Source organism: Miscanthus floridulus, chromosome 18 (assembly GCF_019320115.1).
Source record: "Miscanthus floridulus cultivar M001 chromosome 18, ASM1932011v1, whole genome shotgun sequence".
Lineage (NCBI taxonomy): Eukaryota > Viridiplantae > Streptophyta > Magnoliopsida > Poales > Poaceae > Miscanthus > Miscanthus floridulus.
This window is the reverse complement of record NC_089597.1, coordinates 46395377-46467465: the sequence shown is the minus strand read 5'-3', so window position 1 is coordinate 46467465 and position 72089 is coordinate 46395377. Positions and strand designations below refer to the sequence as shown.

Genomic DNA, 72089 nt, shown 5'->3' with positions numbered 1-72089 from the left:
ATGGCGGTGTTCGTTGCCTTGTGTGAGGGATTCCTAGGGATTAGTCCCCACTTCAATCTATGGTGGCACTTCTTCGCCATCACCCTCTAGAAGAAGAGGGAGAAGGGAGGCAAGCAGTAGCTGCATACGCTGATTGGATGCATCGACATCCACCTCCGAAACAACTAGGTCGGCGAGTACCCGTCGATGTGACTGTCGACCTCCAACAAGGGGTGGCATTCGTAGTGGTTCTATCTCAAGAATGACGCCGATGCCCCCTTGTTGGAGTTCATCGGGCGCCTAATCGAGGAGGACCTAGAATCTTGGAGGAAGTGGGGTGTCCCAGAGAAGGACAAGAAGAAGATCTAGGACCACCTCATCGCCATCCGTGTCCTAAAGGAGAGTGGCCTAAAGGGGTCGGGCATCATCGAGGCCTACCACGTGAGGAGAGTGGCGCCATTGATGAGGTGGGCGCTTCTGCTGTATGCGATGGCGCTCATGGCATCATTCGATGGGACAGCACTCACCGAGGGAGCGCTCCCCCCTCCAAAGTCATGCAGCGCATTAAGGAGGCGATGGAGCCTTCGCGGGACGACGTGGGTGCCCCCCTTGACTTCATGTTCCTAATGCCAGGGCATCCTCTAATGTGGCTAGAACCAGGCTATGTCGCCTTCGTAAGTTTCCTCTCCTCATGCCTCCTCTTCAATTGATCACTTGACCTCTTGATACTAACATTGAGATGTGGGGACCAGCCGAGGGACCTCATCCTCATGGATCACCGGCTCCGTTGCTGAGGGCATTTGTCCATGAGGGTGGCGAATCATGCCAAGGGTGAGGGACTTAGGAAGTCAAAGGAGGACAAGAGGAAGAAGAGGCAGAGGAAGCTGCAGGCGTGGGAGCAAGGGGAGGACACCAACAGCGATGGCGATGATGATGAAGAAGACAATGACATGGTAGTCGACGACATCGAGTAGGATGACCTAGAGAGTGAGGATGTGCTAATAGGTATCCACTCGTCCTTGCAGGAGTTAGGACCCTTCCCTTTCCATGGAGGGGAGGGCGCGTCTATGGGTTCGATAGAGATGGGTCGAACTGTTGGCTTGCCCTAGGAGCCAACAGGGGCAGGTGGATCTATCGCTGCGCCCGAGGTGCCAGCGGAGGTGGGTGGCTCCGCCGTTGCGCCCCAAGATGCAAGGGGAGCGAGCCCCTCTACCCGGGAGCAGGGGGCAGGCTCAAAATGGCCTCGCCCCAATGAGGTGGAGCAGAGGTCTGGGGTTCGCCCCCTAAATGTATCTGCCGCCCAACAACACCGATGTAAGTCATCAGTTCCTCTGTTTTTCTCTGTTTTCTCTGTGACTTATGCTTTTTGTTCCTTGCAGCGCCGTGAGGCGGTGTAATCCTTTGGCGCTAGTGCCAAAGAAGAGCATCACCCTTCAGCAGGACGATAGCCATTGGTTGGTGTCGCACCTGTTTTGGGCGGGAGTGGCGTCGGTGTGGCTGCATCGCTGGCCGGTCAGGCGCTGCCCACGGTGGCACTCATGCCCTCAGTGGGATAAGCGGGCGTAGGGGCACGAGGGACGCCTTTAGAGGTCGCTGAGGTACCGGCGATGGAGGTGATACCGCTGCCGATGATGGGGCGGATGGAGCTGCCTTCCATGCTTGTGGCGCTGGCCGTGGTGGGCGTGACATAGCCGGTCTAGGCCCCACCGACGTAGGCAAAGGTTGCGGCGGCTATGACAGGCGGACCATAGCCAAACGCAACCATGGTGGCGCCTGAGGTAGCGGCGTGACCCACGCCACCGACGGCCCAAGCGATAGTGCCTAACGTGGGGCGAACAGAGGGGGGCATGGCCGAGGGGTCCCTAGATGCCGTGGTGGGAGAGTGGTCGACGCCCGTACCGCTAACCCCTTCCATTGCCGGAGGGGGCGTCTCGGTGGGAACATTGTGGCGAGAGGGCTCAGCGGCGCTTGGAGTCAGCGGGGAGTCATCTCTGGCCCTAATGTCGGTGGGCGGTGACTTGCCCGCGTAGGGCGAACCCCTGCTCTGGTGGATAGATCCGGAGGACCCAGCGGCGACGCTCTTCACCCTCGATGATGCCGCTGAGAGCATGGAGCGAGAGAGCCTTGACATGGGAGTCACGTCCATGCTCGAAGCTCTGGACTATGCCCGGGGTGCTTTGGACGATGTTGTCATTCCCACTGGCTAGGTACTTGCTTGATCTTGCTTCTCGCTTTTTTCCTTTCTCCGCATATTTTTATATTCTGGCCATCGTCTTCTTTCTGTCCCTCATCACTTGTAGCCAGGGGAAATGGTGGTTCCTTCATGAGCAGAAGGGAACCTAGGACCACCTCATCAAGGAGGCATGGCTGCGCAGGGACACGATGGCTCAGCTTGCTGCCGCCCAGCAGAAGGTGGCTAAGCTGACTCCCCTTGCTGAGGAGGTGGGTAGACTTCGGTCGTAGGTGGCCAAGGCCCGTTGGCATGCTGACGAGGTCGAGAGGGCATTTGAGGCCCTATCGATGAGGTCACGGAAGAACGATGAGGAGACCGCCAAGGTTAGGAGGGAGTGGGATGAGCTACTCTAGAAGGACAATGAGACCCACTGGTGGATCCTTGACCTTCTGGCCGAGGTTGAGAAGGAGCGGGAGCTGAAGCTAGGAGCCAAGAAGAAGCTCGCGGCTCTAGAGAAGAAGGCGAGTCTGGACGCTACGGCGGTCGCCTGGCTGCTTAAGGAGCGGGATGAGCTGCTCCAAACCATGGAGAGGCTCTACTCAAGGCATGGCGTGGCTCGCGAGGAGCCTGACCAGGCCCTCCGAGAGCATGACGACGCGCAACAGAAGATCAGCTCCCTCTAGGCCGAGCTTGGAACCACGATGACCTAGAGGCTGGAGGCTGCGGGCATCTCTATCGGGCTAGCCACGGACCTCGCCGAGGTGAGGAGGAACATTTAGGCAGAAAGCAATGAGCTTGGTATCCTGAGTGCCACCCTCGGAGTGGTCTGCGACGACCTAGAGGTGGTGCGGTCAGAGGGGACCAGTTCGCTCGTGGCCCATGCCGTCGAGATCATGGCACGAGTGTACTAGCTTGAGAAGAATGCCCTTTGCGCTGGGGTCAACCAATCCTTCGTGATTGCTCGTTCTCATTACGAGGACAACATCGACCTAGAGATGATGAGCCTCGGCTTCGTGCCTGGCTACGAAGCCCATGAGCTAGATGAGATAGAGACGGCGGTGGCTTCCCTTTCGCGGAACCTGGCGGACAAGATAGAAGACAGTTCTCCCATGGAGGGGTTAGTTAGTTAGATAGGTCATGTAATCATTCATGTAACAAACAGACAAGCTCCGACCCTTATGTACTATCGAATAAACTTATCATTTTGTTTTGTTTGATTGAGTTTGTTTTTCTTCCATTTTTATGTGTGAAAAGGGGTTCGTCTGTTCCAACCCTTTCATTTGTTAAGACCATAGGGCCCGAGGTGTAGGAGGGAAACTCTGATCATGCTGGTGAGTAAGAGCGTCATAGCCGCAGGGGCGTAGGTTTCTCATAGTTTGACCAACCATGCTCAATTGTTTGTTTCCACAGACCTTGCCACTAGGTTTAACGTGAGGAAGAGGTCGGGCGCGGCGACTATTTTAGAAAGGGTGTATTTATGTCCTTATTAGCCCTTGATTGAGGCCAGATCCCTTGTCATTGTTGGGGTCGCATTTCATTGAAGATCGAGGAGAAGATAACAAAACTAGTAGGACACAACGTCTCTTATTTTTGCACGTATTCCCCCCCCCCCCCTTAGGTTTGAGCCATCGTTCTGCGACCACGCGTTCGATCTCCTCATGAGTCCAACTTTCCTCGAGCCCCACACATAGTAGGGGTTCGATCGAGGGTTGGCTCATCTTTGTGATTGTCGCCCCATCCGCGGTTTCCACAATCGGAGGGGTTGAGCAAAACATCACTTGCCTCGATGGCTCGACTGACATGCTCGATGAGTTCGCTAACGGGCATGTTTGAGTGGAATCTAGGTCCGTCATTTGTGATGGGGTCGACAAAGCCCTCATGTAGTAGTCCGCTGCTCCTTAACCTGCCTTCCAATAGATGCCCCCTCAATGGGGATTCTATGGGCTCGGCTGGAGGTTAGGATCGAACAAGAAGGTCAAGATGACCCTGTTTGCATCTAGACGGGTCGAGCGAAGGCTGCTTGGGCTCATCTGTATTTTCTCCCCTGGCTTTTGTTCGATGCGAGGTGGCCTCGAGCCCTCCGTAGGCCGGCCTTCGAACCTCTATTTCCTAATTTTAGGATCAGGTGGCTCAAGCCCTTGAGCCCCGTGAAGCTTGATAGGGGTCAGCCATGTTTCGTGCATCACCCCGTCCTCAGTTTTCGCAATTGGAGGGGCTGAGCTAACGACACTTGCCTCGATGGCTTGAGTGTCGCACTCGGCGAGCTCACTAACGGGCATGTTCGAGTAGAATCCAGGTCTGTCATCCATTGACGGGGTCGACATAGCCCTCATGTGGCATTCCACTGCTCCTTAACCTACCTCTCGGTAGATGCCTGTGTCACTCCGGAGAGCGACTCAGGTGGCTCATTGGCCTCCCCTCAATGGAGATTCTATGGGTTTGGCTCGAGGTTAGAATCAAACGAGGAAGGTCGAGCTGTCCCTGTCCGCTTCTGAGCAGGGTCTGGTAAGGCCACTAGGACTCATCTCGGTTTTTCTCCCCTGGCTCTGTTTGACGCGAGGTGGCCTTAAGCCCTTTGTGGGCTGGCCTTCAAACCTCAGTCGGACGCCGCTCATATCGAATGAGATGACTACCACTTTGTGACGTGACGCGAAGCATTGTGATGCAGCAATTGCATATGCAATGCTCAGATGTATGGGTGTTTACACCAAAATTTGGGAGAAGAACGTGAGAATTTGAAGGCTTACAAGATTATGCCAATTAAGGAATCGATTGCATAAAGATCGATACCAGCTGATTCAGATACGACTCTAGAATGAGATCTCTTTGTATGACATCAGCAGATAGCGATGATAAGCTACGGTTGGCATCAAGAAACTACATATCAGACTCTACAAAAAGGGAAAGATTATGGTCCAAGTTATCTTAAATTAGGAATGTTTTCTTCTATGTCGAAGATTGTAATGAGTCATGCTCGAGTACGATTCATGTTTAGGCTCCGGGTATAAATATTAGACCCCAACTATTGTAATAGGACACACAATCAATCAAATATAAGTTACTTACTTTTTTTGGCTCCGGCCACCCCTCAGGAGTAGGAGTAGAGTAGATCTCGGCGAGTTCTTTAGTGAGCAGGGCTGCATTGGTTCGGCCGACCTTCGGCTTGTCTGTAAGTACCATCATAGCTTATACTTCTGTTCATACAGCTGCATCGATCCAGTCGACCTCCACTGCGACTCTGGTATGAGCTAGTTATCGACTCTTGTTTAGTTCAAGTATAGTTGCATTGATCCGATCGACCTCCTCTGCTCGAACTAGATTAAGATCAAGTTATCGGCTCTGTCTAAGGGTGGCATCCTTCAGATAGATTCATTAAGTTACCGATGTTGCTTATTGCTTTCATTGTTTATTTGATTACAGCAATATCACTTCACCCAATTGGGATTAATCTAGATCGGCCTTATATCATGTTTAACCTGTCGTTTATTAATCTAAATTGATTTAATCTGTTGTTCAAACGATGAGTTATGTTTTATCAGTTGTTTTATGTCAATCTTGATCGTGCATAGTGTGTGGTTAAGGCATGTTCGGTCTTGAATAGATCTATTAGCTAATGAGAACCATTTCATGGCCTATTATCACGGCCTGTGTGATTTTGCCTCACACCCCACTGTTAGCACCATGGAGTGGAGATCGTTATTTGGTAGATCTGTTCCTGATAGGGTATGACTTTAACTATGAGCTATGCCTGAATCAGCTATTTTAGCCGATATCAAGTGCTTTCACATATGCAGTTCGCGTCATGAGACCATTGAAGTAAAGATAGGTTGAAAGATGTGTTAGCCCCATGATCTTATTATTGTATTACGACCTACATGATTTTGTCTCATGCCCCATTGATATTAGTAATAAGTTAGGGTCATCAAATTTATCGTTGTTTCTATGGCCTGCATGATTCTGCATCATGCCTCACTGGTCATAACGATAGATAAGATCTAACATGTTCATCCGGAATGATAATGTTAGATTATTGTTGACATCTTCTTGCCATTGACTAATATTTGTCTAAATAACGATATTCATCCTAAATGATAACCAATTTTTCTTACACAACCCCTTGAGCTTTAACTGATTTATTCGTATGAGTATGATGGAATTAGTTATTTAGTCGATCTCCTTCCACATTGGCTCTCAGAGTCGCACATTCGGGACTGTCTAGCAACACCAGCATGTTCTGCCTTAAATTACTGATTAGCTTTCTCTCCTTGTCAATTACAGGGTCAAATTGACTAACATGTCTCGGGAAGAGTACATAGGATCGACCATCCCTATGTTGAAGCCAGGCGGATCTACAGCTCCATCGAGCAGACCCTTCCGGCTTGCTCATGTGCCCTCGGCATGGGACAAAATTTCATGCCGACATACGTTCTGGCATGCCCGGTGGGACCCCACAATCGTCATGGCGGTTTACAACAACAACGACATCCTTATGGTACATTACGAAGACTTACCTGATGGAGATAAAGGTGTCATCAGCAAAGCTATAGAAGAATTTCAGAATAGGTGTTTGTTGTCCTACACCAAAACACGTGACAATATAATTGTTCAGAAATATTCACTACCAAGAGTTCTATTGCATGGGCAGACAGATGTAGATGAAGCTGAAGATAGGTGTTTCTTCATGGAAGCTATAAACAAATCTATTCATGATGCCATATCAAGCCATAATGAAGCTTTCTTGGACATATTCCACAACACCATGAAGGAGGTGTTTCATGGGTTTCCAGTTGATCAGGTTGGATCGGCTTATTACAACATTGCACATCCATCGACTCAAGGGACTAATCAAACTAGTTCCAACCATCAAGAAACAGCACCAGTAGGTAATAATAATGTCTAGGCAATTCAGAGTTCATCTAAACAAGCTCAAGGGGTTACTACAAATCAGATACAATATAATCCTAGATCGTTAGTGCAGCATATGCAACAGCTGGCGGGGCAAGGTCAGAACCAGGTGATTAATTTTGGCACATCAGGCCACATACCATCATCAGCTCAAAAAATAGCACCATCAATTCAAAGGATCCGTAGAGATATAGATCCTAATATCTATAACCAGAGACTTCAAGCAGCAAACCAGCAAAGGACCCAGTAGATAGAGATTCCATAGGGGTATCAATCTGTTATAGATTATAACACCCTTTACATGATTCCAAATCTAGGGTATCAAGGCACACGGGATTTCAATCCACAGATGGGTCAGCAAGTGCAGAGAAATCTAAATTCACATGCTGATGAGTTGTTGCTAAAGGTGACCGAGATGATAAAGAATCAGTTTGGTCTGAAGCCAAAAGGGTTGACCTTCTCATACAAACGCCCATATCCAGAATGGTATGCTTTGGTTGCTCTTCCTACAAATTATAGGCTCCCGGTGTTTGCTAAGTTCACTGGCCAAGACAGCATAATCAAATAGAATATGTCAGTCGGTATCTTACATAGTTGGGCGAAGCATCTATTGAAGAGGCCCATCGAGTTCGTTTCTTCTCCTTGTCCCTATCAGGGCCAACCTTCACTTGGTTTTCATCACTGCCAGTCAACTCCATTGCCAACTGGGTTGACCTAGAAAAGAAATTTCATACATATTTTTATACTAGGACTGGAAAAAAGAAGATTACCAATTTGACAACTATAAGGCAGAAAACTAACGAATCGGGCACTGAGTTTCTTCAGAGGTTCCGAGAGACTAGGAATTTGTGCTTCTCATTAAACTTGGCTGATGATCAGCTAGCTGCTTTGGCCATTCAAGGGATGTTGCCAACATGGAAAGAAAAACTACTGGGACAAGAATTTGACAACCTAAGTCAATTGGCTCAACGAGTAGCGGCACTCAATAGTCAATTCCTGAGTATGCGTAGAGATACGTGATTCCAGAAGAGTACCCTTATAATCCATACTCAGTCGATGATAGCTATAAAGATGAAGAAGAAGAGGTTACCGCGGCTGAATGGAATTGAGGTAAAAAGATAGTAATTGTGCTAAATCCTTAGGGAAGAGGAGTCGAGCAGAGCTATGACTTTGATGTCACAAAATCAGAAGCTCTTTGATTTCTTGCTTGAGAAGGGACAGATCAAGTTGCCCAATAATCATGTTATGTTGTCCCCTGATTAGTTGAAGAATAAGAAGTTCTGCAAGTTCCATAACGCTACTTCTCATTCCACTAATGAATGCAGAATTTTCCGGTAGCATATACAGAGGGCTATTCAGCAAGGTAGACTCAAATTTGATACACCTCGGAAAATGAAAGTTGACGATAATCCTTTCTAGGAGATCAAACACATGGTCGATGCTAGGCTGCTCAAAGGAAAGACTAAGGTCCTAACATTAACCAAATCAAGAGAAGCTAGAACAGTCAATCCAGAGAAGCAAATATCGGCTGATGAATATAGAGAAATTAGAAGATGTCGCGATAAGCAAAAGAGCCGATATGAGCAGGAAGAAACATCAAAAGAAGAGGCGATAAAGCCATAGGTTACATCTCGAATTCTATTGAATAAATAACAGTGGTAGAAGGAAAAGGATTATCAGCGTTGGTTAGAAAAGCAAGAATACCAGCGTCAATAGGAAAAAGAGAGGTATGAAAGAAAGCAAGCTAAATTGCATTGAAATTGTCATTTTTCAGACATTGCTGGAACGAAGGTTTCAAGTTGCCTAACAGGAATAGCTGTCCAGAGTGCAGTGATTAGTATTGGGAGTTTAGGCAATCTCAAGCCAACCACAAGTCTGTCCATGCTCAAGATGCATATCATCATGATAACATGGATCGACGCTTAAAAAATGGAAGTGTTCATAATCGGCTTTGAAAGAGAGTTGTTGATCAAAACTTGGCTGATTATGAAGAAAAAAATAACGAGAGAGAATACATTTGGCAAAAAGGCCAATGGTGTCCAGGAGGTTTGACAAGAAGCTAGAAGAGAAGGGTGCAGCGCCTAAGGAATAGAGAGTTGGAACATGCTCAGGCATCCGGTAAACCTCAAGTATGGCGTGCTAAGCAAATAGCTGATAGAAGGCAACCATCGACTAATATTCAGATGACTTTCCTATTGCCATCAGAGTTCAGAGCTCTAGCAGATCAAGAAGTTTATTTAGATTTTGATGAATCGGAGTATGAGGAGATAGTTGCCAAGTTGATGGTTATACAGCAAGCAATATTTGATAAACCAGCCAAGCATCGGCACTTAAAAGCTTTATATGTAAAAGGTTTGGTTGATAGGAAGCCGATGAACAAGATTTTGGTGGACGGAGGTGCTTCTGTCAATCTCATGCCTTACATCACTTTTCGTAAACTTGGCAAGGGACCAGGAGATCTGATTGAGACTGACATGACGCTTAAGGACTTTGGGGGTAATGCGTCTAAGACCCAGGGGGCAATGAACGTCGAACTAACAATCGGGAGTAAGACTCTGCTCACCACATTCTTCGTCATCGATGGAAAAGGGTCGTACATTTTGCTCCTTGGTCATGATTGGATTCATACAAACTATTGTGTACCATCGACCATGCATCAGTGTTTGATTCAATGGCATGGAGATGACGTCGAGTTGGTTCATGCTGATGAGTCTGTGAGTATCGCAACAGCCGATCCAGTCTTTTGGGAACTAGGAGGTTTTGAATGCCTTTCTAGCAAGTTATGGGAAGGAGGCTTCATTAAAATCAGTAATGAAAGCCAAAAGCTGATCCAAGCAATCGACTCTGAGAGTTTGTTTTAGTAAAAAGTCATAGCTTCACGTCGGCCATTAGATTACGGAAGAATAAGCATTAGTCCTAGAGATAGGCTTAGGCCGACGTATGTGAACGCTAAGTCGAATCATAAGTGCAACTCAGAGTTGATGGATGTATTAAGGGAAGTTTTGTTTCGCTTAATGAGATGCTTGGCCTGGATCGATCGATTGTTTAACCTTTGGTCTAAAAAGTTTTAGTGCAACCTATCAATAGTGATCGACGAAATATATTTGAAGGGATATTATACTAGCATTTGATTAACACTTGATAGCTGATTCATTTAGTCATCGGCTCTAATAGCCGGTACCAGAAAGGTATCGCCTCTAGTTTAAAAAATAAAGATCTTCGAATATATAAAAGCCGATACGATATGTATCGCCTACAGAACAAAAACAAAAATAAAGACATTCATGACACATACAGGGGCATTGCACTAAGACATATTCACGAAAGAACAGAAGGTTTCATTCATCTGTTTGCCCTAGATACAAGCTAATCAAAGACCTTGTTCACCACATCTTGAGCAGATGTAATGTCCACAATGGCCTCCGCTGCAACGATGAATTCTTTGAGCTGGTCCACATGTTCCTTAGGGTCATCGCCCATTGGGAAGCCGGTATCCATGGCATGGAGCTCATACTCGGTATGGACTTGTGCCACGGTCAGCGCCACCGACGCGCCATGACGAACGCCGTGGAGGGTGATTTCCTGAATGCGGGCCGGGATGTCTTGGAGATGAGCATTGATGAGGGGACCATGAGCATTGACGGCATCCGTGTCTGTGTTCGCCACCAGTTGGAGGGACTCCAACTGCACTGTCAGGGTTAACGATCACAGAAAATAAAAAAACTATCAAAATAAAGGCAGTGGAAAGCGTTCATAGAGCTCATCTTACCCGCCACCACAGTGTTAGACTTAGCCAGCCACGCTTGAACGGCACTGGCCTCCTCCTCGACCACATGAAGGGTCGCTTGGAAGACCCCGAGACGGATTTCAAGCTGGCCATTTTTTCGAGTTGCCTCAGAATAGCAGTCCTAGGCCACCCTCCACTCTCGGAAGAAGTGCCGGGCATCGTCGTCGTTGTACGAGTCGGAGGAATCCGACGATGAGGCCGGCGCAGAAGATGCAGCGGCAGAGGGTTCACCGGCCCTAGGGAGAGGACGAAGGCTGTCATTCACAACAAACCTATGGGCGAGTCAGAATAGTTCATCATCATGAACAGAAGATGTCGATCTCACCTCATGCATCGGTGCTGGTTCACCGGCATGTTCTCCTCCGGGATCTCCTCCACCGCATGCTTGCCATAGTTCTCCTCGCCGGCCATGAAGTTGATCGGATCTACAGGAAGGGAGGAAGGCCGCTATAGAGTTCTACGAGGGTAGAGAAATGCAAAGGAATAGTAGCGGTTGCAAGTGTAGATGTGTTCAAGGCCAGAGTCCTCGGCTAGTTTTTGAAGCCACAGAGCGAAGAGGTGGATGCCTCAGGATGAGCAAAAGGCAACCGCAATTAATAGAAAGTGAAGTGCCACCTCACTAATACCGAAGAGAATATGGCATCAGGTAACTAAGGATAGAATATCAAAGGGTTCTCTTAATAATAAAGGCTATGTTTTCAGACTTAATTGGATTAAGGATGGAAGTCTGGAATCGACTATTTTCAAATTGGCTCTTTAGCCAAAACAAGAAGTATAATGAGACAATAGAGGATGTGGCTGTCATTGATTCTACACAAGATATATGATACACGAATTACAAATCTAGAACATCCTAGATTACTTTCAGTACTTCTAGCCGGATAGCATCAGCTTCTGCAATCTATTGCTTGTCTTCTTCAGCTGATCTAGGAATATCCTCAAGGCTACTACGGATGACCCTACCTTCTCTGACCTTGGCCAATAGTTCTTGTTTCTTCTGATTAATGGCATCAGGTATTTGAGCCAAGTTGGACTTGTGGTAATCAATGGCGGCTTTCACCTGCTCCAGTTCCTTCTTAAGTTCTGCACGCCTAATTTCTAGTTGAGTCAGCTCTAGAGGAGTTCTTCAAATCGTCGATCAGTTGTGTCAGGTCTTTGGCCTCCTGCATGTTGGAGTTTCTCTTGGCCAATAAAGTTTCATGATCAGACAGATTCCTCTGAGCCTTTTTCACCTTCAGGACCTAATCCTCAAAAAATAGACAAAGAAGACAAGACTCTAGAGAGAGCTAGGGATGAATTACTCTTAATAGCCAAGAAGACTCTCTTCATTGAATCAGTATCTTGGACCAAGTCGGCTATGTTCTTCTCAAATATTGGCAATATGTCCCTTAGCCGATTCTTGGTCTCTTCTGACAAAGCCTCCTTGGAGGAGATGGCTGACAAACTGATTTCATCTTCATCTAGATACTCTTCAAGCTTGAAAGAATAGCTTAGGGCTAGAAGAATGAGTGCCTACACTTAGGAGAATCTTGATTAGAAGGATTGGATCAGTTTACGATGAAAATGGACGACGAAATAGATACAATACCTTTTCTGTGATAACCTCTACCTGGAGAGAAGGAACAACTGATGATGCACCAGTGATGTCTGATTGAATCAGCTCTGAACTCTCAACATTGACATCTACAAACCTTATGGAGGATTTTTTTAGTTCATGTTTGTTGTAGAGAAATGAGCTAAGCATATGACTTTCTTACCATCAGTTGTGTGCTGAACTGGGGAATCGGCAGATTAGATATCAGCAATGGCAGGATTATTTTCAATAAGGAGATTGTCAGACTCCTGCTTTTGCATAGGTGTTTCCTTAGGAAGTATTTGACATGGTAAGAAATTAGTTGAAGGATGGAAATTGAATAAAATCAGGAACTTTTGATAAAATGGAAAAAACTCATATTTTTTGTTGTTGCGGGAGCATCGGTTATTTCCACTGAAATTGGCTCTTTTTGAGAATCAGCCAATGAAGGTTCGGTTGGCGCTGAATCAAACGCCTAGGACAACAGCTCCGCACCTAGGGCGGATTGGGACGCAATGGTTGATAACTGTCAAAAGGGGGATCAGAAGTTGAACATCAGTTTGAGAAGAATATGAATTGTTTACCTGAGCAGCTGATGGTCTCGTTCTACGAAGTCTTTTTATAATAATGGCTTTCTAGGTTGTCCCTTGGACTACTTTGTGCTTTGAAGATTGGTATGTCACGATCATTGGGGCAGCATGAGTTTTCATCAATTTCTTCAGTGATGGTGCGGCTGATCCTATTCTTGAGACTAGGCATGGTGGATGATAATCTATAGGATGCCCTTTCCTATCCAAGCTTGGAGGATTGAATTCAATATCCTGAAAGGGTCAGTTAGAATAGTTGGTAGGAGAATTCACCAAGTAATTTCTCTAAAAAGGGAATGAAAAGTTACCTCACTATCAGAAGCAAATTCCCTGTCCAGAGCTGTGCACAAAGGGTGAACTAGCCCACAGAGGAGGTGGGAGCGCTATTTTTGCCACCAGGAATCAAAAGAGTGGAAGATAAGATAACCCTGATCTAGTCATGTAAGCAAAGAGAAGGAGGATCTAATCCCAATTGAAGGACTCTAGAGGCTTCCATCGCCTCACTGATATCTTCCCGTGGCTTCAGTATGTTCTTGAAGAACAATTGAGGAGGCAATTGACCAAGGCCAAATTGACGAGCCCCAAATAAAGGGTTGTAAAACTCATAAGTTAGAAGATTTGCTAGGGTTGAAGCTTTGGCGATGGCGGCGTCGGCTGTTGAGATTTGCTCGAGGAAAAGGGGAAAAGCAAACAAGCCGAGTGAGTTGGAAGAGGTACTGTTGGGATATTATATAAAACTCAGACCAGGAAGTCAGGGATCGTGCGTATATCATGGAATAGAACGGTTGCGGTGTGGTAAACGGATAAATAGGAATTTTGGAATAAAATCACTTTTATCCCAAAATTGGAGGGCATGTGTTTACACCAAAATTTAGGAGAAGAATGCGGTAATTCGAAGGCTTCCAAGATTGTGCCAATCAAGAAATCGATTGCATAAAGATCGATATCAGCTGATTCAGATACGACTCTAGAATTAGATCTCTTTGTATGAAGTCAGCAGATAGCGATGATGAGCTACGGTTGGCATCAGGAAACTACATATCGGACTCTACAAAAAGGAAAAGATTAGGGTCCAAGTTATCTTAAATTAGGAATGTTTTCTTCTATGCCAAAGATTGTAATGAGTCGTGCTCGAGTAGGATTCATGTTTAGGCTCCGGGTATAAATACTAGACCCCGGCTATTGTAAGAGGACACACAATCAATCAAATACAAGTTACTTACTTTTTTCGGCTCCAGCCACCCCTTAGGAGTAGGAGTAGAGTAGATCTCGGCGAGTTCTTCAGCGAGCAGAGCTGCATCGGTCCGGCCAACCTTCAGCTTGTCTATAAGTACTGTCATAGCTTATACTTCTGTTCATACGGCTGCATCGATCCGGTCAACCTCCACTGTGACTATGATATGAGCTAGTTATCGACTCTTGTTTAGTTCAAGTACGGCTGCATCGATCCGGTCAACCTCCACTGCTTGAACTAGATTAAGGTCAAGTTATCGGCTCTTTCCAAGGGTGGCGTCCTTTGGATAGATTTATTAAGTTACCAATATTGCTTATTGCTTTCATTGTTTATTTAATTACAGCAATATCACTTCGCCCGATTGAGATTGATCTAGATCGGCCTTATATCCTGTTTAACCCATCATTTATTAATCTAAATTGATCTAATCTGCTCTTCAAATGATGAGTTATGTTTTATCGGCTGTTTTATGTCAATCTTGATTGTGCATAGTGTGCGGTTAAGGCATGTTCAGTCTTGAATAGATCTATTGGCTAACAAGAACCATTTCATGGCCCATTATTACGGTCTGTGTGATTCTGCCTCACACCCCACTATTAGCACCGTGGAGTGGAGATCATTATTTGGTAGATCTAATCCTGATAGGGCATGATTTTAACTGTACGCTATGCCTTAATTGGCTGTTTTAGCCGATATCGAGTGCTTTCACATATGCGGTTCGCGTCACGAGACCATTGAAGTAAAGATAGGTTGAAAGATGTGTTAGCCCCATGATCTTATTATTGTATTACGGCCTGCATAATTCTGCCTCATGCCCCACTGATATTAGTAATAAGTTAGGGTCATCGAATTTATCATTGTTTTTACGGCCTGCATGATTCTGCCTCATGCCCCACTGGTCATAATGATAGATAAGATCTAACATGTTCATTAGATTTATCTCTATTAAATGGTTAAATGATGATGAGCTGCTTCTTTTATATAAATGGGATTCGATTACTTGCAGTCATTGGCTTAGCATAAACTGATTATTGTTGACATCTTCTATCTTCTTGCCATTGACTAGTATTTGTCTAAATAACGATATTCATCTTGAATGATAACCAATTTTTCTTACACAACCCCTTGAGCTTTAACTGATTTAATCTTATGAGTATGCTAGAATCGGCTATTTAGTCGATCTCCTTCCACATTGGCTCTTAGAGCCGCATATTCGGGACTGTCTAGCAACACCGGCATGTTTCGCCTTAAATTACTGATTAGCTTTCTCTCCTTGTCAATTGTAGGGTCAAATTGACTAGCACGTCTTAGGAGGAGTACGTAGGATCGACCATCCCTACGTTGAAGCTAGGCGGATCTATAGCTCCATCGAGCAGACCCTTCCGGCTTGCTCGTGTGCCCTCGGCATAGGACGAAATTTTGTGCCGACAATGGGATGAATGGATGAATGAATGAATGCATGAGAATGGATGAATAAATGATCGTGCGATGGAAAAAGAAAGGTGGGAATCGGTAAAGTTACCTTGATGGCTCGTGTGACGGGTTCGGGGAGCTCTTACCGGATATGTCCGTGTGGGGTCTGGGCCCGATGTTCATTATAGAGCCGGTGTAACCTGCATGAGGCATCCCATTTTTCTGTACCCATCTCTCGATAGTGGCCCGAGCCGTCCAATCGACCTGGGTGACCTATCGGCCTCTCCTCGCTGGAGATTTCGCACGTAGGCCCCTCCGAACCCTTCCCGATAAGGTGGGGGCTAAAGCTCGAGGAGCAGGGACAGATTCTGATCATGCTGGTGAGCGAAGATGTCGTAGCCGCTGGAGCATAGGGTCCTAGTGGTCCTACTACGTTTACTCAGAGGTTGTGCCCAAACACCATGCCTCTAGTTTTTTAACATAAGGAGGGGTTGGGCATAGAGAATATTTACCGAATAGACACTCTCACCGGCCCCCGAGCGATGTCCGATCCCCTACCGTTGATGGGGTCGAAGGCTCGGTAGCGAAATTAATGCATAAACTAAGGGTGACCCATCTCTCGGCAGCGGCTTTGAGCCGTTCGATTGACCTAGGCATAGGTTTTACCTTGATGGTAAGAGTGATGGGTTTGAGAAGCTCTTATCGGATATGAGCGGGATCCGGGTCCATTGTTTGTGGCAAGGTTGGCATAACCCATGTGGGGCATCCTGCTGCTCCCTACTCGTTTCTCGGCAGTGGTCAAACCATCCGATCGACTTGTGTTACCTGCTATGACAAGACTTTCCTACGGAGATAGAGGATGAGAATATCCCGCGCAAAAATTTAGTTAAGCAGTTAAGCCAGGCGGTGAACTTGTGCAAAATGGATAGGCTCCTAAATTTATAGCAAACAACTTTTTAGCCCTTTTCCCTTTTTGTATAAATATGTTAGTGCATTTTGACCCTTTTACGTTGTTAAGGTCATAGAAGCTCGGAGTGTGGGTGAGCCAATTCTGATCACGCTGGTGAGCAAAGGCATCATAGCCATTAGGGCATAGGTCTCTCGTAGTCCGACCAGTTATACTCAGAGCCTGTTCCCGCGACACTAGCTCCTAGGTCTTAACTTGAGAAGGGGTCAGACGTACAGACTGTCTAACAGATAGATATGCTCTTATTAGCCCCCGAGTGAGGCTTGACCCCACGTCGTTGCTGGGGTCGAGTGTCACAAAAGATCAGGGAGTTTGATAATGAAATTGATAAGAGAAAGTGTGTATTTATTAAGGGTAAAAGCGACATAGCTGCTCGATGTTCCACGCATTGGTGAAGACTTCACCATCGACGGTCTTGGCTTGTAGGTGCTTGGCCGGAGTACTTCCGTGATGACGTATAGTCCCTCCCAAGGAGGGGAGAGCTTGTGGCAGTCCTTATTGCTCTAGACAAGGCAGAGAACCAGGTCTCCGACATCGAAGGCCCGACCCCACACTCATCGGTTGTGGTACCATCGCAATGCCTGCTGGTATTTGGCCGAGCGGAGGAGGGCAACGTCACGTGCTTCATCTAGTTGGTCCATGGCATCCTCGAGGGATGCCTCATCCCCCTGTTCGTCGTACGCCCTAACCCTTGGTGCTCCATAGTCGAGGTCGATCGGGAAGATAGCCTCAGAGCCATAGACCATGAAGAATGGCATGTAGCTGGTGGTCTGGCTGGGGGGTCATCCTTAGGCTCTAGAGCACCACAAGAAGCTTGGCGACCCACCGTGCGCCAAACTTGTTCAACCGGTTGAAGATCCTAGGCTTGAGGCCCTGTAGGACCATGCCATTTGCGCGCTCGACCTACCCGTTTGTGCGGGGGTGCACCACAGCGGCCCAATTGACCCGGATGTGGTATTCATTGTAGAACTAGAGGAACTTGTTTTCGGTGAACTGCGTGCCGTTGTCCAGATGATGGAGTTCAGGACTCTACAGCGATGGACGATGTAGAAGAAGAACAGCACAGCCTGCTCGGACTTGATCGCGGGGATCGACCGAGCCTCTATCCACTTTGTGAACTTGTCTACGGTGACAAGCAAATGGGTGTAGCCCCCAGGCGCTCTTTTGAGATGTCTGACCATAACGAGCCCCTAGACCATGAATGACCACGTGATGGGGATCGTCTGGAGTGCTTGGACCAGTAGGTGGGTCTACCAAGCGTAGTACTGACACCCTTCGCAGGTGCACATGATATATTCAGCATTGGCCACCGCAGTTGGCCAGTAGAAGCTCTATCGAAATGCATTTCCGACCAGGGTTCTGGGCATGGCATGATGACCATAAACCCTACCGTGGATATCGCTCAGCAACCGCTTCCCCTATTTGGTGGGGATACAACGCTACATGATCCCGGTGTAGCTTCGCTTGTAGAGTTTGCCCTCAACGAGGACAAAGGACTTGGCGTGACGTGTGAGCCACTGAGCTTCTGTCTTGCCCGTCGGCAGCGCCTCACGGAGGAGGTAGTTGAGGTAGAGTGTCCTCCATTCGACTAGAGTGTCGAGCTCTGTTGCTGGGTCCTCTTCAAGCTCCATGACTTTAGGGCCAGATGGAGCCAACGGTTGGTCAGCCCCTAAGCCTAGGGCGGGCTGATCGTCATCGGCTCGTTCCAATTCCTCATAGCGAACCGAGGGCTTGTGCTAATCATTGGTGAAGATGCCCGCTAGCACTGGCTCTTGACCAGACGCTACTTTTGCCAGCGCATCGGTCGCCTCGTTGAGACACCTTGGAATGTGGCTGAGCTTGAGGCCATCGAACTTGTCCTCCAGCTGGTGGACTTCTCGGTAGTATGCAGCCATCTTGTTGTCATGGTAGCTTGACTCTTTCATGACTTGGTCGATGACCAGCTGGGAGTCATCCCAGACGTCGAGGTGTCAGATGCCCAACTCGACAATGATGCACAGACCATTGATGAGCGCCTCATATTCGGCCACATTGTACCCCTTAATAGAAGCCTCCATGAAATAGAGCCATTGTACCCCTTCACTGGGCTGAACACGGGCTAAACATGGGCCGACCGGACGCACCAGTCAGATCGATCGGATACTGGACCTCAGCGTCTGGTCACGTGATGCATGCCACGTGTCCCTCTCTTCAAATGCTGTGCGCCCGATCGCAATGGTCAGAAGACCACCGGACGCAACAGCTAACAGTGACCAAATGCTGAACCCCTAGCGTCCGGTCGTTTCCAGTAAGCTTCCAGAAACGATTTTCTCGACCGGACGTGTCTAGTCATGCTTGACTAGACACAGCCAGCGTCCGGTCACACGGTGTCTTCCTCTATGCTGCCACGTCAGCATGACCGGATGTAGCCTTCCAGTGTCCGGTCGCTGAGCGACCCAGCATCCGGTCATGAGATCGAAATGCATGCCCTCTGCTGCCACTGATCGGATGCGCTGGTCCAACCGAGACTAGCGTCCGGTCACTTACAGTGACCTTCGTCTTTTCTGTCTATGGTGCCGATGGCACCATCGGACTGTCCGTACTCTATGGGCGGACACTCCGCCGGTGAAGTTCCTTATCCTTGCTCAAATGTGCCAACCACCAAGTGTATCACCTTGTGCACATGTGTTAGTATACTTTCACAAACATTTTTAAGGGTGTTAGCACTCCACTAGATTCTAAATACATGTGCAATGAGTTAGAGCATCTAGTGGCACTTTGGTAACCACATTTCGATATGAGTTTCACCCTTCTTAATAGTATGGCTATCAAACCTAAATATGATCACACTCTCTAAGTGTCTTGATCACCAAAACAAAATAGCTCCTACCATTTGTACCTTTGCCTTGAGCCTTTTATTTTTCTCTTTCTTCTTTTCAAGTCCAAGCACTTAATCATCACCATGGCATCACTATCATCATGTTATGATCTTCATTTGCTTCACCACTTGGAATGTGCTACCTATTTCATAATCACTTGATAAACTAGGTTAGCACTTAGGGTTTCATCAATTCACCAAAACCAAACTAGAGCTTTCACAGGCCCCGGAAGCCCCTTGAGCAAGGCTACTGTAGCAGCGATATTCTGGCTTACCCGAGCGAAGTGCAGGAGCGCTTGATCATCCTCGATGATCCTCCGGTTCACGTCATGGGCCATGGCGCGTGCGTGCCCCTCGTCTCCGTGGCGCTTGATCTCACGATTGAGCTCCGCGCATTCTTGCTCGAGCTAGAGTCGCGCTTCCTCAAGCTCTAGATGCTGGGCCTTCAGCCGCTCCACCTGCAGGCGGGGTGGAGCTCCTACATCCCCCTTGACCTCATCATCGGTGTCGTTCGTCAGGGTAGCCTCCTCCTCGTGGATGCTTTTGACATGTCCCTTGGGGGTACCTGTCAAGAAACATTCACGAGAGGGGTGATGGCTCTCCTAGCTGGAGTCAGAGCTAGAGGGCGACTCCGGCTCCTCTACGAGGAGGTCATGGAAAGACTCTACGACATGTTCGATCACCCCCACGAACTCATCGTTCGTGATGAATGGAATCATGCGCTGCGCCACAAGGTGACCAACGGGCTCTGCAGCGTTGCGGAGACCGAACGGGAGCACTGTCGGAGCGCTCCGGGTGAGGTATTTCGGGGAGAGTGGCTCTCCCCCATAAGCTGCACCAGACATTGGCGAACGAGAAGGTGAGGTGACGTAGGCCCTCCCTGGATGGTTGGGTTCCCAAGAAGACTCCGAGCTGACGCTCCAACCTCCCACAGTCATAGTCGAGAAGCTGGCCGCTCCCAGGGGCGCGGGCCTCCGATGCACGCAGCCGTAGCTCCTCGAGCGCCTCGGTAATCGCGTCAAGGTCGGTGACCCTGCGTGCTGATCAGTGACCATGGAGTAGGCAGCATAGTGACCACGCGTCCGTCACTGTGGGCGATGTGAGTCCCCTAGAATGACACGTCGCGGGGACGGGTCGTGTTGAGACATGACTGCTCCCTGCACGACGCCAGAAGTTTGACCTTGGATTGTACTTTTCTGGCCCATAGTGGTTGGCGGCGACGTGAGCTTCCGTCACGAGCCGTGCCTGAGGGATCGGGCAAGGTGGAGCTAGCCCTCAGACGTCAGACGAGGTAGAGCCAGCCCTTAGTGTCGGGCAAGGCGGATCCAGCCTGCAGACGTCGAGCGAGGTGGAGCCAACCCTCAGACATCGGGCGAGGCGGAGCTTGCCCTCAGATGTCAGGCGAGGCGGAGCCAGCCCTCAGACGTCGGGCGAGGCACATTTAGCCCTAAAACGTCGGGTGAGGCGGAGCCTGCCTTCGGGGGTCGGGCGAGGTAGAGTTAGCCCTCGGACGTCGGGTGAGGCGGAGTCAGCCCTCAGAAATCGGACGAGGCAGAGTCTGCCCACAGACGTTGGACGAGGCGGAGCCCGCCCTCGGGGGATCGGGCGAGGCAGAGCCAGCCCTCAGACATCGGGCGAGACGGAGCCCGTCCTCAGACATCGAACGAGGCGGAGCCCATCCTCGGGGGTCGGAAGAGGTGGAGCCAACCCTCGGAGGAATCAACGTTGATGGTTATTTACTTCTCCTCTTCAGATACCCTAGAATTGATCTCAGACATAAGGTATTTTTATACCTACAAATTTTTTAGCCACGGGCACAAAATCAAACCCACACCAAAATAGTACCCGTATCCTCACGGTTTTTATCCATGGGCATGCGGGTTATTTGTACCCATCCATCCGCCTGTTCGGTTGACTGATTTGTATCGTTGGTAGTTTGTGAAAAAGTACCACTGACTGATTTGTGTGAGAGAAAAAATACTGTTCCAATCGTAAACCAGCCACAGCCCAAACGAACACACTGCATACTCGCGACCTAACCCGGAGTCCCCGACACAGCTGACTCCCTCGAGCCTCGTCCTCATCCGTCGTCACCGGTTGCTTCCCCCGCCGCCTTGCGCCTCCATGCTCTCTCAGGTACCTCCTCCACCGCCCCGCGGCCGTCCCCTCCTCCGAACGGCTCGATCGTCACTAGGCATCACCAGCACCGCGTAGTACGGCCAACGAACCCTAGATCCACTGCTGGATCATCCGGGAGGCAGCTGCCTGCTGCTTGATTGCTTCTTCTCTGAGCGATCTGATTACTTGCATTCTGATCCCTTGTGGTGATGCTTGGGTGGTGGTTTCCTGGATTTGCCTGTAGATGATCTAGAAGTTAGTATGTTGGTGTGGAGTCAATATTGATTGGTTGTGTTACATCCTTGAGGAATGATGCTTGATTGGTGCTCTTCTGGATTTGCTGTGGAGATGATCTGGAACTTATGATACTGGTGGATCTAGTTATTATACTATAGTTATGCTGTTAAGCATATACTTTTGAGTGAGTAGTATAGATTATAAGACATGTAGTGCAATATAACAAAACATTTTGAGATGGGAACTAAGTGGTCTGCAACTGTGTCAAGATGCTGCTCTTAGTTCCTTTCCACCTTTTGTTTCAGATCTGTTTTCATGATGTTGAACTAGGTTGCTTGATCATGACTGTGCTCTTTTGTTGCTGTGTGGGCTTGTTCTTTTAATCTTATGGTATTTATTGCAGCAAGTTGCTTGAAGAATCAGTATATGTAGTTGTAGCGCATTTTTGTATGGTCAGTTCTATTCAGCTTAGATATAATGCATTTCGTGCTGTGCTGATCAAAGTCTCTTTCATTTGTTTTTAGCAATGATGGGAACAGAAGGCATTGCAGCCACAGTCATTGAGGACCCCGAACCCTCGATTCCACCTGGATTTGGACCTTTTGCTGCCCCGGCATCATGGGGAAACGATGTTAAACCTGCTGATGCTCATTCTAGTTCTGTTTTAGCATTACAGAGCATCGACGACGATGTGGAAATTTTGGAATATCTATCCAGTTCAGTGGATCGCAAGAGTGACGCAGGTTGCAGTATTTCTGGGAGCAATACCTGTAGGAAATCACTGCGCAATAGACCTCCAATAGATTATAGTCGCTTTGATCAGATTGCATATGAAGATTCTGATGCTGAAGTAGCAGACAAGGTTTCACTTAATTTACTATTCCATCCTTATTTCTTCACCAGTTACCTGAATTTTATCATGATGTTAATGCCTCGCACAATATTGCTCAACTCTATGGATAGGGTGTAAGTTCAGTGAAACATAGACAACAATTCCCTAAAGGAGTACTTCGAGGATGTCCAGAATGTGCCGATTGTCAAAAGGTTTGTGTAATTCTGAAAATTGATGGATAGTGTCCACAAAGGTGTTGTTGTGTTGCTTATATCACATCACATCATTCAGGTTATTGCAAGATGGAATCCATCTGGTGCACGTAGGCCTGTTCTTGATGAGGCTCCTGTTTACTATCCTACCGAGGAGGTTTGTTGCCACATTGTATTGTATCAGTACTTTCACTGCACTGAATTTGTTTTTGCATACACTAATCTTACGATATCTTCTTATGGATCAGGAATTCCAGGACACCTTAAAATACATTGAGAGTATCCGCCCAACAGCAGAACCATATGGGTTATGCCGTATTGTTCCACCAGCTTCATGGAAGCCTCCATGCCTTCTTAAAGAGAAAAACATTTGGGAATGCTCAAAATTTTCTACTCGGGTACAGAAGGTTGACAAGCTCCAAAATCGTAAATCGTCCAAGAAGAGCAGAAGAGGTGGAATGATGAAGAAGCGTAGAAAGATTTCAGAGACTGAAGAAATCAATCACAATCAAATTGGAATGCAGCAAAACCAAGAGAGATTTGGATTTGAACCAGGACCAGAGTTCACACTACAGATGTTTCAAAAGTATGCAGATGACTTCAGTGATCAGTATTTTATGAAAGATAAATGCAGAGATTCACCACCGTCAGTGGAAGATATCGAAGGCGAGTATTGGCGCATAGTTGAAAGGCCAACAGAAGAGATAGAGGTATAAAAAAACTTAGCAAAGAGTAGTATCTATTCCCATTGCAATTTAAGCTTAATGCAATTGTGTCAGTCCTGGATTTTTGACATTTTCCAATAATGGCCGTGTTAGAGAATTTCTTGTTTAGTTTGCAGTTAAGCTCTTACTGCTGTATATGATTTCTGACATGCATGTAGCTCTAAATAGTCATAGCACTTGCATGTGATATCTTACTTGGTAGCGTCTGTGTTTACATATACAGGACTAGTTATGCTACTTTTTAACTGATCAGAAAATCCATTCTCATATAGGTAATATATGGTGCCGATTTGGAGACTGGAACTTTTGGCAGCGGGTTTCCAAAGTTATGTCCTGAAATGAAATCTGATGAGGATAAATATGCACAATCTGGGTGGAATCTAAATAACTTGCCTAGACTACAAGGTTCAGTTCTTTCTTTTGAAGGTGGCGACATTTCTGGTGTTTTAGTGCCTTGGGTTTATGTAGGCATGTGTTTTTCATCTTTCTGCTGGGTAAGATGCTTGTGATATTCTCTTTAGTTTCATAGTTTGTGATTGATGTCATTGATTATGGAAGCTTTATTATGGACTTATGGTATCCATCCTGAGATATTTCACTGATTTGAATTGTGCTTGTTGACAGCATGTTGAAGATCATCATTTGTACTCACTGAACTACATGCATTGGGGTGCTCCAAAGATGTGGTATGGAGTTCCGGGAAAGGATGCTGTGAATTTGGAGGCTGCAATGAGGAAACATCTTCCTGAGTTGTTTGAGGAGCAACCTGATTTGCTTCACAACCTAGTAAGTTTTCTCTCTTGGTGATTTTTTTCTCAAACAATAGTTTCAGGTATAAAGCTTCCCTAGATAATGGTTAACTATGGATTATACTTATGTGGCTATTCTGTGACTATGTTTTTGCACTTCTTAGGCATTTCAAACTCTACTTCCCTCGTATATGCAAGTTACAATCAGATATATTCCTAAATGAAAATGCTAATTCCTTCTGCAGGTTACTCAGTTTTCACCATCATTGCTTAAATCTGAAGGAGTACCAGTCTACCGTTGTGTTCAGCATGAGGGAGAGTTTGTCCTGACATTCCCACGGGCATACCATGCTGGTTTTAATTGTGGCTTCAATTGTGCAGAAGCTGTTAATGTGGCACCCATTGATTGGTTGCCAGTTGGACAAAATGCTGTTGAGCTTTATCGTGAACAAGCTCGGAAAATAACTATCTCCCATGATAAGCTGTTGCTTGGGGCTGCAAGGGAAGCAATAAGAGCTCAATGGGAGGTCCTATTTCTCAAGAGAAATTCTGCTGATAACTTGAGGTGGAAAAGCATATGTGGACCTGATAGCACAATATGCAAGTCACTGAAGGTAAATGCCAGCCACAATATATAACTACGTAATTAGTGTCAGTTGTTTCAATTTCAGTGGAATCTAATATTTTTTAAATCACTCTACTTAGGTACGAATTGAAATGGAGTTGGCACAAAGACAAAATATATCCTCTCCATGTCAATCTAGGAAAATGGATACCGAATTTGATTCTACTGATAGGGAATGTGCATTGTGCTACTATGATCTGCATCTTTCAGCTTCTGGATGTCCATGCTCCCCAGAGAAATATGCTTGCCTGGTACATGCAAAGCAGCTTTGCTCATGTGATTGGAACAAAAGGTTTTTCCTATTTCGTTATGATGTCAATGAGTTGAATATCTTAGCTGATGCTTTAGGGGGAAAGCTAAGTGCCATTCACAGATGGGGTGTCTCTGATCTTGGATTAAGTTTGAGCTCGTGTGTTAAACGGGAAAAGGTCCAAGATTCTAAGACTGTTCGCAGATTAACTGATGGCCCAAGACGGTCCTACATGTCGCAGGCATCAACAGTATCGTTGGTTCCTTCTTCTGTTAGCTCTGAACAGAAAAACAATGAAAATAAGACACTGGATTTAGGTTGTCCAGTTACGAATTTACTTAAAATAAGTTCGGAGGCAAATAATGCGTGTCCTTTGACAAATCAGATAAAATCAGAAAATGTCTCACAGCTAAAGGAGCCATGTGTGAAGAATGAATTATCATGTCCGACCAGCAATGGTACCAGCCGACAACATAATGGAGGGATTGGAGGCCACAAAGTTGCAGCACCAAGCTTGATGGTTCCTTCTGGTCAATCATTTCCTGCAAATGCTGTGACAAGACCCTTAATTACTTCAGGTGAATCCGTGAGAAGTACGCATGTCTTGGCAGTATTTAAAGAGAGTAGAGAAACCTCTTGCCAAACTGGAGACTGTACATCTTCACTTACACTTAGGGAGTATCATAACAGGCCACTGTCAATGATTGATAATGGAGCTAACATGAAGCCAGATCTGGAAAACTTAGACAATTCTCATAGGTTGATGGCATTATCAGACTTCAATGCAACTCTATGTCATTCTTACAAAGATCAAACATTCTTAACACCAGAAACTAATACCTCAGTGATGACTGAGAAAGATAGCAGTCAGGCCCGTACTGCAAGCCAGCAGTTTGTCAATACTGCTTCAAGAACACAAAATGTGTCTCAGGAACCATTGTGTAGTGTCACTGCTCCAAAGCAACTCATAGATCCTCAAGTTGTGAAAAATTCATATGGTGTTTTTGGTTCAGGCAGTGTCCATCTTGGGCATCCAACCGTTGGTAATCAGCAACTAAATGAGAGATGGCATCAAAGACAATCTGATACTCTATCCAGTGTGGAAGTTAGAGCTAGGGGCCATTCAGCTATGATAGTGCAGCCTGCTCTGGAAAATCACAGCAGAAATGGAGTTGCACAGAAGGGTCCTCGCATAGCTAACATTGTACATAGATTCAAGTGCTCTGTTGAACCTATAGAAATTGGTGTTGTGCTATCTGGGAAGTTGTGGTCCTCAAGTCAAGCAATCTTCCCAAAAGGTTTGTTTTGGCAGATTGATATACCTCTAGACATCTTGAGCATTTATGATATCAGGGTGAACACTTCTGGATTTTATCATGCTATTGGAATGTTTCCTTATTGTTATCTACTTATCTGAATACCTTCATTCAGAGATTTGAATTTCATCTGCAGTTTGTTCCATATTTTGCTATGTTCTTTTAGCGTGTTTTCCCTTTGCAAATGCAGGGTTTAAGAGCAGAGTAAAATACTTCAGTGTTGTAGATCCAGTACAAATGACATACTACATATCTGAAATATTGGACGCTGGACAGCAGGGACCCCTTTTTATGGTAAATTTTCGTTTTTTGTGCCTTCCATATATTTATACATATCCGTTCTTCAGTGTCTTGATATTTTATTGCATTTACAGGTGACTGTAGAAAACTGTCCTGGTGAAATTTTCATAAACATCTCTCCTACCAAGTGCTGGAACATGGTTCGTGAAAGGCTCAATATGGAAATAAGGAGGCAGATCAATATGGGAAGAGCTAACCTTCCTACACTACAGCCTCCAGGATCAGTTGATGGTCATGAAATGTTCGGGTTGTTAACACCAGCAATAGTTCAGGTGTGGCATTAATGCTTGGCATTCACTTGACATTCTATGCAACACACTGTTACACATGATGGAAATGCTCTTTTATGGTTCTAATTGACATTTTTTTGGAATTTAATGGCAGGCAATTGAGGCTCGGGACAGAGATCACGTCTGTACAGAGTACTGGCGATCAAGGTCCCATGTTACAACTGAGAATCGAGACAATCAGAATATGCCACCTCATGATCCATTGCTTATTGCACTGAGGGGGCTCTTCCAGCGGGCTAATTGTGATGAACTGCGAGCACTACACAGTTTACTGATGAGCAATAGAACCCTGGATGACAGTTCTAGGCAGCAGGCTTGCCAAATCCTCGATGAGGAGATTGCAAAGCAATGGCACTGACCAGCGTAAATACAGGCTGTTGTACTAACCAATTGTAGTTGGCATGAATTTTTTTGACGGGATCAAGCAGTTTTAACTATTAAGGCTTGCTTCTTCCATTGCCCTTGTGCCCATTCTTTTCATTCTTGTGACCATACCCAATTCTGTAAGAATTGCTACCTTATTGAGTGATATAGGTGCCTCATCTACTACTATCGTGTTGCAAATTATGATCCTTATTTTTTTTTCTTGATCAGTTATTGCAAGTGGTGTCAACAAGCATGAGGCTACAGCTGCATCACCTGCAAGGAAGTCAAAAGTAAGAAGCACATTCATTTGTAATGACATCATAATGTTCTTTATTCCCATTTCATTGTGGTTCCTCAATATTTCTGAAATAGTTGTGGCTGACTATTATGTTACCAATTGACAAGGGTGAGCAACTTATTATAAGATGTAGCTGGGTCATCATATTCCTTTGTTCTTGAAATCTGTTAACCATGCATGCTTGTCTGATGTAAACCACCCTTAGATTCCGGATGTAAACCACCCTTAGATTCCGGATAGTCGGTCATTATTGAGATTATTCCAGAAGTTGTATTCTTTGTGGAGCAAACAATGATTTATATGTATTCACTTGGCATGCATGGTGTAACATTAACTAACTGTGTTTCATATAAAATGTATCAGCATTCCATGCCTGTGCCAACTTCCTTTTAACAAACAATGTACCCAATTCTTCTGAAGGACTGATATGTATCATTCCTTGTTCTACCATGTAAGGACTAGCCGATGAACAGTGACAACTTTGGCTGAACTCATTTTTATGTAATTTGCAAAATTAATGGCTATTTTCATCTGCAATCAGTAGAGCAATTTTCCTTGGTAGTTTTCAATAGAATAGAGAAAAATGTATTTTCGTTTATGCGTACTTTGCATTTTGCATAGAAGTGGTATACTGTATGTCTAGATGTATCGTCATGCACTAGCACACACTACCTCTGTCCCAGAATAAATCAATTCCTAGAGTTATCTTAAGCCAAACTTTTTTTTAAGTTTGACCTGATTTTATAGAAAAGAACACAAGAGTTATGAAACCAAATTGTTATCATTAGATACACCATAATATATATATATATATATATATATATATATATATATATATATATATATATATATATATATATATATATATATATATATATATATATATATATATATACTCAATTGGTGTCATAAACATTTGTGCTCTTTTCTATAAATCTGGCAAAATATAAAAAAAGTTCGACTCAAGACAAGTCTAGGAATTGATTTATTTAGAGATGGAGGGAGTATAATGGTTCCTGTTGATTTCTAAGAAATGAAGGCTTCAATGGTCCACTGCCAAAATAAATAATTTCTACCTTTCTAGGTCTTATATATAACACAGAGATGGTAGATGTCACATCGATCTGTAAAGCCTCCCCCCCTCCCTCCTCTCTACGTTGTTTCTTTCGGAGTACTAGCTGACCTGTCCAAATAGGGATAGCATGGTAGATTCATACAAATATGTAACCTGGTATAAGTTCAATAGGAGGCAAGACAATGAGTCATGACTTCATGAGCTAGACGAGTGCATAGGTCCAGTCCGGAGTCCCAGTCAGCAAAGGTTGAGCTGGGCCTTTGAGAAGTTCCTTATGAATGGATGACGATTTTACGGAGCTATACCGAGGTAATGAGAAAGTATACTTATGCATGTGATTGACATGCGGAATGTAAATTGAGGCCAAAAGAATGAAGATACTGAAAATGAGTCTGAGGTAACATAATTTCTGAATTTGAGCTGTTGCTTTTGCCTTCTGTCACGGACTCGATCTTCAATTCCAGCAGGTAACACGGACACAATAAATCATCTCTGTTTTCCTCAAGTACCTGTCAGTACTGTTAAAGGGGGAAAAAAAGCATAAATTCACTTCTTCCATTTATGAGAGAGCAGAAAAAGGAAATGCTGGTTGTGGAGACACTGCATGTTGAGGTGTTTCCGTGTTTGCTATTCAACAATGGTAATGCATGTCATCTGGAACACTGGACAACCGATGGCTTTAGCTAAACGGCATCATGAGTTCTGTAACTTCTGATGGGCAATATTGAACTCGGAACGACATTTTAATTGCAAGTGTTTATGTGCTGCACAAATGGCCAAGCCAAGTTGATGATTACTCAAAGGTTATCAAACAGATCAAAGTAAAAATGGAGAACACAGCAGTGCACTAAACATTGTGCAGCAACCTATAGCTGTTACTCTCTCCGTTCCAAATCGCAAGTCGTTTTGGTTTTTTTAGGTATATTGTTTTTGCTATATACCTGGATATATACACTATGACTGATACAAAACAAAAATACATTAGTAACAAAGAATCTAGAAAAATCAAAACAGACTTGTAGTTTGGAGTGAAGGGAGTGTAAACAGTCGAACCTATGATTAGTTCAGGGCATTGAACAATCCTTGGACTTGGCTGCCATCTCTTCACACGCCTTGTCAAATGTACCGCCAGCTTGCGATGTCGTTCACACCTCCTTTTCCTGTATAAAATAAAACTTGGCGCAAGGCATGCCACCCTTTTCTTACTAAATTGGCAGCCTCATGAATATTTCTGAACTGAAAGCTATGGGAAGAAATTACATTGCTTTTCTACTCTTACCATCCGGTGCTTGCGTGCACCATTGCCTATATACTAGGAGCTTGTTGTCTTTGAGAGACATTCTGATGTGTGGAGAGGTCGCTGAGCATGTATGAAACGAGATGTGTGACCAGCGACTTTTTGGCTAGAAACACGATAGTGAAGATGGCGGGGATCAGTATGGGAGAACCATCACGGAGGCCCACTTGCACAGGAGAAGGACCACGGACTATCCATGGAATTACCCAACTGAGAGGTTGACCCTCACGTGGGCATCCCTGCGAGGGGCTCCAACCAGGATTAGGCGAAAAGCTGAGCTTCTCGATACCTCGAGAAAAAATCAACGTCGTCAACAGGAGTTTGCTTCTCTGTCTCATTTAAGCTTCTGCACGTTACATGCTTGTGTGCCTACGTTTGTAGTTTAGCTTGTTAGGCTACTATAGGATTGGAATCTAGGTTGCGTAATTCTTTTCTGATAAAGATAGCAACATACTTAGCAAAATTTTAATACACATATAGATAGATATCTTGCATAGCTTTTGATAAGTAGAATTAGAGGCCAAGTAGTCTTAGAAAGCCTAATTTACCTCCCCGCTCATAGGTGTTACGGTTCCTACACACATATAAAGGGGATGATGTTTTCTCAATCTAGTGAAGCACATATCCCTTATATACTACAATTCACTTTTCTCAATCTCCTACTTTAGATTTCAGAAAAGAGAATCCAGTGGAGATGCTATAACTAATGAACTCTTTTATTATGTTTTATATATAGGCATGCACACATAGCAATTATCAATCCAAAGCTAGACTAAATATTGTTATAGATATGCAACAATTATCAATCCAAAGCTAAGTACGATTGATCGATCGCATGCCAATTATCACTGAACCTGAAGCTTTTTGTTTCTTTTTATTTTTTTGGGAATTGAAACATGGAGTTGTTGAGCAAAGACTTTAGCCTGTTCGTTTCGGCTTATTCGCTCGTATCTAGCTTATAATCCACAATTTGAACAATATTTTTCTCTCACACCAAACCAGCCAGCAGTACTTTCAGCCATGGCTTATAAGCCAATTCAGCCGAAACGAACAGGCTGTTTGCATTTCTTTTCCCACACATGCACACAGTTAAATGACCTAGTAGTGGCTTACGAGTGCAGGACAGCTGCACGGCGATCGCTCCTACGTGTTTCGCTTCTTCCGTTGGACCCTGGTGCATGTCTATATCAAACTTGCATAATTGGTTCTAGTTCTAGCTAGTTACCCTCTCTGTCCGTGGTGCATTATGGACAGTTGGACCTATCTGGAAACGAGCAGTCCTCGTATGGTTGGACAAGTCACAAGTTCCACTTGCATGTTTTCGCGACGGGCCTAAGTGGGTTAGATTGGTCCATCCATTTTCATTGTACTACCAACCAATTTATCTATATATTCCTATCTTCTCTTCTTAATATTAATAACGGTAATGCTACATGTCTTATGTCCGACACAAGCAAATCGTCGGACACTCCGGCAGGCCCATCGCTCTGCCCCGCGAGTTTATTAAAAAAAATCACCCATCCTTATCCCTTCTGCTTCCTCCTGCTGCCCTGTCCTGGACGCGGACGTGCACTCCCCTCCCTGCTGCCGCACGCCCCATCCGTCGCCGCTCGCTCGCGCCCCTCGCACGCGCCTCTTGCCCCTTCCTATCAGGCGTGCTGCCCGCTCCCTCCCGTCGCGCACGTTGGTGCTCGCTCCGCTCATCACGCGCGCCGCCCGTCCAGTCGACCCAAGCCTTGTGCTGGTGGTGCTCGCGCGCGCCACTAGTGTGGATGCTAGTGGTGCTCGCGCGCCGCCATTCGCCCGGCTCCCACCCTGACAGCCGGAATTGACCGGCACAGACGCTCTCCCTTCCCTATGTTGCAAATATATGTTTCAAGTGTTTCAGACATTTCAGAGGTATGTTGCAGTTGTTTCATATAGACGTTGCAAAAGTAGATCGGGGATGTTGCACATGTTGTATATGTTGCAAGTGCTTCAGAGACATGTTCCAAGAGTTTGTTAAAAATATTTCATCTGTTCTAGACATACATTGCAAGCGTTTTGATCTGAATGTTGCATATGTTTCACACATATGTTGCAACAGTGTGTTCCAAATATTTTATCTGTTCCAGTCTTCCGTTGCAACACGTGTTTTCATGTTGCAAGTTGTAAGTGTTCTATCTGGATGTTGCATATGTTTTCACACATATGTTGCAAGTATATGTTTCATCTGTTTTAGTTTTAGACATACGTTGCATTCAAGTGTTTCATACTGTTCGGAGAGTCAGGTGACGCGAGGAGTGATGGTGGCACGGCACAGGGGCTGAGGAATGGGGCGCGGTGAGCTGGGGGCCGGCGGTCGGGGGCATGACGGGGCGGGGCGAATGGATGGGGGCAGGGTGTGCGGATGGGGGCGGGTCGAATCAAAGTGGACATGGAGGATTGTGAGCGAGTCGTACGGACGCGACGACGGCACTATGTGCACACGGGCAGGGCGAATTAGCAGACGGGGACAGGCTATGCAGACACGCGCGGGAAATGGCTGTCCGACGGAATCCTAACCCGTCGGACGTTCGGACGCCAGCACGTCCCTTTTAATAAAGACCGAAAGGTCTCAGTCCTTTGTTGCTCACAACCGTCTGATGGGTCATAACGGACTCAATCTTTTTCGTGTTGGTATAAGCTAGAGCAGCGTATACAAACAGTGTGCCGAATCCTATTTCAAAATGAGTTGGAATATGCAGTGTTTTTATAGTCTGCCACTTTCCCATACGAGTTAAGTGTTCAGGGTGCAAAGTTCGATCCTAAAACAAAATGGAACTACATACAGGTTAGAGCAGCGTACGTCTGGGCATAGTACAAAGTTCGATTCATAGATGAATTGAAACACATGTCATAATTGCTAAATAAATCTCCATGCCACGAGTCATCTAGATAACCACGCAACCAAGTTGAACGTCCGTCGCAACTCAAGAATATGTTTACTCGTAATAAAAACTGACGATGCACTTCAATCATCTTAGTATAAGATTTCAAAACGAGCTACAGAGTACGAAGCTAACGACTAATTGAGGTGACGAGTAAGTTTTCAATCCACCAGTTTGCATTCCTAGGCCCGTTTAGCCCTTATTTGGAAGTTGTCGGATTCACCTCAATCCATATGTGTTGAGGAGAATTAAGATGAAATTTAGTTTAAGTTTTACTCTAATACACCTCAACATATATTGATTGATATGAATCCGACTACATCCAAATAAGGCCTTAAGAGGATACAAAGGATTGCTACTCATTTTAAATTAAAACGAGGACGTTTTGACCCCTTAGCGGTTTTTTTTATTTGCTATTGTTGTCGTCGCCGTTTTGATCCTTTGGTTTATTGTAAACTTTATCGTATTCAGCCCGAGCTACTTCTTTTTATATAATCGACAGCTCTGTTCTTTGATTCATTTTTAAAAAAATATAAAATGAGGAGGATGTGTTAATAATTTATTGACCTACATTAGGAATATAGTGCGGTCGTTCTTAAACTTATAATAGAAGAATACATGGCCAATATTATGGAGCCTAGTTTACCTAACTCGAATCTCTATTAGACCTTGTTTGATGTATGTGTATCCACTTCAATCTACATGTGTTGGAGTGGATTGGATGGAACTTAGTTTAATTCCATTCTAATCCACTTCAACACACGTGAATTAAGATGAATACATACGCATTCAAACAAGGTTAGGTATGTTGGGGTCAACATTTGCCCTGTTCGCTTGACTTATAAGTCGTACTTTTTTAGCTAACGAATAGTATTTTTCTTTCACAACAAATTAGTCAACGGTACTTTCAGTCATGACCTTTGAGCCAAGCGAACATGGCACAGACTTATGACTAATGATACAAAGCAATAGGAGCCCATGCATAGGCAGTCACAGACTAGAGTGTCTAGCCACAGACTTTGCTCTACTCAGATATCGCCAGCAACTTAATTTCTTCTTTTTTAACGCTTTTTTTTGTTTTGGCCATAGAATACTGCTACTATGCAGAAAGATTGCAAGTCCTTGTCTGGAGATGTGTGCCACAACAAAACTAAACTCTCCCGGTAGGATTTCGTCTCCTTGACAAAAGTTAACTCTGCTTGGCACTAATAGGGCTATACAGGCCGGCCCGGCATTTATCTGAAAAATCTCAGTGCCACAACGACATAACGATTAAAGATAAGGACGAATATATAGTCATGGGACTACCTACTCATAAAATACTTGTCTAACAGAGAGATGGTTGTTAGTTACCAAACTAATCAAAAGAGTAATCACATTACAGAAGACGCATATCTCTTCTAGCAACTATACTTCGACAGAAATTACTACTACCCCGGATAGGCATGTCCGGAAATACCTCATCTTGATCATGAAACCATATGTACTGATATTTCCAGGCTATCTAGATAAAAGGTTCAATACCCATTTTAATAATAAATTACAAATGCCCAAATCCTTATTTTGCAGATTTCTATAAGATATTTAAATATGCTCAAGGAAAGTTAAGGTTGTGGAGAAAATATAAACTCGATCTAAGGGGTTATTTGGTTCGGAGCCTCGCATGCGACTTGGCTCCCAGGCACATTGACTCTCACATCTCATATTAGAATTTGTGGGCTTGGCCCAATAGGAATTCTGAATAATTCTAAATAAATCTTATAGGTCCATTCATGTGTATATATGAGGGAGTGTGAGAACCTTTAGTCCTACCTTGCTAGTTGAAATGGTGGTTGCCATATTAAATATAAGAAAACCATCTCCACCTCTCTAAGTCTAATGTGAGGAGGAAGAAGGAAACCCACACTCTTGCCTCGTTGAGCTAGGGCGAAGGGTGCATGCGGGAGCGAACACATGCTTGTGGGCCGGAGCGTGGCTTGCTTTTGCAGCTTTAGTTTTTGGTTACTTGGCCTTTAAGTTTGCAAGTTGGAATCCTAGTCGATTTATATCGTGATCGCGACACAAGATCGTCCCGGATTTCCTCTAACCTAAATGCATCTATATATTCGAGTTAGGGTTTTGCCTCTTTCTACTACTTCGTCGTTGTCATAGTCTCTCCACCCCGAGCACCTACGTGCACTGGCGATTGGGAGAGTAGGTCTCTGAAACCCTCGTCCTTGTGATCCTGCACCGGAAGAGGATGATAAGGTTTTTGGGAAATGCTTTCGCACGACCGCTCCCAATCTCCACGACGACTCATCTTCTGGCGGTGCCACGTACCGTCGTCTCTGTCGCTAGCTGCTTTGACCCGTCTTCAACAACGACGCTGGTGCTCCACCACTAATTGACGATCTCTCACCATCAACCACGATGTCTTCATTTGCAAATTGAGAGTTATGCTCACCGTGATTTGATTTGTTATTTCAGCATGCCTACTGATTCAAATATGTTGTTGTTCACATTAATTTTGTGGGGTTCAACTAGTATGTCAAGTTTATACATGCTAGTATCTAAGAATGTCATGATTTATGTTCTGAAATTAATCTTGAAATTACCTACTTTCTCAACACCCCAGGTGCTCAGAAATGAACACCCGGGACGGGTGCCTAGTGAGCAAGTCTGCCTATAGAGCAATCCAAACAGCGCCTAGGTCTCTTATTGTAGAGTACTCTCATTGTTTTCAAATAGAAGCTGTGTAAAAATACATGTTAGAATTTAGAAACTTCCACCATCGAAAAAAAATAGTCCATCCATCCCAAAAAACTTGATGACCTGGTATTAAAAAATCTTTAAAAACTTGATATTTTTAGCTCTTTGATTGACACTAGGTGTGCCCCATTTTGGCATCCTCGTCAGGTCAGGTCCTCTCGCATGGCTGTTATTTTGCGTAATTTTTCCTTGAGATCTTGTTTGGATGCTCTTGTACCCACATCAATCCATATGTGTGGGAGTGGATTAAGGTGGAACTTAGTTTAATTTCATCCCAATCCACTCCAACAAACGTGCATTGATGTTGTGAATGGAAATTGCCTACTTTATCAACACCTCAGGTGCTCAAAAATAAATGCCTAGGATCGGTGCCTAGTGAGCATGTCTTCCTGAAGAGTAATCCAAACAAGGCATAAGTCTCTTATCCTAGAGTACTCTCATTGTTCTCAAATAGAAGCTGTGTAAAATACATGTAAGAATTTAGAAATTTCCACCATCAACATAAAAAAGAATCCATCCATCCCAAAATACATGATGATCTGGTATTTAAAAAATATCTTTAAAAACTTGATATTTTAGCTCTTTGACACTAGATGTGCCCCATTTTGGCATCCTCATCTGATCCTGTTGCATGGCTGTTATTTTGGGTATTTTTTTCCTTTGAGATCTTCTTTGGATGCTCTTGTATCCACATCAATCCATATGTGTGGGAGTGGATTAAGATGGAGTTTAGTTTAATTTCACCCCAATCCACTCCAACACACGTGCATTGATGTGAATACGAGTGCATCCAAACAAGCCCTGAGATGAATGGCCCTAGATTTCTATTCGTGGTAACGAGTCTACACGATAACATGCGACGCCTACTATACCAAAAACCCATCTTTAGTGACTCTTTATATGTTGGTAACATTTTAGCAACTTATGATCGGTCGTTGTTGATCTATGCTAACTCTTCCTATAAGTCCTTGATAGTGGCGTCGGTATTAATAAATCTATAACAACCGACCACTTATCGGGGCGATGATCAGATGCTATATAGTAGATATAATGATCGATAGTTTGATGCCGATTATAAACTTATACTAACTCAAGGTCTGATGATATTTATTTATAGCGACCAACTGTCCGACACTATGCATAATATGAACTAATTAATCAAGAAGAGATGCTCAGGGGATAAAAGATGTTAGCATATCCAATCTCTTATGGTCAAATCAATACTATAGATAGTTCATCATCATTCACAGCCGGCTCTAAAACCAATATCACAACCGGTTTTGCGAGTTGACAGTGATAGTTGGCAATGATGTCCACCTTCACTATCATTGGTTTTAAATCAGTGATGAAAACCTAATAAAAAGCATGGCTGACGTCTGCGCCCAACCACGCCGTGTCACATGCAGAGCTCACGCCAATACCTTGCCCACCGTCCGCACCGCCACCACTAAGCTCGCCACTCGTCATCTTCGGATCTCGGCAGACAGGTGCCACCCTCATGCAGATCTAGACCGGGGTGCCATGCCTAGAGAGAGAGAGAGAGAGAGAGAGAGAGAGAGAGAGAGAGAGAGAGAGAGAGAGAGAGAGAGAGAGAGAGGTGGGTGAGTGAGAGAAGAGAGAGTCGACAGCTAGGGTTTCACGTGTATGTACTTATAAGGCCGGTTTTTACCACCGGTTTATATATTGAACCAGTAGCGAAACCTATTTTTCATTGCTGGTTCAGCCACAAACTAGTGGTAGGTTTTAATAGAGTTGACGGTGGAAATAACGTTAGTGAAAACCATTTATATAGTAGTGAATCGAAGAATTTATTAGCAGCAAAATCTTCCTCCAGCTGTTCTCCTAAATCAATTGTTTTGTGTTGTGACATCCAAAATTATCTTCACTCTCCATCAAATCCAGGGTAACAGGTTGATCCCCTATCTATGTTTTTACGTTATTTTTATTTTTACATGTCTGTAACTTTTTTCTCCGCAAAATGATCTCAATTTGCTCCTAGAGGCCGTCACTACGCGTCACTCTTGAGCAAGATGCGCATCGTCAGACATCTCTCTTCCATATATAGGATGTCTGTCAATGCACATCCCTCTTCCATCCCACGCACACCACTCCCCTTGGGGCCGCTCTATCCTCTGTGTTGCTCCCCCTCCCCCGCGCATGTGTGAGGTCCCACCCAATCAGATGGATTGGGCAACAGCTCTCGAGGTGAGGAAAGCTCCTTCCTTGATGCCGCTAGAGTGAAAATAGTGACAAGGAACCATAATAATCGAAATCAATGAAGAGAGAAGATTTACAGCCTATAGTGGATAAGGTTATTAAGAGGATTGCATGCTGGAAGGGCAGATTACTGTCCTAAGCTGGGAGGCTAACCTTGCTTAAGGCTTGCTAGCTAGCATACCAATTTATCTTTTGTCTATTATAAAGTTTCCCAAATGAGCCATTGAATTGATAAATTCTCAAATGGAACATTTCCTGTGGAATAATAATGAGACAAATCATAAATACCATTTGGTGAATTGGCAACTAATAGCTCAGAAAAAAGAATTGGGGGGGGGGGGGGGGGGGGGGGGGGGGGGGGGGAGGGGTCTTGGTATCCCAGATTTGAGGAATCTCAACCTTTGTTTGTTGAGCTCATGGATCTTTAGATACCATTTGAACTCTACCTCCATTTGGAGGCAAATTGTAGATTATAAAATACAAAACTGAGAAACCAAACTTGCTATGTTGTTCTGATATCAATGTCTCTCCTTTCTGGAAAGGAGTTCTATGGTGCTTATGGAAAGTTGGAAATGGGAACAAAATTCGTTTTTGGGAGGACAACTGGTTTGGCAATTCAAGTTTAGCTATCCAATATTAGCCTCTTTACATCATTAATAAGCAGCATGGTAAAACTATAGCATAGGTCTAGGATGGGGAAGTTTTAAAACTTACTTTTAGAAAATCTGTTTCTGAAAGGTTAATATATGCTGTTGTGGTATGAGTTTTTAGAAGTGACAGAAAATATAGCCTTTATAGATGATGAAGATCAGATAATCTGGGGTTATAGTTCCAATGGAAAGTACTCAGTACAATCCTTATATGCAGTTGTTAATCATAGGGGAGTGATCCCTACTTATGTTCACACCGTTTGGAAGCTACACATCCACCTAGAGTACAGATTTTTTTGTGGCTTTTATCCAAAAACAGACATTTGACAAGGGATAATCTGACTAAACGGAGAGAGGTACTAGATCAATCTTGTGTGTTCTATGTTGAAAAAGAGTCGGTTGACCACCTCTTATTTCAGTGTTACGTGGCTAAGCGTATATGGCATATTGTTTTAACAATGTTGAATTTGTCTGATGATTGCAATTATGAAACAATGGCGTCTCGTTGGCTTGCCAATAAGCATCATAACGTTAACAACATAATCTGTGCAGTGGTCCTGTGGTGCTTATGGAAATTACGTAATGATTTGTGTTTTCAGGGAACAAGATGGAGAAGCGAGAAGCAGGTGCTGGTGTGGATAGTAAGAATGTTGCGAAGGTGGATGCCCATGTTCAAGCAGGAGGTTGGAGAGCGCGTGGAGGAGCTGGCCACACAACTGGAGGTCCAGGCATTGAAGCCTCTGGCGATCTGCTGGGAGGATACCAGGGAGATGCAAATATCAAGTTCGGGATGATTGACTACCCAATCTTCGGAGCTGGACTATACCGTTGTGAATCCAACAAGATCTGAGAGTGATTTCCAGTTGTCTGTCGTCGACGTTGTGCAAGACTGTAATGTGATTGACCTTTAGGTTTGTGTTCTGGCGGGCGCACATACGCTTTGAACTTGGATGCTTATGATCGCTTTATGCATAATAAAGCGGGGAAACCTTTTTTTTCTAAAAAAATTATGGAATATTCAACCATATCCGTGTCAGACTGCCTTTTAAACACCATCTTGCATGTAATTGATAGTCGAAATCAATGAAATATATGCATGCCTTTTAAACTATGCACTACTAGAAAATTAATCAAGTTGACAACCAAACTAACTAATTAGTGAGTACTTAGTTCTCAAATTACTTATACACTCTGTATTTATTTCAAGATAGACGAAGCACTAATTTAGGACTGAAGGTAGCCTAGATTGTTTACGCGTCATGTTTTAAATTAGGGGACCGGGATATAGGGAAACTTCTGTGGAAGAGAGAGATCTAGAGGGGATGCAAGTTTTGGATAGCTCCACTATCAAAAAATAATGTGTATTTAGACGAACTCGGAACCACTCAAATTTGGCAGCCAAGCTATTCTTAGAAGTAATTGCATCTGACCGACCTTGGATAGACATAGACTAGATCAGGTTCTGCTAACTTGGTTGACTTGCTGCCTTCACCGCAAGTCCGCAAGCGAGCTGGGAGTTGGAGAATGAACAGAATCTTGTGATCAGTTACATGTTGTCGTCTTGCCACATTGCAAGTGGCGTGTAGAATAATGTTGAATAGAAGCTTGTATTGATTAGAGTGATATATTAGCACAAATTGAGTACTGTAAATCGATCTGTATGCAATGAGGGGACACCTCCATCTCCATGGAACAGACGCCAAGATGACACTGGTAGAATACTGGATTATGGTCTTACCGGATGTCTGCTCATGGTGATAGACCACGTATATATTAATCTCTTATACCTAGATGTTTACAGGACGGCACATGCAGATGCAGGCCTTCGAAACTGAGATAAACATGGAACTTGATAGTAGATGTTACAATCTTTGGCTCTGAATTGTTTGTAAGCCCTGCCTCTGCCCCTGCCCCTGCCTCTGCCTCTGAATTATATATAGGACGAAACTAACATATAAGACATGCTGAGTCTTGACGTGAACCATGTCGCAATTTTTGGCGGCGCTTCGCTTGCGTTTGGACCGCCCCGGCGCGCGTACATATTCTATTCCAATTGCAACCTTCGATTCCTTGTTTTGTTTGTCCCAACGCCCGATCGATGCTTCCATCCATGGAACTTGTTTATTATTCGCCTTTCGCCCACGCAATCCGAAAGCGACCGCGCGCACCCAAGAAAAGAATTCAGAACAGAACCTCGGCGTCCAGGCTGCCAGTCCCAGGATATATACATTGGAATCTGGTTGATTGGGCTACGGCACAGGTAGGTTGTATGCTTGCTTGTATCTGAACGCTCCCGCTGCAGTAGGATAAGTACATTGGAATCTGGTTTTGGGTTTCAAGTTTCGCATTAAGACATCCAAGGACTGAATTCAGAATTCAACTGAACTGAAAACACGCCGTCAGGTGAAACTGTTTCATGAGCCGCCGCCACTGAGACGCCGCCGGCCTCCGCTTTTTCCTCGCTACCACCGCCGCGCCTAGATGCCCTCTCCTTTCTTTCTGGTGCATCAGTCGGAGACAAGAAGGGGAAATGACATATCCCTTTTCTCGAAGTTTTATATCTACTCCCTCCGTGATGTTCTGTAATTTTTTAGAAAGATTAGTGAAGAAGATAAATATCTCTAATATCCTTGGATTGTTACCCTTAAAAGTAGCGATGTTGCACGGTTTACATTCTAATTAAGACTGAAATTTTTATTTTTTAGCTTTTTTTTTAAAAAGTTTTCACAAATATGCAGCTGGAGGTAAGATTTTAAAATTTAGACCCTTAACTCGGCGCCAGCGTTCTTACACGTCTCGACACCATCGTTGCTGGCGCCAAGCTCTTGGGCTCGACGCAGACGTGGCGGTGACATGGCAGGTAGCTCAGCGCCGTAGATCTTGGCGCCGAGCTCGGCGCCATAGATCTTGGTGCCGAGGTGGTATTTTAACCCTGCCCCGAACCTTCCTGCCCGAGCCTTCTTACTCTTCTTTTTCCTCCCTCTCGGGTTTTTTTCTCTCACTACTTCGCCCTACCTCACGAATCAGCATATTGGACCTTCGAAACTTTGATTTAATCCGTAGATCTTCGAGAGCAAGGTATCCTCGCTCCCCTCCTAGTTTTTTTTTTCACACCGACTCGATATATATTAGTAGGATTTTTCAACCTAAGAATCGTCATTACTTAGGATTTTATGCAATTTTTAATATTTGTATTATACAATCGTAGGATGCCAAGGCGTGGAAAAGCTAGTAAACCAAGGTAACCTCAGCGCATGGTGTTATATTATGGGTTCATTGTTGTGCATCAAATAGGAAACCCTAGGTTTAGGGTTTAATATTAATTGCTTTCGGTTCTTAGAACGAAAATGGCTAAATTGTAGTTATGGTCGGATGACCGGAAATGCCTTCGACCCATTGCCTCTGCCTAGTGGTGTTCCAGTGCCCATATGCTTTTGTGGCGATCCTTGCAAGGTACCCAAGTTCGATGAAGAGGACACGTATAGGCAGAGGTATTGGATGTGTTCCAATTTTACGTTTGAGCATACACTTCGTCAGCGCCGCATTAACAAGATGGTGAGGAATTGATGTTTATGTCATATGACATCTTGCATGATTTTTTTGTTTTATAACAATTGCATTTTTTGCAGACCCCTCCACCGCTCTGTGGTTTTGAGCAGTGGATCAACATGGAGATCAAGCCTAAAGACAAGGAATGGATGCAGAAACTATTACGGTGGGAGGCAGAGGACAAGGAGATGATGGAGAAGAGATGTGGAGAGGAGGCTGCAAAAAAGGAGCACAAAGAAGAGGAGGAAAGATGGCGTGTTGCTACGTACAAGGAGGAGAGGGCGAAGAAGCTTGAGCGTGCACGTCGAGCGAAAGAAGCGATGGAGGAGAATCCCGATGCCCTGAGAAAGAGAAAGTGGCCTCGTTGCACTCAGTAGTCTTCATGACTTGCTAGTTCTATAGTTTATTCATGAACAATGTTGTCTATTGTCGGCACGTACTTCTATTATTATTGTGTTGTTTAATTATTTGTGGTCATAATATTCAGTATAATGCTACGGACGTAGTGAAATGTGATCACGTGCTGCAAAAACAACCTAACGAAGTAGGGAATTATATAATTCAACACACAAAATACATGAAATGACATATGAGAACATGTACCGAACTAGGGTACATAGTTCCTTCGACTAAACCTAACATGCCTTAGATAATTAAACCAAACAACAAACACATGGATGTGACATGTGACTAAGATAGGGTTATCCTAGTAGTGTGGCCACATAGCAAATTGTGTTGCACCTTCTCTACAATAGCCTCCCATTGTTGGTGGTAGTGGTGGCGGGGGTGATGGCGGAGGCCTTTTGTTCTTGTGGTTAAGGCAGGTGCAATATGGATCATTGCAGAGTGCCTCCTGTCAATCAGCACCATTGTTGTTGTCGTCCTGTTCGTCGTCCTTGTAACCGCTGCTAACTTCTCTTTCTAGATCGAAGATACGGTCCTGCAGGTAGTAGATGTATTCCACATGCGGATAAATAGATTGAGGATCGACCCACCTAGTGAACCCACAGTTTTCTTCGGCCAAGGAAGACTGCAATAAGTATGTCATGTAAGTTGTATAGAAGAGAAACATATTGAAGAAACAAATAGTAATAGCAATTACTCATGCTCGCGGGCATTTGAAGAAACGACGACCTCCATCTATTCCCTTGGTGAACATCCACACTAGGCCACTCTTCTTTCCGTTTATCGTATCCTCTCAGTGGTGCCTCTTTGGTGAAATCATTTTTGCTCTCAACTGAGAACCTCTCATAAAGAGCTTCCTCAAAGAAATCGGGACCAAGAGAACCCTCCCATATAATGGCAGTTCCCTTCCCCTTTCCTCTCCCTTTGGATGACCCTCCAGACATTGGTGCTTCAATGAAAAAAAATACTGAGGAGTGTTCTTCTTTCTTGTTGTGTGTGTGAATGAGAGGGAGTGAGGGGTTATTTATAGGTTGAGAGTAGGAATGGAGGCCTCTCAATGTGCCATGTCAGCGATCCGTGTGCCTCTTCACCTCAGCCCTTGGATCAAACAGTCATAAGTTGGATGGTGGAGATGGAGTTGAGTTGTGCTTCCTTGCATGCCTTCCTATCTTGAGCAAACCGCCATTCCTCTGTACAATTCTTCCGGAATACACATGCCACGGAGGTTGGAGAGGTGGTAACAAGCACTTGGTCAAGGTTGGGCCCAAGGCGAGCCTATAGGTGGGTCGGTCGACCCTAGGGGTCGATCGACCCCTGGAGACACCATCCTATAGGTGTACTATGTAAGTGAAGTGATATATCGCTGCTGTCATAGTACTCCTCGTCCTTGTAACTAAAAAGTCTATTTTCATTGTCTGAAAAGCCTAGATTCGTTCGCTGTTACTGAAAAGCCTAGATGCTATAGGTGTAATATATAAGTGAAGTGATAAATCACTGTTGTCATCGTACTTCTCGTCCTTGTAACTAAAAAGTCTATTTTCATTGTCTGAAAAGCCTAGATTCGTTCACTGTTACTGAAAAGCCTAGATTCATCTACAAAGCATCTGTACGATATGATTGGACTATACATGTTCTAATGAATTTACATTTAATCTATGTACTACATTTGTACCTTTTTAGCAGTGTAGTATAATTAATGATTCATGGAAAAATTTCGCAAGAGTTTCCCTTGTTTCAGGAGCATTCATAGTTACAAACAGAGACATCATTATATAATCCAAACATTTAATCGTCCAAAGAGCACAATGCAACCACAACGAACATCACAATCAACATAACATGTCTTGTATAGTCCAAATAGTCCATAATGTCCATACAATCCCAAATAGTTATAGGAAAGTAACTACAAAATCCATAATAGTACATACTAACATCTATCATAAACCCTCACTACCTCCTAGTCTTACCCTTACCCTTGTGACCAAGAGCGCTGGTATCTGGAGTTTAAGGGTCAGGTGGATGGCGTCGCCTAGTGCTTGGAGGCTGTGTAGGCTGAGTCGAGGGAGCATCCTGGAGCTGAGAGGGGCCAAGCTCCTCATGCCTCTGGTCCACATCGTCGTCGTCGTCGTACTCGTCCTCGTCCCCTATAGCTGCTTGGCTAGAGGAACCTAAGCCTCCTCTGCCTGTGGAAACAACATACACGTCTTGCGTCGTGTCTATCCTACAACCACAACGAGCAGCCGCATGGCGTAGCCAACATGACAGCCTCTATTATACAAAATTATGTTAACTGAAAGAATCTAACGTATTAATAATATGTTTGAAAGAATATTTTGAATCTTACATTTGGGAAGCTACACGTGTCGTCGTCCCTGACTCTCAGATGAAAGCGCTCAATGTCTTCAATGGAGCATTTGAGGGTATTGCCCTGCAACAAAGTTCTCAGTAATAATACTTCTGAACATATAGCAACATGTTTTGTTTTCTTTTGTACAAGAATCTAACGTATTATAAGGATTCTGTAGCTCGAAGGTGGCACTAACTAAAATAGATACCTCTAACGCATAATGTATTGGTATGCAACTTAACGTAGAAAAATAAGACAATTGACTTATCACTCTATCCAAGATTGGTCCTACCTCCACCTGCCTTCCTGCATGAGTAGATTGGTCGTACGCCGTGTCTTCATCGTCGGAGGACTCGATGTCAGCGTAGTCATCTTCTATCCATTGTAGCCTCAGCCTGCAATGTGTCACACGTTGGTACCAAGCTTGGTACTGCCTAAACTCATGGTTCGTGTGCGGCTCATTGTTATTGTCCATGTTGTCGTGCATCTCCTCCCATTGCTCAATGTAGTACTGGTGGTGCTTCTCCCAATCAAAAATCTTTTTGTTCTTCTAACGATCCAACCTGCACGTATGTCATCATTACTTGAATCCATGTACATGTCACCATATTAATGGAAATAGACCATCACGAGATATTTGAAATAGCAAAACACTTACTTGTGTAAGTCAACGCTAGTCGAGAATGGAGCCGTTGGCCAAAGCTATCTCACTCCAAATTGGCGTGCAACTCTATCTAGCAGGTGGAACTCAACAGCATAGAAATAGATTAGAGGGCACCTCATCCTATAGAAGTCATCGTCGAACCCGCACATGTTGCTCAAATGAAAAGGAAGTGTCCCCTCTCCATCGTACGGCTCCCACGACACATGCAACATGTCCAAACAAGATGTTAGATGATATACTAAACCATTTCAAACCAGCATGGGAAATAAAATTTACTTACACTAGATGCCATGAGCGTGTCTAGCTCGTTCGTGAACTCAATGTACGCCCACTGTAACCTCGCGTGTGGAACCCTAACCTGGTCCCAAAGGTATGCCCACGTCGGCTGCCGATGTGGAGGCTGACCTGGGAACCACTCACGATGAGCCAGAACCTCGAGACGGCCAACTGGTAGATGAGCCCACATCCACAACTAAAGCAGGTACACGCATCCACCAAGTGATGCTGTGGACGAAGTCCGACGACACTCCTCGCACAGCTACCGGTAAAGAAAACCCAAGACCGCAGAGCCCCAGCTGTACTGACCTGCCTGGTCCCAATCACTGAGGTAGTGGACCCACATCCATGACGTAGTGTTACCCGTGGCATCGAGGAAGAGAACATAGGCAAATAGGTGTAGGATCCACACCCTGTAGTAGTACCCAACTGTCTCCTTATCTGCCTCCTCGGGGCACTGTGCGAACTCTTGTCGGAGCCAGGAGATTAGAACTCCAGAAGTGCGAGCCCCTTGCTCGCCAACCTCACGCCCAAGGAAGGCCTCTACTCGTGCTCTCCAGCCTTCTGACCTACACTGCCTGGTGACTGCGTTGCCGTGAATCCTCAGGCCTAGCATCTTCTGACAGTCCTGGAGCATGACTATCATCTCCCTGAAAGGTAGGTGGAATCTGTGAGTCTCCGACCGTCACCTACATTTTAGACAAAACAAGATTACATGTAAAAAAAAGCAAGCGCATGAACAAATGGCCATGAATGGAGGCAATGATTGAAGATAATACCTGTCAACCAATGCAGTTATGGCCGCTAAGATGAACTTAGGCAACCCACGACGAACCTGAAAAGAGATAACATCTAGGCCAGCTCTTTGCAGGAAAGGTGTGTACCTGTCGTCGTACTGCATGTCCAAGAACCCATTGTGGGTTCTAGGTTGAAGGAGCAGAAGATCCTACATGGAATAAAACATAGTCTCCTGTTACTTCATGAACACATGTATGCTCACAAAAATTTGAACAAAACGTATAGATTATTACCTGGCCCTCCGCTATGAGACGTCCTCGGTGGGTCGCCTCGTACGTCGGGTCGAGCAGGTGGAATTGTGCCATCCTACAAAAAAGTCAATGAATTAGAAATTCAATATACAATAAAACATGAACTTAGAAATGTACAAGTAATTGACACAATTACATACATAAATTGAGACATGCATAATTAATTAAATGAATACGACAAATATGAAATAATGTAAACAACCAATAGTCGCACCTCACTAATCTGTCAATGGCAACTGCGTGAATTGTGGCCAAGTCTACCACACTTGCCGCACTCGTACTGCTCGGGGTCAGTAAGAAATGGGGTTCCTCTCCCATGCCTCGTTCTTTCGGGTATCTAATCCATAACCATCCTGTGCCTCGTCCTCTTCCTTGATCCACGCTAGTTCCAACGGTAAGCTGAATCCGTAATGTACTTTGGCCCATCATATGGAGGCCACTCTCTAGGGTCCCAGAAAGGAACGAAGTGGGGGCTCCACGTGTGCATAAGCGTGTCGATACTGAACTCGTGAGGTATCCTGCTCTTGATATTATAGTTGTGATGCCTAGCTGCTGCCACCAATTGAGAACATAAAAAGTGGTACTGTCTTGGTTTACCACAAGTGCATTTAAAATCTTGGAGGATAACCACATGCATCCTCGAGTCGCAGAGGACGTCGATAGAGTCACAGCGGACGCCAGGCGTGGGTGAGGCTGATGAGCCGAGCCAACGGTGGCACGACCAGGAGCTACAGGGACCGGGGACGACGGTGGCACGCGGCAGGCGTGGGATGGCCGGCGCTCCACGCGGTGAGGCCGGAACGGTGGGCATAGGCGGCACGGCACGGTGGGCACGGGAGGCACGGCGCGAGCGCGGCGTGGCCACGGCATGGTCAAGGCATGGCGTGCACGGCGCCGGCGTGGCGCAGCGCGGTCAAGGCGGGCGCGGGCACGGGCGGCACGGCATGGCGGGCGGGCGTGGGCGGCACGGCGTGGGCGTGGCTCGGGCGTGGGGCACCGCACCGGCGCAGTGGCCGGCGTGGCCGCGGCCGAGGGCATGGGCGCAGGCGGCCGGGCATGGGAGAGGGCACGGGCGCGGGAGCGGGCGGAGGCGGTGGTGCGCTGGTTCGAGCGGGCGCTGGCGGTGCGAGAGAGAGGGAGAGCAAGAGAGAAAGGAAAGGAGGACCCATACGTAAGACAGGCTTAGCGCCAGTAAGAACGGCGCCGAGCTCGGCGCTAAGATCTATGGCGCCAAGATCTATGGCACCGCGCGCGGCGCCAAGATCTACGGCGCCGAGCTGCCTGTCATGTCACCGTCGTGTCTGCGTCGAGCCCAAGAGCTCGGCGCCAGCAACGATGGCGCCGAGCTAAGGGTCTAGATTTTGAAATCTTATCTCTAGGAGCATATTTGTGATTTTTTTTCAAAAAAAGAGCTAAAAAATCGGTAATTAAGATGCGCTGCATGCAAGCATGCATAGATCCGCAAGAGGCAACCAACAATAGCGCATTTCAATTAGTAATTTGGTACCGGATTTGTTGCGCATGCATGAGTCAACAGATTCTTCTTTGGGCCAAAAGTATGTCTAAATCTTAGAACATCATTTTTTCTGAGACAGATTTTGAATCACAGAACATCACCTATTTTGCTTGGGACGGAGGGAGTAGTTGCTTAGGGTTTAGTACAAATAAATCTTCTGGCGAAATCAGATGATTTTCGGTCGGGATAGTGTTTCCTGCGATGACTTCGGTGATTGTCACGACGAGATTGCCATTGTAGGCGTTGATTTCATCGGCAAACATCCAATTTGTGGCCTTTATCTGTAAGGGGACGGGTGCTTCTGAGCGCTCCCAACAATGACAACTACTCTGGGTTATCGATCTCTTAATCGATGGTCGCGGAGAGAAAATCAAGGTTTGGAGATAATGTATCTGCATTATATGTTGTACCCAATTATGCGACTGCCGATATTCTTTCATCAATTCAGATGCGTTTTGGACTTGTTCCAAAGCGTTGGATCTTGCGACATGTTTATTATTTTTGGTTGGTCGTTAGATTTAGCATAAAGACTACATTTTGTCTTCGGTGTTCGAATGAAGCCATTGGAGAGAAGAAACTAGACAGAATATTATGTTTTTTTTTTATTTTAGATTTTTGTCTCGTGTAATTTGAACATGTATTGTGCCGAGTTTTAATATAATCCCCTTCACTTTTGGGGAAAAAAAAAGAAAACACGCCGTCAGGTGTTATGGTTGACGTACATGCCGGCATGCACCTGCTGGAGGATGTTACAGAGCAACATCCAACTGACCAACTGCGTTTGGAAGTTCGAACTAACCGTCGTCGCTGCGGAGCGGAGGGTGTTTGCACGAGCCACAACCACGATTAGACTCTCATCTGAATTAAAATCTCCGGGAGGACGGACATGTGGTCAGAGAAGCATGTGCCAGCAACAGGTTACAGGTCAAAATCATGTTCCTGAATAACACTCATCAGGTCCTCTACGGCTCGTTTGGGCTGAACAATCAGATAATAGTTCTGCTCCCATCTATGGCTGTGTTCAGCTTACCCCATATTTGACTTGTTCGACTTCTTTTTTTTATTAGAACAATATTTTTCTCTCACAACAATTCAGTCAAAATAGTCTTTTCAGTCAGTTTCAGCCAAATTTCATACCAGCGAACAGGGTAATATGTGTTGGTGGGTACTACCTCTATCCCTACAAAAAAAAAACAACTATAGGTTGTATGCCACTTTGAGTGCTTTATGTTTGAACAAGTTTCTAGTAAATAATATTTATATTTATGGCTCTAAATTAATTTATTATAAAACTACCTTTCGTATTAATCTAATGATATTTATTTATATTATAAATATTTATATTTTTTTATCTATAATTGATCAAATATGATATAGTAAAACATGATACTGTTCCGGAATTACATTCTTTTGGGAATGGAAGGAGTACCAATGTACCATAATCCATATTCGATCAAATCTTTACCCATCTCATTTGGTTGGGTAGGGTATGTATAATTTTTTTATCCAATACAAATGGATAGGGAGGGTACGGAGAGTGGATTATCCACAGATAATAAGCCTTAAGCTCATTTATTAGTATAAATAGTTGGATTGAATAATATAAAGTATGTGGGACCTACATGTTGATTTTACTACAATAATCTGTGTAATATTGCCGCATGTTATAACGAGTCATCTCTAACTAATTTCAGTCAATTTCGGGAAATTTTTAATGTGTGAACGCGATATTTTAATTTTAGAGTCCAGCTTTTGACATGAGACCCACATATATAACTAGCAACATTAATCTGCAAAAAGTTGTCACATGTTATAACGAGTCATCTCTAACTAATTTTAGTCAATTTCGTGAAACTTTTAAGGTGTAAACGCGAAGTTTTCAATTTTAGGGTCCAGCTTTTAACGTGGGGCCCACACTTAAATCTAGCTGCACCAGTCTGCACAAAGTAGCCCGATTTCAGACCAACTCATTTCAAAAAGTTTCGATGAATTTTGGTCAAAATTTTAAGTGCGAACGCGAGGTTTTCAATTTTTAAGGTCTGGCATTTTATGTGAGTCCCCCATATAGATCTAACATTGTTAATCTGCACAAAGTTGCACATTGTTATAATGAGTTATTTCAACAAGAATTAGTTAGTTTCACTAAATTTTTAAGGTGCAACCGTGAGATTTTCGACCTAGAGATCAAGCTCTGACATGGAGCCCACATGTATATATATAGCATTTATATGTGTAAAATATTAATAGGAACTAGTAGTTCAACTCAAAATAATGAGTATGGGATAAAATTGGTTATTATCCAATGAGTATGGATAAGATTAGAGAGGATAAAAAGATGAATAATGATGTTATGGATTTGGACATGAACAAGCACAGATTTAGATTTGGACATACCCTCCATCCCCAGTGGCAGGTACTCATCCCATGCGTGCAAACTTTTGTATCTATGCTAATGTTCAAAATCATGTTCCTCAATAACACTCCCTGCGATTCCATAAATAAAGAGAGGTCGAAATGTCGAATGTAAAAGTACTCCGTAAAAAAATACCTACTACCAGGTTCAGTATGCCATTTACTAATCGCAACATTTTTTTATTTTGACACCATACATACAGTATGGGCGTGATTGGTTGCTCGAATCGGACCGTCATATGGCCCATTCCACATCCTTTGGTGTATTAGTTGCTCGAATCGGGCCGTCATATGGCCCATCGCACACCCTTTGGTGTATTTCGCCTGTGTTTGGTTGCCCTACTCGCATGTTTCTCCTGCTTCCTCTCGTGTAGATGCCCTCCTCAATCCCGGACGGCGCCGTCTTCTTGATCCCCACTTCCCTCTCGGTGCAGGCTCACTCAGTGCTTGATGGGAACCTTTTCGAAGAGCGCAGGAGATGAGGCCGTCCTGGCGATAAAGCGCACGCGGGGGTTTGAAAGGTCCTAATAGCTAGAGGGGGGTGAATAGCCTAATAAAAATTTCTACAAAAACACTTAACAAAATGGTTAGACAATTATGAGGCGAAGCAAGTGTTGCGCTAGCCTACTTAAAATGCAACCCACCTACCACAATTCTAGTTTAGATAGTATCTATTCACACAATAGCTATGACACTACCCTATGTTAGTGTGCTCTCAAAGGCTAACTAAAGAGCCACACCAAGCAAGCAAGCAAGCTCTCACAACTAGTTACACTAAAGAGCTTGACAACTAGTTTACGGTAATGTAAGGAGAGTGATCAAGGAGGTTATACCGCCGTGTAGATAAAGAAACCAATCAATCACAAGGATGAATAACAATGAAGACCAATCACCTCAGAATCAATGATGAACACAATGATTTTTACCGAGGTTCACTTGCTTGCCGGCAAGCTAGTCCTCGTTGTGGCGATTCACTCACTTGGAGGTTCACGCGCTAATTTGCTTCACACGCCAAACCCTCAATAGGGTGCCGCACAACCAACACAAGATGAGGATCACATAAGCCACGAGCAATCCACTAGAGTACCTTTTGGCCCTCCGCCGGGGAAAGGTCAAGAACCTCTCACAATCACCATGATCGGAGCCGGAGACAATCACCACTCTTAGCTCAATGATCCTCGCTGCTCCAAGCCGTCTAGGTGGCGGCAACCACCAAGAGTAACAAGCAAAATCCACAACGAAACACGAACACCAAGTGCCTCTAGATGCAATCACTCAAGCAATGCACTTGGATTCTCTCCCAATCTCACAAAGATGATGAATCAATGATGGAGATGAGTGGGAGGGCTTTGTCTAAGCTCATAAGGTTGCTATGTCAATGTAAATGGCCAAAGGTATGAGCTTCAACCGGCCATGAGACTTAAATAGAAGTCCCCACGAAATAGAGTCGTTGTACCCCTTCACTGGGCACAACGCGGGCTGACCGGACGCTGGATCACAGCGTCCGGTCACCCGACGACAGCCACGTGTCCCGATCACAATGGCCACTTGAGTTGACCGGACACTGCACTATTGCTGACCGGACGCTGAGTCACCAGCGTCCGGTCGTTTCCAGTAAGGTTCTAGAAACGCTTTTCGCCCACCGGACGCTTCCAGTCAAGAACGACCGGACCCTGCCATCGTCCGGTCAGAGACCCTAGCCTCTGTGCGCTGCCCGACAACAGGACCGGACACACCTCACCAGCGTCCGGTCGTTGAGTGACCCAGCGTCCGATCATTTGACTGACACTAGCATCTCTGCTATTACAACTGACCGGACGCGCCAGTTCCACTGGGACCAGCGTCCGATCACCTTGTGACCAGCGAGACTAACTCCTCTTCACCTCTAACTTCTTCACCCTTGCTCAAATGTGCCAACCACCAAGTGTATCACCTTGTGCACATGTGTTAGCATATTTTCACAAACATTTTCAAGGGTGTTAGCATTCCACTAGATCCTAGATGCATATGCAATGAGTTAGAGCATCTAGTGACACTTTGATAATCGCATTCCGATACTAGTTTCACCCCTCTTAATAGTACGGCTATCAATCCTAAATATGATCACACTCTCTAAGTGTCTTGATCACCAAAAGAAAATAGCTCCTATGGTTTATACCTTTGCCTTGAGCTTTTTGTTTTTCTCTTTCTTCTTTCCAAGTCCAAGTACTTGATCATCATCATGGCATCATCATCACCATGCTATGATCTTCATTTGCTTCACCACTTGGAATGTGCTACCTATCTCATGATCACTTGATAAACTAGGTTAGCACTTAGGGTTTCATCAATTCACCAAAACCAAACTAGAGCTTTTAATCTCTCTCTTTTTGGTAATTGATGACAACCCTTTCACAAAGATATGAATTGAAATACAATTGAATCCATGTTGCTTGCCCAAGCATATTTACCATGTGTAAAAGAATATAGACAAGTTTTATGAACCCCATATGGTAGCAATTGCTCCCCCTACATATGTGCGAAGAGTTTGGATTGTAGCTTGCACATATGCTTAGATAGGAAATATAGGAGACAATGTCTACCAAATGATGCTAAAGTATAAAAGATGGACCTTTGAAGCGTGATACCAATCGGAGTGCACCATTATACCATCCTTAGCACCATGGTTAGCTCTATACCACTTGGAAACATACTTTGAAAAGATACCACTTGTGAAAACTTACTTGAAAAAGAAAGTAATCTAATGATTTCATTCCATCATTCAATCTTACAACTAGCATACATCACACAAGCATGGATTTTGTAATTTAAAACTTGTGCTATGCAAGCAAACATATGAAATGCACATTCAAATGCACCATACAAGTTCATGAGTTTGCTCCTCCTACTTGTGTGCGCAAAATTTTAATTGATCCCTTTCCTTTGTCATATCTCCCCCCTATGTCAAACTCTCCCCCTATTACTTATATCTTTGTTTCTCTCCCCCTTTGTCATCAATGACCACAAAGACTTAAAATATAGATAGGTTGAGATTTATCAATGTCAATCAATAGGGTGAGGATCATATTCCCAAATTTGGTCCAATCTAGATCATTTGCCAAAGATATTTAACTCGGTTTGATCCAAGGACAAGCTTCTTCACACCTCCAAATAAGGGTTATCTTGTACCATGTTGAGTTAAATACTTAGAGCTTATTTTCTAGATCAAACACTAGGTTTACAAGCTCATAAACATGTCATATGCTACCACTAGATAAAGTCAAGCATAGAAGCAATAGTGATACCATATAAACATCAAAATTATTTGATTTTCATGAATGAGCCTAATAAAATGGAACCACTTGAATGGTCCAAAAAAATTTGAAAATGTGACTAGATGCACTAACCATATCCTTAGCAAGGATGTATGTCATACCAATCAACTTTTACCTTAGATTGCTCGAAGGAGAGGCATGTCATATGATTGGGGGGGTGCATCAACACATATTTGAGAAATCCAATATGTTCAACTCATTTCTTAGCTTGCAAAACCTTTTCTCATCCAATGGCTTGGTGAATATATCGGCAAGTTGATCTTCGGTGCCTATACTCTCAATGCAAATGTCTCTTTTTTGTTGGTGATCTCTTATGAAATGGTGGCGGACATCAATGTGCTTTGTTCTTGCATGTTGAACCGGATTGTTGGTCAACTTGATTGCACTCTCATTGTCACATAGCAATGGCACTTTCTTGAACTTGATTCTAAAGTCACTCAAAGTGGCCTTCATCTAAAGTACTTGTGCATAACAACTACCGACGGATATGTATTTGGCTTCGGCGGTTGATAATGCAACACTATTTTGCTTCTTTGATGACCATGAGACAAGTGATCTTTCCAACAATTGACATGTGCCCGATGTGCTCTTTCTTTCGACCTTACATCCCGCATAATCCGAGTTGGAGTAACCAACTAGCTCAAACTTTGCTCCTTTGGGATACCACAAACCAATATTTGGTGTATGTTTCAAGTACCTCAAAACTCTCTTTGTAGCCTTCAAATGACTTTCTCTTGGCGAGGCTTGAAATCTTGCACACATACATACACTAAACATGACATCCGGCCTTGATGCGGTCACATAGAGTAGGCTTCCAATCATAGACTGATACAATTTTTGATCCACCATATTGCCACTTGCATCACTATCCAAGTTGCCATTTGTTCCCATTGGTGTACTAATGACTTTACTTTCACTCATGCCAAACTTCTTGATTATGTCCTTGATATACTTGCCTTGACTTACAAATGTACCATTCTTCAATTGCTTGATTTGAAGACCAAGGAAGTAACTTAACTCTCCAATCATAGACATCTTAAACTCATTAGCCATAATTTTTCCAAACTTATCACAAAAATCTTGATTGGTTGATCCAAATATGATATCATCAATATAGATTTGCAATACAGATAGATCTTTTCCAATCTTCTTGATGAAAAGAGTGGTGTCAACCTTGCCCATTGTGAACCCTTTAGAGAGTAGAAAATCCCTCAATCTCTCATACCATGCTCTAGGTGCTTGTTTCAATCCATACAAAGCCTTCTTCAACTTGTATACATGGTTGGGCTTCTTGTCATCTTTAAACCCAGGAGGTTTCTCAACATATACTTCTTCATTGATGTAGCCATTGAGAAATGCACTCTTAACATCCATTTGATAGAGCTTTATGTTGTGGGCACAAGCATAGGCTAGCAAGATCCTAATTGCTTCCAATCTAGCAACCGGGGCATATGTTTCTCCAAAGTCAAGACCTTCAACTTGAGTATAGCCTTGTGCTACCAATCTTGCTTTGTTCCTTACTACTATCCCATCTTGATCTTGCTTGTTTCTAAAGACCCATTTGGTTCCAATCACATTGTGTCCCTTTGGTCTTTCCACTAATTCTCATACTTGATTTTTTGTGAAATTGTTCAATTCTTCATGCATAGCATTCACCCAATTAACATCCTTCAATGCTTCTTCTATCTTCTTTGATTTAATGGATGATACAAATAAGAAATGCTCACAAAATGATGCCAATCTTAATCTTGTTTGTACACCTCTTGAAATATCACTAATGATAGTGTCCAATGGATGATCTTTTGCAATATTGGTTGGTTGGAGGATTGGAACTTGATTGCTTGCACTTGCTTGATCATTGGATTGAGATGATGTACTAGCCATTTGATCTTGTTCATTGTCATGAGATCCACTTGCACTAACTTGATTTGTATCATCTTGCACATTTGAGTTAGAGAGCACTTGCACTTGATCATCTTCATCATCATTCACTTGCCTAGGCCTCAATTCATCAATATCCATGTTCTTCATGGTATTTGAAAGTTGAATGCCTCTAACATCTTCCAAGTTCTCATTCTCTACTTGTGAACCTTTGGTTTCATCAAATTCAACATCATGAACTTCCTCAAGAGTACCACTATCCAAATTCTAAACTCTATATGCTTTGCTTGTAGTGGAATAACCAAGTAAGAATCCTTCATCACATTTCTTATCAAACTTGCCCAATCTAGTGCCTTTCTTCAAGATATAGCATTTGCAACCAAAGACCCGAAAATATGCAATGTTGGGCTTTCTACCATTCAAGAGCTCATATGGTGTCTTCTCTTTCAATGGGTGATAATAGAGGCGATTGCTATAATAGCAAGCCATGTTGATAGCTTCAGCCCAAAAGGATTGACTCACATTGTACTCACTAAGCATAGACCTTGCCATATCAATGAGTGTTCTATTCTTCCTGTCAACAAGGCCATTTGATTGTGGAGTGTACTTGGCCGATAATTGATGTCTAATTCCAAATTCATCACACAACTCATCAATTCTTGTGTTCTTGAACTCACTACCATTGTCACTTCTAACTCTCTTGATGGTTGTTTCAAACTCATTGTGAATGCCTTTGACAAATGATTTGAATGTTGCAAACACATCACTTTTGTCCACTAGAAAGAATACCCATGTGTATCTAGTGTAGTCATCCACTATCACAAATCCATATTTATTTCCACCAATACTAGTGTATTGTGTTGGCCCAAACAAATCCATGTACAATAACTCAAATGCTTTACTAGTGCTCATCATATTTTTTTTAGGATGGGTGTTTCCAACTTATTTGCCAGCTTGACAAGAGCTACAAAGCTTATCCTTTTCAAACACAGCATCTTTCAAGCCTTTAACTAAGTCATGCTAACCAATCTATTCAATTGTTTTATTCCAACATGACCAAGCCTTCTATGCCATAACCAACCCATGCTAGACTTAGTGAACAAGCATATTGATAATCTAGCTTCACTAGCATTAAAATCAACCAAGTATAGATTCTCATATCTAAAGCCTTTGAAGATCAAGTTAGAGCCATCTACACTTATGATTTCTACATCATCTATCCCAAATATGCATTTGAATCCAAGATCACATAATTGAGCCACGGATAGCAAATTGAAATTCAAGCTCTCAACTAGCAACACATTGGATATGCTCATGTCATTGGATATCAATTCTTTTTAGGTACCCAAACTTGCTTGGGTCCTTGAAGGTTAGTCACTAAGCTTTTTGGTACCCAAATGGCTTTCTTCTTTGAGCCCATCCATGGTTTACCAATGAACTTAGCCTTCACACCATTTGTACCCTTAGTAAGCATATAGCATGAATCAAGCTTTATGAAGGATACATTAGCTTGTGATTTCTTACTCATGCATTTTTGCTCTACATGACCAACTTGCTTGCAACTAGTGCAAAACCGACCATTGTTCTTCACAAAACTAGTCTTGTGAGGAGCAAAGACCGCCTTGCCTTTCTTGGGGGTGTAGCCCAATCCCTCTTTATAGAGAGAAGCTCTTTGGCTACCCAAGCACATAAGCAAGCGGTCCTCACCACCATAAGCTTTAGCTAAGGTGTGAGTGAGCTTATTGACCTTCTTGAGGTTCTCATTCTCAACCACTAGTGAGGTGTCACAAGTGAGACCATCACTACTAGATGAGGTAGAAGTGGAAGTGCTATAAGAAGGGTTAGTGGGAGGAACAATGATAGGCATAGATGGTGATTCATCAATTATATCACAAGTTAAACCTACATTGCAAGTTTCCACACGCTTCTTTTTATTTTGCTCATCAAGCAAAGAGGAATGAGCCTTTTCAAGCTTTTTGTGAGCTTCCTCTAGCCTCTCATGGGCTTCCTCCAGCCTCTCATGAGTTGCATTGAGCTCATCAAGGGCTTACTTAAGGGCTTTTACCTCCTTATTCAAGCTCTTGTATTCCCTTCTCTTAATGTCAAAATATTCTTTAGCATCTTCTAGCATGTCAAACAATTCATCTTTGGTAGGCTCATCATCATCACTATCACTATCATTTTCATTTTTATGTTCATCATTATGTTCTTCATCACTTTCATCATCACAAGATTGTACCTTAGTGGCCTTAGCCATGAAGCATGATGAAGATTCAAAGAGAGAAGGCTTCTCATTGATAGCAATGCTTGCAAGAACCTTCTTCTTGGCGATCTTGACATCATCACTATCATCATCATCATCACTTGATGAAGCATCGCTATCCCCAGTGACTACATATGAACCACCCTTCTTCTTCTTGAAGTCCATCTCGTCCTTCTTTTCTTTCTTTTCCTTCTTGTCCTTCTTCTTGTTCTTGTTGTTGTCATCATCATTGTCGCTATTGTATGGACATTGAGCAACAAGATGATCTTTGCTTCCACACTTGAAGCACCTTCTTAACTCTTATTTGTTCTTGGATGATGACTTCTTTCTTCTAGCACGGTAGCCCTTTTTCACCATGAACTTGCCAAATCTCTTGACAAATAGAGCCATCTTCTCATCATCATTATCATCATCCCATGATTCATCTTCTTCACTTGATGTTTCTTGCTTAGCTTTACCCTTGGATGATATGGCCTTGAATGCCACGCTCTTCTTCTTCTCATCCTTCTTCTCATCTTTCTTCTCCTTCTTTTCTTCTTTCTCATCTTCATCTCTATATATATCATTGGTCATGATGTCTCCCAACACTTGGTTTGGTGTCATGGTGTCCAAACCACTCCTCACTAGAATAGTGACCAATGTGCCAAATCTTGAAGGCAAACATCTCAAGAACTTGTGAGAGAAGTCCTTGTCCTTCACCTCTTCTCTAAGTGCTTTGAGATCATTGATAAGCACTTGAAGCCTATAAAACACCTTCGGCACACTCTCATCCTCTTTCATCTTGAAGCTTGCAAACTTCTCTTTGAGGATGTATGCCTTTGCACCCTTCATGGCTTGAGTGCCCTCAAATGATTCTTCCAATTTCTTCCAAGCCTCATGAGCCATCTCAATATTCTTGATTTGCTCAAATGTTCTTTCATCAATTGCATCATGAATAGCACTTAGAGCAATGTCATTGTTTTGGAGAAGCACTTCTTCGGCAGCGGTGGGATTCTCCGGATCACCAATCTCAATTTTGGTTTCGACTACCTTCCACACTTTTCTATTGATTGACTTGATGTGTGTGGTCATCTTTGACTTCCAATAAGGATAATTTATGCCCTCAAATTAGGGTGGCTTCTTGGTGTTATTGATTTGAGCCATTTTTACACCGAAGGTTGTTAAGCCTCAAATCACGGTGACCTCGGCTCTGATACCACTTGAAAGGTCCTAATGGCTAGAGAGGGATGAATAGCCTAATAAAATTTTTTACAACAACACTTAACAAAATGGTTAGACAATTATGAGGCGAAGCAAGTGTTGCACTAGCCTACTCAAAATGCAAGCCACCTACCACAATTCTAGTTTAGATAGTATCTATTCACACAATAGCTATGACACTACCCTATGTTAGTGTGCTCTCAAAGGCTAACTAAAGAGCCACACCAAGCAAGCAAGCAAGCACTCATAACTAGTTATACTAAAGAGCTTGACAACTAGTTTGCGGTAATATAAGGAGAGTGATCAAGGAGGTTATTCTGTCGTGTAGATAAAGGAACCAATCAATCACAAGGATGAATAACAATGAAGACCAATCACCTTAGAATCAATGATGAACACAATGATTTTTACCGAGGTTCGCTTGCTTACCGGCAAGCTAGTCCTCGTTGTGGCGATTCACTCACTTAGAGGTTCATGCGCTAATTGGCTTCACACTCTAAACCCTCAATAGGGTGCCACACAACCAACACAAGATGAGGATCACACAAGCCATGAGCAATCCACTAGAGTACCTTTTGGCTCTCCACCGGGAAAAGGTCAAGAACCCCTCACAATCACCACGATCGGAGCCGAAGACAATCACCACTCTCCGCTCAACGATCCTTGCTGCTCCAAGCCGTCTAGGTGGCGGCAACCACCAAGAGTAACAAGCGAAATCCATAGTGAAACACGAACACCAAGTGCCTCTAGATGCAATCACTCAAGCAATGCACTTGGATTCTCTCCCAATCTCACAAAGATGATAAATCAATGATGGAGATGAGTGAAAGGGCTTTGGCTAAGCTCATAAGGTTGCTATGTCAATGTAAATGGCCAAAGGTATGAGCTTCAACCGGCCATGGGGCATAAATAGAAGTCCCCATGAAATACAGCCGTTGTACCCCTTCACTGGGCACAACGTAGGCTGACCAGACGCTCCGATCATGTTGACCGGACGCTGGATCACAGCGTCCGGTCGCTCGACGACAGCCATGTGTCCTGATCACAATGGCCACTTGAGTTGACCAGACACTGCGCTATTACTAATCAGACGCTGAGCCACTAGCGTTCGGTTATTTCCAGTAAGGTTCCAGAAACGCTTTTCGCCCACCGGACCTGTCCGGTCAAGAGCGACCGGACCCTACCATCGTCCGGTCAGAGACCCTAGCCTCTGTGCGCTGCCTAATAATAGGACTAGACATAACTCGCCAGCGTCTGGTCACTGAGTGACCCAGCGTCCAGTCGTTTGACCGACGCTAGCATCTCTGCTGTTACAACTGACCGGACGCGCCGGTTCCACTAGGACCAGCGTCCGGTCACCTTGTGACCAGCGAGACTAACTCCTCTTCACCTCTAACTTCTTCACCCTTGCTCAAATGTGCCAACCACCAAGTGTATCACCTTATGCACATGTGTTAGCATATTTTCACAAATATTTTCAAGGGTGTTAGCATTCCACTAGATCCTAGATGCATTTGCAATGAGTTAGAGCATCTAGTGGCACTTTGATAACCGCATTCCGATACGAGTTTCACCCCTCTTAATAGTACGACTATCAATCCTAAATGTGATCATACTCTCTAAGTGTCTTGATCACCAAAACAAAATAGCTCCTATGGTTTATACCTTTGCCTTGAGCTTTTTGTTTTTCTCTTTCTTCTTTCCATGTCCAAGCACTTGATCATCATCATGGCATCATCATCACCATGCTATGATCTTCATTTGCTTCACCACTTGGAATGTGCTACCTATCTCATGATCACTTGATAAACTAGGTTAGCACTTAGGGTTTCATCAATTCACCAAAACCAAACTAGAGCTTTCAGGGTTGTGGCTAGGGTTACCGCCCTCACTCTTCGCCTTTCCTTCCGCCATAGCTCTAGTGCGAACTCCCCTCTAGCCCCCCCTTGACCTCGATTTCCCCACCGAGGCGACCACCGCCGGTGGATTTCTCTTTGTCCTCCTACGCTTCGACGGTATATGACACATGTGCTCTTCCCCTCCTCCTTCAGTGTTGATTTTATTGATTTGTTGGTGGATTTTGCTTGTAATGCCAAGAAATTAGGGTTCTTGGTTTGACATCCTCAAATCTGTGCGATGCTATACCTGATTTATCTGTTTCTAGCTTAGATCTATACATGATGCTTCGTATTTGGTGTATACCTCATGTTTTGTGTAGATCTTATACATGCTGATGCCTATTTTGTTGTACACACTAAACAAAGTGCCTAGAGGTCAGTGATGTTGATTGTGTAATAGTATACGCTGGAGGAGCACCCTTTGGTGTGGCAGACGTGTCTTTCATAGTTCATTTTGTCTAATTTTTTGCTTACTAAGCAGTACACACCCATGTTGCATGCTCCCTTTCTAATGTTACCCTCCATCCTATTGGTAGACATGGCCTTTGAAGCTAGGCGTAGGGCTGCCGCTGTTGTGGTTGTTGCAGTGGCTGCTTGGTTTTTCATGTGGTTTAGGAGGAGAGTTGAAGATTCGCGCTCAGTCACCTATGGTCCCATGGCTGAGAGGGACAGACAGAGGATGAACGACCTTAGATACATATATAAATCTGATGATGTGCACTGTGTCAGCCTTCTTAGAATGAAGAGGGCCCCTTTTTTTTCCAACTTTGTGATCTTTTCCATAGTAGAGAGCTTGTCACTGACAGCATACATGCATCTGTTGAAGAACAAGTAGCCATGTTCTTGCATGTTGTTGGTCACAATGAGAGGTTTAGGGTGGTTGACCTCACCTTCAGGAGGTCCGTAGAGACAATTAGTAGGTTCTTCCAGAAGGTGTTATATGTGGTAGGAGAGCTGAGGAATGAATTGATTGTCCCTCCTGCTACCAATGTCCATCCTAGGATCCTTGGGAGCAGAAGGTGGTACCCCTATTTCAAGGTTGGCATCCATAACTTGTCATACATAGGTCTCATTCATTATCAGTTTAGTGTCAATGTTCACTTGCACTTATGTTTTGTTGATTTAGGACTACATAGGAGTAATTGATGGTACTCATGTCTTAGCTAGAGTGCCTGTGAAGATGCAAGCTGCCTTTAGAGGCTGGAAGCACACCATCACACAAAATGTGTTGGCAGCCATGGACTTTGACCTCAGATTCACCTATGTGCTTGCTGGTTGGGAGGGATCTACACATGATGCTTTTATCTTGTCTGATGCTCTTGAAAGAGCTGATGGCCTTAGAGTGCCACCAGGTATCATCCAAACCACAAAAAACCATTGACACTTTGCTTAATCCTAAATGAAACTACTAAAACATATCCCTATCTACTAATTTCTAGGCAAATTCTATCTTGTTGATGCTGGATATGTAGTGAGGTCTGGTTTCTTGCCACCATTTCATGCCACAAGATACCATTTGAGGGAGTTTGGTTCAAACCGACCACAAAATCAAAGAGAGCTTTTTAATCTAAGGCATTCGTCTCTTAGAGTAACAGTTGAGAGGGCTTTCGGGGCTCTATAGAATAGATTCAGGGTATTGGACAACAAGCCTTTCCACCCATACAAGACCCAAGTTAAGCTTGTTCTTGCCTGTTGTATTCTTCACAATTGGATCCTCAGGCATGGATAGGACGAGCATGTACCTGCTGAATCCACATGGACTCCTAACATCAATGACAATGCCTCATAGCTAGATCATGTCCCTGATAATGGTACCTAGGCACAACAGAGGGAGGCATGAGCTGCACAGATGTGGCAAAACAGGGGGAATTCTAGGGTGTAGTGGCATGGTGTGTGTACTATTTAGTAGCATTGGCACTTGCAATGATGTAGTACCTATTCCTTTTCTGCCTATTTGATCTGTTGAACTTGTATTTCATATCATGCAATTTGTTTTCCTTATGTACTGGTTTGTTCAATGTTATGCTGGTTGTGGATAAGAAATAAACAATATGCTTGACCAGGTTGTTAACATTGGTGGTGAGGACAATGTGGTGGAACAGGGTGGGGTAGTTGCTGCTAATGATGGCAATCCAGCAGCCCCTCAGCCCAATGGCCCTATGCACTGGACTCCTGTTTAGTCTGGGTTCATACTAAGGATGTTCCATGATTTGGTGAGGCAGGGGGTCAAAACTAACAAAGAGTTCAATGAGGTACATGTTAGGCATGTTGCACTCATGGTCTCTGAGTTTGCTGGAGTCAATGTGAGCACCCAGCAGATTTACAATCACCTGAGAAAGTGGAGGCAAAGGTGGGTTAAGATTGTTAGGCTCAAGGATTTGAGTGGTGCTCTATGGGATGAGGACCACCATATGATAGTACTTGATGATGAGCACAACCTACTTTACTTAGATGCATATGAGTTGGCCTCTCCACTTTTGCATATAGCCATGCTAACTGTCTTATGCTGTAGAAAGTATTTTGATGTGTAGCACTGACCTCATCTGATGCTATAAAGAACAATTTGCCGCCTGACCAAGGCTGCACCTAGTTTTGTAAAGCATAGGAGCCATGGTGATGGATGTGAGGCTGTGTTGATCTGTGTGGTGTAGACATTAATAATGGGTGATGGATTGTCACTTAGTTGATCTGAGCCCTAAAATACCTTGGATTGTCACTTAGTTGATCTGAGCCCTAAAATACCTTGGATTGTCACTTAGTTGATCTGAGACATTTTAGATGTTGTTATTGTTCTTGTTATTCTTATTGTTGGAGTTCCTATTTGGCCGATGATGCAAACTATAGCAATCTAAGGTGGCTGTGGGTTTTCTTCATGTTGATGCTTTATTGCCTTCTTGTGTTTTCTCATGTCTGTCATCAAACCGTGGGATACGTTCATTCTCAAGCAACTGTTGTAGGCATGCCTACCGGATGGCTGAGATGGACGTGTCCCACGCTTCCATGGCAGCCATGAACTTGCCTCAGCAATTTGTGTTCTTATTTGCCACCTGGGATGATTGCAGTTAGCTTGCAAGCTGATCATAAGTTAGTTTACAGTTAGCTGAGGCCTGCATTTTTTGTGCCTATGATGTCAACCATTTTTTGACTGGGGCTGATACAATTGTGAGATCCTTTTCATGCCTATGAAGATAACAGTGCCAGTTTGAGTAATAGATTATGCACACTGATGACCTTAGACTTATGAGGTACTGGAGCATTGTTTCTTCTATCTTCTACTTATGCTTCTCATGACTGTCGTCAAACCATGTGAGACATTCATGCCCAAGCAACAACTGGGCGGTTGTGATGATCTGATGGCTGGGCTGGATGTCTCTCATGGTTTCATGCCTGTCATGATCTTGGTTTTTTATTATCTGTTTGAGGTTTGTTGTTGTCTATGTTTCTTAAGCTCCAAGTTCAAGGTCAAATGAAAAGGCAATTAAATCTAAGGCAAATCGATTGAACTAACCCTCATCTATCAACATATTATACTTGCTTTTATGTGTTTTTAAGGGGCACATGGCTTGGTATGTTGTGTACCGTGGCAAGGTTCCTAGGGTATATGCAACCTGGGCTAGATGCACTGCCCAGGTAACTGGTTTTAAAAACAACAGCTACAAGAGCTTCCCTAACAAAGAAGAGACAGAAGCATCATACTTGGATTTCATGGGTTATGAAGATGACAAAGTTTTTGTCAAGCCTCCACCAAAGGTGGTCAGGAACACATCGGTGTTATTTGTTGTGGCTGTGGTGCAGTCTTTTTTCTTGCTGGTGCTCCTATGGTTCATTCTTGCTCGTTGCTACAATTGCCTGTGATGCTTAAAATGTGCCGTGCAAACTTGTAATGACAATGACCTTATGAGGTATTGTGACCTTAATGTTGTTGACTATTAGATGAGAAAATTGTTGTATGCTTGTATTTTATCATTAGATGCTTCAAGGTCATTGTCAATGACAACGCACAATGAACTGAGGCGCAAAAACATCTCTATTGTCTGCCTTGTACTATTGAGTAGGGTGGTAACCTCACCAAAACCATACTTGGGTGCTCACATCTTCTGTCGTGCGTCAAACCAAACACAGCTGGGCACACCAATTCATACCACAAAACCGTCCACACAAGCAACCAAACATGATTCCTATGATCCAGTATGCTACACTCATTTGCAACCAAACATGCCAAGGTGCATGGTCTCATTTGGTATGGTTCAAGCCTACAAAGGCCCTCCATCCCGGCTGGCAGACCAAGGAGCAACCAATCACGCCCTATATATCCCGATCAGCAATAGGGTCAAGTTTACGCCGGCTCGGCTTTCGGATGTGCACGTAGAGAGGACATAATGCGTGTACGCGTTTGTATCAGAGAGTGAGATCGAGGCTGTATAGGCGGGACCACCGCTAGCTCGAGATGGACGCTGTACCATTGATGTGAACTGACCTGGTTACTATGACCCTATTCGCTTCAAAGGTGGGACCACTGCTAGCTCGAGATGGACGCTGTACCATTGATGTGAACTGGCCCGGTTACTACGACCCTATTCGCTTCGAAGGTGGGACCACCGCTAGCTCGAGATGGATGCTGTATCATTGATGTGAACTGACCCGGTTACTACGGCCCTATTTGCTTCAAAGGCGGGACCACCGCTAGCTTGAGATGGACACTGTACCATTGATGTGAACTGACCCGGTTACTACGGTCCTATTCACTTCAACTTGTCAGCTCGGTTTATGAGATATGGTACAATATTTTTCTCTCACAATAAAACAGTATCAACTCACTCATCAGCCGAAAAAGACGTACAATTAATAACAAACCTTGATGGCAGCCGTAGCATCAGTCGGAACGGAAGATTACGATCAGAAAGCCCCTTGTTGTTCACATAACGATCCTTTACACCGACAGTACATGTACCAAAAGCCGTGACCACGCAGCACTCAGAAGGGAGAAAAGGCGAGGCAAACAGTGAGAGTGAGACTGAACAACCTGAAACCGACCGCACAACGATGATCCAAGGGCACCAGCAGCAGGTATCGTGCATCTACCACCTGCTGCGGGCACTGCCCACTGGCAGGCACACATGCATCGAAGCCAAGTCACGGAAATCAACGGATCGGAGACCCTTTCCCCTGCACCAATCACCAACCTAACCGATCGATCAATCTTTTGCTTTTGTTAGGTAGGTGACGACGCTAGCTGAATAGATGATCCTGGGACTTGGAGAGGTTTGAGCGTCGTCGATCAGCAATAATGCAATCGATCCTGCACTTTGCATTGTGTGAGGTTGCTCTTGCTGCTGCTGCTGCTCCGATGACGAAACCCTTTATTTTGATGCCCAGCATATATGGCTTGGAGGCATGCGTCGGGTCAGATACCCGGGTCGCCGTTGATTCCGCGGCACTCAAAGGCGGCCCGGCCGGCGGGCGCCGCAACGACGCTGAAACTGACCCTGCAGCCGCCCGGGTGGACTTTTTTTCTTGCTTCTTCCCCTACCTAGCGTCTAGCGGGGATAGCCTGAAACTGCCTGCAATGTGTGATAAGGAACCTACCTTAGATATGTTCGCTCTTAGGCCATATTTAGTTCCAAAAACTTTTCTCAAAAGGTGCTACAGTAGCCATCACATTGAATCTTTCGATACATGCATTGAGCATTAAATGTAGATGAAAAAAAAACTAATTGCACAGTTTTGTTGGAAATCGCGAAATGAACGATTTGAGCCTAATTAGTCCATGATTGAATACTAATTGCCAAATAAAAACGAAAATGCTACGTAGCCAAAATCTCAAACTTCACCTAACTAAAGAAGGCCTTAGTATAGTCTTATTAGCTCCAGAGTTTGTAGATAGGTTCACAGGACGTCAGTCACTACTACACCACCGGGGCACCTGAGGCTGAGAGATTGTTCATGCATGTCAGGCAGAGGAGACACAGGTCAGGTCCTCACAAATATGGCATGGCAGAGTATTCAGCTGCACATAGCTGATGGAACCATTAATTTAGACAACAAGACACACAGCAGGGTAAGGACCAAGGGTCGTTGGTGATGATGTAGTCATGTAAGCCAAATAATCTGCTGAGTGATTATTCCTTTGCTTTTCTCTAATCTAACTTCCAATGGGGGCCGGGAAAAAAAAAGAAAAAGAAAAAGATCTACCTCTTGTTATTGCTCTAGTAGTTGTCGGGGCGCCGTCAGGCTATTGCTATGCTAGCATCCATCCAATGCAAGAAAAACAGAGTGGCTGCTCACGCTAACGGATTGGTGGTGCTGATCTTTGCTTAGGATGCACTGCAAATCTTAAGGTGACGGGCTCGAGTGCTTCTTAAATGTACTATTAATTTAGACCCACATGATTTGCGCTAGCTTCTTTTTGGTTACGAGCAATATATATATATATATATATATATTTCTTTGGAGAATGTCATTTCGCTGTTGCTATGGAATATCCATGTGAACGACGCAATCAACTGTTTGGACTATATATGCGCTCGCTTTTTATAAATGCATACTGCTTAAAATATATATAAAAAAACAGTCGATTCACAAAAAGATTGCGAAGCTGGAAGCCTCGATCTGTAAATATTTATGCTTAAAAATTTGGCACATGACAACGACTTCCAATCCGAAAAAAAGTTAATAGTACACTGCTACAGGGTCATCGAATTTGAGCTTGCAAACTGTATACGTGCGTACTTAACCTGACAAAACGCCATTATCAGATGCCTGCGCCAACAACTACATGCCTGCCCATAACCAACCAAAGCGTAGCCGAGGCGCAAGCTGACACGAAACATACACCGGTGATCAGGACAGGCACAGCAACACACGAGAAACCAGCAAAAAGCTAACAACTCTGAAAAACTCGCCAAATTAATTTCAGTTCCGAAATATATATACAAGTCAACAAACATGATGGAAGCAGCCGCAATCATTACCTCCTTTATGTAAGTAGAACCACAATTTTTTGGTCCACTAAAGTTTGCCTGAAATATTAACGGCATGTTCGCTTGGTCGTAAACGATCGTAAATTTTTAGACAGAACAGTATTTTTCTCTCATACAAAACCAGTCAGCAGTAATAATCCACGATCGTATACGATCGTTTCAGCCCTAGCCGAACAGGTTATAAATTTTTTTCACAAATAGGGACTTTTTCTGATGTTAGCCTCCATAATAAAGAACGAACTGTTCCAATTCTTTTTAGACAGAAATGATACGCAGGGGAAAATACAGAGAAAGATCTCTGCTCATACAGACATGTTCCTTGTACTCCAAATTTCTACCACTATAGCATTGCATACTCCCTCGGTTCCGAAGGAAAGTTGTTTTAGGTTTGCCATATATAAGTCAATAATTTTCTTCAGATTTGACCAAATTCAATGATGGATTTAATGAAACTAATTATGTGTCGTAGAAGTTGCTCTGTTTTTTTAATAATTTGGTCACACTCTAAGAAGTTGGACTTAGGATACAACTAAATTAACAAATTAATAAATTTTAAAAGGGAGCATTCTGCAGAGAGAGAAAAATTATAGTCACGCACGTTTCACCTCCAAACAAAAGAAAGTAGAGGAAGAAAACATTTCTATAATGAGTTCTTGAGAAACAAAGGTGAGAGCCACTCCATGATAATTGTATTACTGCTCTCCTCAAATTTATAGTTTAATGGCCTATTTGAATCAGTTTTGAATCATTAGAATCTTTGGTTGTGAACGTGATTATGATAATATGCATTATGGATTATACTAATCTATGTTGTTTGTATTCATAAATAATTATAGTGCTGGATTATTGTCCATTGACCTAGAGTCTCCTGTTAATATCTTTGAGGTGAATTATAGCATTATAAGAATCTATTAGTTTTTTTTTGGATTATTATAGTACATCTCATAATTTTGGGTGTTCGGATTACCTAGATATTATTTTAGCTGATTACTGTAACTCAGAGGGGGTCCAAATTGGTCTCTAAGTGTAGTACCTCGATCTGACATGAATAAAACTTTAAAACGACATTACAGAGTTTTATATACAGTAGCCAAGGTGATGACGGGCATATATAGCGACACACCAGACTTATATATAACTTTATACTTAAATTTGCATCGACTTTCCTATCCATAAAAATCAATACCACTACTCCAAGGTCATGAAATTTCACTGCAAACTATATGTAACAAAATGCCAATATATAAAGGCTTTATGCCGCCAAATACACCTGCGGTGACTTCATCAACATCGAGATTTGCCAGTTCAGTCTTTCGGATGTGTTTATATAGATAGGTTGTTTGTGTTTGTACAGTGATTAAAAAAAACTACATGCCATAGTGGAGGAACTGTAGCCGAGGTGATGACGGGCATATCTCTAATATAGCGACACACCAGACTACAAGAGCAAGCAACCAAACCAAGTTAAGAACTCTCAAATACCTCTCACAAAGGGAGAAAACAGATTCGCTAATTTTCAGTTGCCATGAAAACCTTCGCTTCTTCAAATATATATTCAGCATGATGCAAGCAGCAGCCACAATAATTTGTTTCTCCCATTTTTGTTTTATGCAAGTGGTTTTGGTCCATGAAAGTTTGCTTGAAAATTTTGACTTTCTTTCATAAATAGGGATTTTACCTGATATTAACCTCCGCAATGAGCACATGTCCCTATTATTTGCACATAAAAATTATACGTAGCAAAAACACGTCTCTTGCAGACACACACACACACACACACACATATATATATATATATATATATATATATATATATATATATATATATATATATATATATATATATATATATATCGTGCTTCCGTGGCACGTCTTTCATAAAAAAAAGGATATACAGACATATTCGTTATAGTCAAAATTTCTACCGCTATAACAATACTTTCAGGTAGCTAAGGAGGAAAATCCCTTCACTCTATCATTGTTCGTTTCAATTTTACAAATATTTATTTCTTATGGTACCTCGATGTGACATGAGCACAAAAAGGGGTTTGAGAATCCGTTTTGTTTTCCTTCTGTAGGACTAAAAATGAATCACCAAACAATATATATATATATATATATATATATATATATATATATATATATATATATATATATATATATATATATATAATGTAAATATGACCAACTTAAGAAAAAAAATAGACGATTCTTCACTAAAAAGAAAATAGATTACCCAAATTCGAGTTGAAAATGAGTCAACATGGATAGTCGGGGTTTATGACCACACCTTTCACCCAACTAGTTGAGCTACGCTATCACTTTCTTAAACTATATATAATGGACAACTGCATATTGATTTGATTTACGATGGAAGCAAAAAAGGGCTTGGTAGAATAATGGGGAGGCATCGAGTTAAAGGGAAATTCGTGGTCTTGTCTACCTCATTTATAGAGTCAAAATTGGAATTGGCATTATTATACAATTTTTTACATGTATAATAATATAGTTGGAGAGAAATCCATGTCCATAACTTTCTCTCCCCTTGGTTAATTAAAGGTGACTCTATATAGAACATTTATTTCCAACTTGAAAGGTATACGTATATACCTTTCTTATTATTGAGAACTTTGTACATATTCCATAACACTCCAAGGGCATTAGTTGCAGAAGTCAAGGAGCAAAGGTGGTCTAGGGCTCGCTACTGCAGAGCACACCATCCCTGCTGGCCCATTACTGCTGGTGTGTTAGAGCTGACAGTGAGATGGTTTTACTGTCACATCGTAAGCCTAGGATCTGAATAATTATCAAAATCCTATCACTAGTATAGAAACAATTTTACATGCCGCACATTTTTCATCTTTCAACCGCCGGTACGAAGGCTAGTGACGAGAGAAGACTGCTCCTGCTCCATCTTGGGAGTAGCTTGTTGATTTTTTTCGAGATCGTGCCTTGACACGTCTTTCATTAAGCAGGAGTAGAAAGTTTTGTTACAAAACTATCGAGTTACAGTAATCCAAAGATTACCGAAACCCACAGTCCACACCTCTCGCACGAGGTTTCTTGAGTGATGGTCACCTAGACATATGGGCTACCATGGATTATAATGAATTTGTGGGAACGAGTGTACACATACTGACACTGCAGAGTTAGAATTGTATGTATAGTTGCAACCGATCATTCATGGGGATGGTGCTCAAACTCCTAGCTTCTCTTGTACTGCTTTTCTCCCCCCTCCCCCCAGATAGGTTTGGCTGGAAGGTATTGAGATGAGGGGAGTGCAGAGGTTGCCTCATCTCTTAGAGAGGATTTTTGAGGGTGTCGTGAGGAAAGTTTGAGTGGTGAGAATTGTGATGAGATGAAGATGATGGGAGTAGAGTAGGAGATGGTTTGGAGAATGAGATATTGTATTAATCGTCATTATACTTGCACGCTAAGGACGTAAACTACAACCCAACTATTAGGATCGCTAGATCCGTTTATTTATATTTCCATAAAAACTCTTTGGTGCTGACCATGATCTACACATATCTGATGGTGTGTAGATTACCTAACATGCAGAAGTGATGGGAGTAGTAGGTGGTTTTGTTCCCACTCAAGTTTGCCAATCGAAATCGACTCCACCAAGCTTCAATGCTGCATCTGG

At 43.8% G+C, this 72089-nt stretch overlaps 2 protein-coding genes across 2 annotated transcripts; both read left to right on the top strand.

Annotated features, from left to right (window-relative positions):
- The first annotated feature begins 21497 nt into the window (after positions 1-21497).
- LOC136520221 (lysine-specific demethylase JMJ703-like) lies at positions 21498-28554 on the top strand. Its single transcript, XM_066513667.1, has 13 exons — positions 21498-21611; positions 22355-22692; positions 22794-22874; positions 22954-23031; positions 23123-23584; positions 23872-24093; positions 24224-24385; positions 24594-24962; positions 25054-26521; positions 26730-26833; positions 26914-27111; positions 27224-27632; positions 27724-28554. Exons 2-12 carry the CDS (start codon positions 22357-22359, stop codon positions 27485-27487), a joined length of 3744 nt encoding a protein of 1247 aa, XP_066369764.1. The 5' UTR covers positions 21498-21611; positions 22355-22356; the 3' UTR covers positions 27488-27632; positions 27724-28554.
- Positions 28555-62300: 33746 nt separating this feature from the next.
- On the top strand, positions 62301-63643 carry LOC136523760 (uncharacterized). Its single transcript, XM_066517328.1, has 3 exons — positions 62301-62501; positions 62590-62815; positions 63504-63643. The coding sequence occupies exons 1-3, from the start codon at positions 62301-62303 to the stop codon at positions 63641-63643; spliced, it is 567 nt and encodes a 188-aa protein (XP_066373425.1).
- Positions 63644-72089: the final 8446 nt, after the last annotated feature.

Bases quoted from the DNA above. Each gene is read 5' to 3' on its own strand.
- LOC136520221 (XM_066513667.1), top strand. From the start codon at position 22,357: ATGATGGGAACAGAAGGCATTGCAGCCACAGTCATTGAGGACCCCGAA. The intron at 23,585-23,871 runs GTATAAAAAAAC...ATTCTCATATAG, and splicing joins GGCCAACAGAAGAGATAGAG to GTAATATATGGTGCCGATTT. The intron at 24,386-24,593 runs GTAAGTTTTCTC...TTCCTTCTGCAG, and splicing joins CTGATTTGCTTCACAACCTA to GTTACTCAGTTTTCACCATC.
- LOC136523760 (XM_066517328.1), top strand. From the start codon at position 62,301: ATGTTCTTGCATGTTGTTGGTCACAATGAGAGGTTTAGGGTGGTTGAC. The intron at 62,502-62,589 runs GTTGGCATCCAT...TTGTTGATTTAG, and splicing joins GGTGGTACCCCTATTTCAAG to GACTACATAGGAGTAATTGA. The intron at 62,816-63,503 runs GTATCATCCAAA...GTTGTGGATAAG, and splicing joins TGGCCTTAGAGTGCCACCAG to AAATAAACAATATGCTTGAC.